The 72089-nt window shown below is 40.4% G+C and overlaps 3 protein-coding genes and 3 pseudogenes across 3 annotated transcripts; 3 read left to right on the plus strand and 3 right to left on the minus strand.

Moving 5' to 3' along the window:
- Window positions 1-6496: 6496 nt before the first annotated feature.
- On the minus strand, window positions 6497-8032 carry LOC106004709 (annotated as a pseudogene).
- Window positions 8033-9416: 1384 nt separating this feature from the next.
- Window positions 9417-9889, minus strand: LOC123388584 (annotated as a pseudogene).
- Window positions 9890-23044: 13155 nt separating this feature from the next.
- Window positions 23045-25557, plus strand: GSPT2 (G1 to S phase transition 2). The gene is made up of 2 exons (XM_004782341.3): window positions 23045-23133; window positions 23241-25557. Exon 2 carries the CDS (start codon window positions 23252-23254, stop codon window positions 25133-25135), a length of 1884 nt encoding a protein of 627 aa, XP_004782398.1. The 5' UTR covers window positions 23045-23133; window positions 23241-23251; the 3' UTR covers window positions 25136-25557.
- A 22922-nt stretch (window positions 25558-48479) lies between these two features.
- On the plus strand, window positions 48480-48929 carry LOC123388583 (40S ribosomal protein S25-like). Its single transcript, XM_045068351.1, has one exon. It carries the CDS (start codon window positions 48537-48539, stop codon window positions 48912-48914), a length of 378 nt encoding a protein of 125 aa, XP_044924286.1. The 5' UTR covers window positions 48480-48536; the 3' UTR covers window positions 48915-48929.
- Window positions 48930-50346: 1417 nt separating this feature from the next.
- Window positions 50347-51875, plus strand: LOC123388585 (annotated as a pseudogene).
- A 14715-nt stretch (window positions 51876-66590) lies between these two features.
- LOC101675424 lies at window positions 66591-67586 on the minus strand. The gene is made up of 2 exons (XM_045068352.1): window positions 67031-67586; window positions 66591-66688 (listed from the first exon to the last, which is right to left on the minus strand). The coding sequence occupies exon 1, from the start codon at window positions 67367-67369 to the stop codon at window positions 67043-67045; it is 327 nt and encodes a 108-aa protein (XP_044924287.1). The 5' UTR covers window positions 67370-67586; the 3' UTR covers window positions 66591-66688; window positions 67031-67042.
- Window positions 67587-72089: the final 4503 nt, after the last annotated feature.

Raw genomic sequence — 72089 nt, forward strand, 5'->3', positions numbered from 1 at the left:
AAACAATCCAATCAAGAAATGGGCAGAGGACATGAACAGACATTTCTGCAAAGAAGACATCCAGATGGCCAACAGACACATGAAAAAGTGCTCCAAATCACTCGGCATCAGGGAAATACAAATCAAAACCGCAATGAGATATCACCTCACACCAGTCAGAATGGCTAACATCAACAAGTCAGGAAATGACAGATACTGGCAAGGATGCGGAGAAAGGGGAACCCTCCTACACTGTTGGTGGGAATGCAAAGTGGTGCAACCACTCTGGAAAACAGCATGGAGGGTCCTCAAAATGTTGAAATTAGAACTGCCCTATGACCCAGCAATTGCACTACTGGGTATTTACCCTAAAGATACAAAATAAAGAGCGTATCATGCTTAGCAAAATAAGTCAAGCAGGGAAAGACTATCATATGATCTCCCTGATATGAGGAAGTGGTGATGCAACATGGGGGCTTAAATGGGTAGAAGAATCAATGAAACAAGATGGGATTGGGAGGGAGACAAACCATAAGTGACACTTAATCTCACAAAACAAACTGAGGGTTGCTGGAGGGAGGGGGGTTGGGAGAAGGAGGGTGGGGTTATGGACATTGGGGAGGGTATGTGCTTTGGCGAGTGCTGTGAAGTGTGTAAACCTTGCGATTCACAGACCTGTACCCCTGGGGATAAAAGTATATGTTTATAAAAAATAAAAAATTAAAAAAAAAGAAAATCCTGGTGAAGCCTTAAAAAGAAATCTATGATGGTTTTTATTTTTCTTTACTCTCCATTCTACTGGTGAAGAAACTGAAGCCCCATTGAAGTTAACTAGTAGCACATAGGTAAGACATGGTAGCAGGGCTGGCTTTAAGGACCTGCAATCAGTATAGTTGGTCCACAGGGCCCATGCTGAAAATGGGTGCTTGGTCTTATAGGTTAATGTTGATTCTCAAAATTCCTAACCTTTTTTCTCTAAATTTATGTTTTGTAAGTGATGTCCCATGAGACAATGCAGCATGTTCTGGGAACCTGGAGCCTCAGCTCTCCTATGATCCAGTCCTACCAGCTCCTGGATTCATTGGGAAGTGTTCTCTACTGTCCATTCACCCACCCACACACCTATACTCTCTCTCCTGCCCAAGTGACTGCTACTGCATTTCGGCTTCCTGTGGAGCCTGAGTGGGAACATAGGAAGGATCAGGATTGACAGGGCCAGGTATGGGGCAGGATCGCCAGACACCTCTGAAGATCTTCACAACATTAAACTGCAACTACAAAACACATTGGCTGGTCAAATGAGAGATTGTGGAAGAAAGGGGAGAAAAACTTTTCCCTGAGTTTTTAATGAGAAACTGTACGTTTTCAGTTGACACATTATACAGCTGTACCTCTGTGGTAGAGAAGTTCACAGATTCAGATTGCATAGTCGCTAAGTGTATGTTATTGCTTTTTATTTTCTGTTCTTGCCTTTAACAAAAAGAAATAATTGACTATGTGATACATACTTTCATAGTATAAAATTCAAAAGTTTCAAAACAGTCAGTTAACAGTATGCCTCTCACCTCAACTGTGGAAACATCCACTTCCCTTCCCCAAAGACAAACACTCTTTTCCACCAGATTCTTATATATCCTTCCTTGCAGAGTAACATATGTGTATATATGTGTATATATAAACATTTACATGTATTTTAACCAGTCCCCTTTTTATACAAATGGTTCAATACCAAACAGCTTTTGGGACCTGCATTTTTTTTTTCATTTTTATTGTATCTTGGAGATATTTCTGTGTGATCCTAATAAGGACAAAAATTAGAGAGTGCTTTATTAATTTAACCGTCATCATACCAAGTGAAGTACATGTCCTCATTTCTTTTTTTTTTTTTAAAGATTTTATTTATTTATTTGACAGAGAGAAATTACAAGTACACTGAGAGGCAGGCAGAGAGAGAGAGAAGGAAGCAGGCTCCCTGCTGAGCAGAGAGCCCGATGCGGGACTCGATCCCAGGACCCTGAGATCATGACCTGAGCCGAAGGCAGCGGCTTTACCCACTGAGCCACCCAGGCGCCCCCATGTCCTCATTTCTTGTTGAGGAAACTAAAGCACATAGAATTTAAGTAATTTGCCCAGTGTTAATATGACTGAAAGTAGGAAGAACCAGGACTGGATTCATGCAATACAGTTTCAGATGGTACACTTAGCTCTTCAGCTAAATAACATTCTACTTAAAAAAAAAAATAGCTGCATGGTGTCCTTATACATGGATGTATTCTCTCTCTCTCTTTTTTTTTTTAGCAAGTCTGCTACTGATTGGCACCGATTTACCAATCATTCTAATGTTATTACAGACAATGCTGCATTGAATAAGCTTATATATAACTTCTTTCCACGCACACCCAAATGAATCCAATACATAAATTCATTGAAGTAAGACTTCTGGATCAAAGGGTAAATGAACACATAATTTTGACAGATATTACTTAATTGCCTTCTCTACAAGCTATATCAATTTAGATGGATACTAACAACCCAGTCACATTTCCCTTTTCCGACAGCCTCACGAAAAGGTGTGTTTCAAATGATCGTATATTTGGCAATATGGTAGAAAATAGATGGTATCATACTGTAATTAAAATACACATTTCTCTTATTATGTGTGATCTGGGCATTTTGAAAATGCATAGAGGTTCCCCTTTCTCCATATCTTCTCCAATATTTCTTGTTTCTTCCCTTGTCAATCTTTGCCATTCTAACTGGTGTAAGGTGGTATCTCAATGTGGTTTTTGATTTAAATTTCCCTGATGGCTAAAGATGATGAACATTTTTTCATGTGTCCGTTAGCCATTTGTATGTCTTCTTTGGGGAAGTATCTGTTCATGTCTTCTGTCCATTTTGTGACTTGATTATCTGTTTTTTGGGTGTTGAGTTTGAGGAGTTCTTCAGAGATCTTGGGTATCAGCTTTTTGTTTGTAGTGGCATTTGCAAATATCTTCTTCCATTCCATGGGTTGTCTCTTTGTTTTGTTGACTGTTCCCTTTGACTGTGCAGAAGCTTTTGGTCTTGATGAAGTCCCCAAAATTCATTTTTGCTTTTGTTTTGCTTGCCTTTGGAGATGTGTCTTGACAGAAATTGCTGTGGTTGATGTGGAAGAGGTTACTGCCTATGTTCTCCTCTAGGATTTTGATGAAATCCTCTCTCACATTGAGGTCTTTCATCCATTTCGAGTTTATCTTTGTGTATGGTATAAGAGAATGGTTGAGTTTCATTCTTCTGTATATAGCTGTCCAATTTTCCCAACACCATTTATTGAAGAAACTTGTTTTTCCACTGGATATTTCTTCCTGCTTTGTCAAAGATTAGTTGACCATAGAATTGAGGGTCCATACCTGGGCTCTCTATTCTGTTTCACTGGTCCATGTGTCTGTTTTTGTGCCAGCACCATGCTGTCTTGGTGATCACAGCTTTGTAATATAGCTTGAAATCAGGCAATGTGATGCCTCCAGCTTTGTTTTTCTTTTTCAATATTTCCTTGGCAAGTTGGGGTCTTTTCTGGTTCCATCCAAATTTTGGAAAGAATCTTAAGCAGGCTCCATACTCAGAGTGGAGCCTGACACAGGGCTGGATCTCACGACCCTGAGATCATGACCTGAGCCAAAATCAAGAGGCAGACACTTAACTGACTAAGCCACACAGGTGCCCCAATCTCTTAATTATAGAGAACAAACCAATCATTACCAGAGAGGAGGGGGGTGGGGGGATGGGTTAAATACATGATGGGGATTAAGGAGTGCACTTGTCCTGATGAGCATCAGGTGATGTATGGAATTCTTCAATCACTGTACTGTACCCCTGAAAATAATAAAACACTGTCTGTTAAAAAATAAATAAATAAATATATCATCCCACATGCAAACAAAAAGACATTCTCTATGGATTAGATGTGCCATAGACCAGGCTAAATCATGTGGACATGCATGAGTTCATCAGGGATGTAGAACACTTTCACTAAGGAAAGTCACTTCAGAGTGTGGCAGTGAATATCTTGTACAGTAATATAAATGACAGTGCTTGGTACAGTTTGTCCTTTTACATGTTGACCCTTCAACATTTACAAATCATTTGATATAGATCTGTTTTGGGAATACAGCATGCAGTTGAGTTTGCTTTGTAATCCAATGAGAAAAAAAGTGTTATCGATCCCTGACAGTAGAGTGTTGAAGTTCCCAACTATAATTGTGGAGTTGTCTATCACTCCATTCAGCCCTATCAGGTTTTTGTTTCATGTATTTAGTGGTTTGCATCTGACTACGTACATGTTTAGGCTTGTTACAATTTCTTGCTACACTCAATTCCTGAGTGTAGTAATTATGGCTTTGAAGAATACATTCTCTAATACTGATAGAGCTGCTCCTGTTAAATATAATTAGCATTAGCATGACATATTTGTCCATCAACTTACCTTTAACCTACCTGTGTAGTTGTGTTTGAAATGCATTTCCTGTAGACTGAATATGTTTGGTTCACTTTTCTTTCTTTTTTACTAAGATTTTTTTTTAAATTTATTTGTCAGAGAGAGCATGCGCACAAGAAGCAGGCTCCCCCTTGAGCAAGGAACCCAACGCTGCACTTGATACCAGGACCCTGGGATTGTGACCTGAGCTGAAGGCAGACGCTTAACTGACTGAGCCACACAGGCGTCCGGGGGTATTTTTCTTACATCAGTGCTGCCCATCTCTTTCACTGGTGTACTAGACAGTTGATAGTTAAAGTAAATATCCATACATAATGCCTTCATTCTAACATTCCAATATTTGAATTTTGTTGTTCTTTTTCTCCTTAAGTTTCATTTTTTGCTCTCCTTGGGCTACCAGAATGTTTGAGAGATCCATTTTGATTCCTTCAGAATGTTTTTGAGTATACCAGTTTGTATCTTTTTTTAGTGGTTGCTCTAAGTATTGTACATGTGTAACCACTGTCTATAGGCACTGAGGTTTTATAACATTGCATAAAGTTACACTTCCATTTAGGTCCACTCACCCTTCTAACTTGGAAATTCTAAATATTCTAAATATTGGTCTCAAATATTTCCCTTACATGCTCTGAGCATCAAAACAGATGTTCTAATTTTTGCTTCATCCATCACACATGATTTAACAAGCTCCTGCAAAAAAGGAAAGCTTTTATTTACCCCTCTTTTTATCCAACACATTTGCTTTTTATTTTCTGAAGCACCAAGCATTCTGCAGTTATTCTTTAGCTCTTTTCGTAGGGGATGAGTGTAGGTAAGAGAACATCAAGACATTGTATGAGGGTATATCTGCAAATGAAAAATTATTGTCCATTTCCTTCTTTTGAGTATGCCCTTATTCCCTTTGATACATGAAGGACGGTATTTGAGATATAAAATCTAGAATCGTCAGTTCTTTTTTCTTAACTAAAAAATATTGCCCAAGGTCACAAATGTTCAGTTATAAGATGAATAAGTTCTGGGAATCTATACTTAATAACAGTGTATTGTACACTTGAAATTGGTTAGGATGTGTTAACTAATTTAATAATGGTAATCTTATCACTATTTATATGAATATTAATTCATCAGTGTACATTACAAGTCCCCCCACGAAAAAGAAAGTGGGGGCATAGAGAACCATCTATCACATTAACGGACAACAAAAAAGAAAGCGGGGGAGTAGCCATACTTACATCAGACAAACTAGATTTTAAACCAAAGATGCTAACAAGAGATGAAGAAGTTTACCTTATCAAAATAAAGGAGACAAAACAACAAGGAGACCTAACAACCGTAAATATTCATGCACCCAACATGGGAGCACCCAAATACGTAAAACGATTAATGACAAACACAAAAGAAATAATTGATAAGTCAACAATAACAGCAGAGGACTTAAAAACACCACGTAGACACAGCATTGAAACACAGCATCAACAAGAAAAACAATGGCTTTGGATGACACTGGACCAGACTGACTTTTTTTTTGTCTTGACAGAAAAGTACTGGAGCACCTGGGTGGTTCAGTCAGTTAAGTGTCTGCCTTTGGTTAAGGTCATGATATCGGGATCCTGGGGTTGAGTCCTGTGTCAGGCTCCCTGCTCAGTGGGGAGTCTGCTTCTCTCTCTCTCTTCCCCTCTGCCATCTGTTCCTGCTCTTTTATGCCTTGCTCTCTCTCTCTCTCTTAAGTACATGAATGAAATCTTAAAAAAAAAAATAGAAAAAGAAAAATACGGAAAGGTTAATTCTCTGAATACCAAGAGTTAATACTTTATCACTACCCTTTGAAAATAGGGTACTTGGGAGCAATTTTGAAGTTTTCAAAATCAGTATGAAGCTTATTAAATCCAACATCACTTTCACAGACTGCAAAATGACTTCCTTATAAAAGAGGAGCAGCCAGGCTTCGGGTGGGTCTGTCACTATACTCAGCTACATTTCTGTTGGGCACAGAGTCCGGGGGCCTTCCCGCTCCTTCCATGGGGGCCTTGGTTCAGTGACACTTTATTTCATGTGTCCCTTGAAAAGCCCTTTCTGATGTTGCCTATCCATGCAGTCCCGTAAGGGTGATACCTTCCTCTCAGCCTGAATGCATTTATTGGAGTGTACGTGAAATAAAGAGCCATCCCCCGCAAGATGAGCTTCTGATTCTCTGTGGCAGTTTCCTCGCAGACATGCAGGTTGAGAACACCTGTTCCTGCGTCCACAGCTATGCAGGCTGTGGCTGGTGGGTGCAACAGCGTACTTCATTCTGGGACATGTACTTGAAAAACTGCTGCTGACGCATTCCATGACAGGTACAAAAGAACCCCGTGTCCCATGATTTGGTTTTCACTGGGAGGGTAAGAGTCAAAGCAGTAACCTTTTCAGTCGTTTTGTTCCAGAACATCCCAAAGGAGGTAGGCTTGTGGTCAGGCCCGTGCGATTCTGGGTACATGTTCTCCAAGAACACCTGAAACCCTTCCACCGGAGTTTTGCATGGAGCTGCCTCCTCTCTGTTACATCCCCAAAGGGCTCCACAGGGGCAGGGGGCTGTGATGGTCGTAGAGCTCTTTAAATTCATCCATCCACATGTCAGCTGTTCGGATGCTGCTGGCCCACAGCCTTGTTGCAGGAGTAGGGGTTGAATATACTTAAAAAAACAAAAAAAAAAAAAAAAAACAAAAAAAAAACAACTGACTATCCGGCCAGCCTGGAGATAACTGCAACTCCTGCAACATAGTAGCAATGTGGTTTTTGAAAGTAAAGCTTACATTTTGAAACAGTTTGAGGCTTACAGAATTACCAGGAAGAGAGTAAGACAGTTCTCATATACCCCCACAATCACATCTCCTCTATTATTATCATTTTATGGTAATGTGGCACATTGTAACAAACTGATATTGAGATGCTATCATTAACCGAAGACTATACTTTATTCGGACTCTCTCAGCTTTTCTCTAATGTTGTTTTTGTGCTCCAAGATCCCATGCAGGGTACAACCTCATCTTTAGTACTCTTAGTATCTTCTTAGGCTTCCTGTGGCTGTGACAGTTCTGTCGATTTCTGTGAGTTTTATGCCCCTGACGGTTTAAAATTTTTATCAACACTCCGAAGTTCTTTAGCTTACTGTTAGCACGGTCTGTCTTTCTCCATCCCTTTACTTAAGCCTATCGGAATCACTGTACTGAAAGTAGGGGCTTGCGGACAATACATACTGCTGCAGTTGTAAAATTCACTGCGACTTTTGATTGCTATTTAGAGACCATTCCCATTTAAAGTGGATTCTGAAATACTTGCACTGATATCAACCATGCGTGTAGCTATTTTCTATTCATTACAAGAGGCTTACTTTCCTGCTTTCTCTGGTTTTAATTGAGCATTTTACATAAAGGCAGTTTTTTCGTTCACTTCTTAGTGTACCAATTATAGGTGCTTAAAAACATTTTAGATATTTCCTTGGAGGGTGCATTTCACTTCAAACTAATGTAAGGGCACCTTCAAATGACACTCTTGACAAACCGAGCAGGTAACTTACACTGTTTCTGCCCATTTTTCCATGACTGCCATTCTTTTCACTTACTCCTGTGCTATACTCACTGGCTACGTTGTGACTCTCATTATTGAAACATTTATTTGGCATTTATCAAGAATAAGATAAATTTTATTATTTAAACAAGTTACTTTTGGGTGCCTGGGTGGCTCACTTGGTTAAGCATCTGCCTTTGGCTCAGGTCATGATCCCGGAGTCCTGGGGTCCAGTCCCACATTGCATCGCATCTCCTTGCATCTGACTCCCTGCTCAGTGGGGAGTCTGCTTCTCCCTCTCCTCACTGTTCCTGCTCTCTCTCACGAACTCTGTCTCTCTCTCTCTCTCTCTCTCTCTTCTCTCTCAAATAAGTAAATTTAAAAAAAATAACATAAATTAACAGGTTACTTTTCGACCTATTAAGGAAAATTAACTTTGTTTACCTTCATGTGTTTCTTCCCTGAGGCACTCCCTTTCTTATGTAAATCCAAATTTCTGACCTTCATCATTTCTCTTCTTCCTGAGTAAAATCTTTCCATTTTTTGCAGGATAGGTCTAACGGTGACAGTTCCCTTCATTTTTCTTTGTCTGAGAGAAGAAGTCTTTATGGACGCTTCTTTACCAAATAGTTTTAACCAGGTATATAAGGATGCTAGGTTGGTGAATTATTTTTTCCTTTGGCACACGAAATATGTCCCCTAATTCTCTTTTGCTTGCATGGTCACTCACACGACTTCACTGTAATTTGCCTCTTGTTCCTCTATGGGTTTCGTTCTTGGTGTTCTTGGTGTGTGCGTATGCGTGTGCGTGTGCGTGTGTGCGTGTGTGTCTTGGTCTGGCTTTCTTCCAGATTTCTTATTTATCTTTTCTTTTATTCACATTTATAGGCCACGAGGTAGCTTGCTGTCCTGTGAGCTTTCTGGGTATCTGATTCAGTGCCTATCAGTAATTTGGAAATTTCACAGTCATCATTTTTCAAATAGCTTTCCTGCTCCTTTTCCCCTTACTTCCACTTCTGGCATTTCAATTATGTCTACGTCATGTATTTTGAAATTGTTCCACAGTTTTTGGATGTTCTACTCTGCATTTTTTCATGTTTTTTTTTTGTTTGTTTGTTTGGTTGTTTGGTTTTTGTTTTTCTTCTATTTGCGGATCACTTTGGGAAGTCCTTGTTGGCCATTCTTCAAGGTCACTGATTCTCTACTTGGGCAGGTCACAACTCCTGAGGACCCCATCAAAGACCCCATTTTTCACAGCTATTGCCATAGCATGAATTCTGGCATTCCCTTTTTATTCTCTTTCACAGTTTCCACCTATCTACCTCCATTACCTATCTATTATTGCATGTTGTCTACTTATCCCATTAGAAATCTGAACATATTTATCATAGTTGTTTATCTTCCCTGTCTTTTTTTTTTAATAAAATTTTATTTTCCAAAATGTACAGTTGGTGGATCTTGTTCATGCATCTTCACCAGCAGCTGGGCCATCTCCACCCTTGGTGTTTCTGGTGTAAATTACTTGAGCTCTGTGCTTTGAAACCAGTTTAATAAGTCCTTTACTAAGGAGCTCCTGAAGGGCTGCCCTGGCCAGGGAAGCTTGAATCTTCAGTCTCTCAGAGACAGCAGCTGGAGTTATAAGCTTATAGTTGGGAACTTCTTTACAGAGTTTGTCATATGTCGCTTTGTCAAACAAGACCAAATTATTCAGCTTGTCCCGAACTTTGCCTTTGGACCGCTTCTTCTTTTTGGCCTTGCCCCCAGATTTGTCCACTGGGTCTTTGTCTTTTTTTTGGCCGATTTCCGGCATCCTTCTTCTTCTTGTCATCCTTGGGCGGCATAGCGAAGCTGGGAGAGGAGCGTCCACCCCTGCAGCCTCACTAAGATGTCGGACAAAAAGGCTGTCTTCCCTGTCTGATCACTCTAGCTGCTGTGTCATATCTGAATTGGATCTATATTGCTTCGACTGTTCGTTCTTTCTGGAACTCAGATGATTAAAATGTTAGCCCATTGGCTTTCATCCCACAGCTCCCAAACTCGGTCCGTGTTTGTTTGCTTGTTGTACCGTTTTCCTTAACAACATTTTCATTCCTGAACAACAGCATAGTCTAACCTGTCCTCAAGTTCACTGATTTCATCTTCTGTCATCTACAGTCTACAGTGGATCCCAGCCAGCAGTTTTTTATTTTCTTTATGATATTTTTAAATATTTAATTTCCATTTGGCATGTTTCATATTATTTCTGTAACTTGGCAGAGGTTTGCTATCTTTTATTTTTTAAATTTCATAGTAATCCATAATTACTCCTTCAAGAAATTTTATATTGGCTACTTTAAAATCTTTGCAAGCGAGTCCTAACATCGGATTCATCTCTGTTGTTGTCGGGGTTTGCCTTTTCTCATTTAAGTTTTGACTTCCCTGGCTCTACGTCTGAAGAACAATTTTTTATCTTGACCTGCACAGTTTGGATAGTCTATGAAAAGACTCCTGATCCTTTCATAGTAAGTTGCCCTGTTTTAAGGATCGGCCTGCCTGTTCTGGCCTACTTTGGGGGGGACGCAGTTCCACTGTCACTTCATTTCATGAGCTTTTGCAAAGCATTCCTGAGCCACATTGTTCTGAGTCCACCTGATTTTCTGATGGGTGACTGCCAGACATGCCCGTGGTAGCAGAAAATGCTTCCATGGGCCGTGGGATGTCATTAGGTGGGGGGTGTGGGATTCAGGGCCTAAAGGATACAGAACATTCTCGCCTGGCCTGTGTTTCAGTCACCCAGGACCACTGGCCTTCCTATTCTATATCTACCAGTACACCCAAGGGAGGGGGTCATCTACCATGACACCTGCTGCTGCTGGTGGAGGGCTAGGAGCTGCAGGCCTGGGTATTTCTCCACCACTGGGTGGAGTGTGGAGGCACCCCAAAACTAGATCGCCTTCTGGTACGAATGCCAGGCCCGGTTGCTTTCTGCCAATGAGTGGAGGAACTGCAGGCGCCTGGCCAGGATGTTTTGCTGGGCAGAATGACGTGAGCCACCATATACAGTTGGAACCTTTCTGTTGGCTGGAGTAGAGAGAGACGCTGGCCTTGGATCCCCTTCTGCCATTGAAGGGACACCTAGGAGACATGAAGCCTACTGGAGTCACCTGAGCAGGTGGTGAGGAAAAACTGTGGTGGTCTTGAGAAGTGCACAGGTGGGTCAGGCCTCTGAGAATCAGCTATAGTGGCTGCTTTGGGAAGGTGGATCCTGCTGTTTCCTTCATTTGGAGGGGCAGAGTGGATGCACCTGCCCCGCAGGCCAGGCCTAGCTCTTGCAAATGCTGCAGGTAGTTCCCTTGGTACTTCTCTTGTGTGTCCATCTCTCCTTTATGTCACAGTTGAGCTTCCATTTTTCCTGATGTTCACCCATTGAAAGCAGACCCTGGTTTTTGTTTTTGTTTTTTCTTTGTTGGCTTTGTTTTCTGTTTTTTGTTTTTTGGGTTTTTTTTTTTTTTCTGTGTCTGTGTACTTTATTTCTTTCTCCTCTCTTCCTGTGTTTTTCTAGGAGTGTTGGTGTTTCTTTGATGCCCATCACTGAAACTCGATTTAATTCTAGACAGTGGTAGGGGCACAGGGGTGGCTCACGTGGTTAAGTATCTGTTTTGGGCTTGGGTCATGATCTCTGGGTCCTGGGATGGAGCCCTGCCTTGGGCTCCCAGCTCAGTGGGGTGTCTGCTTCTCCCTCTCCTTCTACCTCTCCCCTTGTGCATGTTCTCTCTCTCTCTCCCTCTCTCTCTCTCTCTTTCTCTGTCTCTCTCTCTGTATCTCTCTGTCTCAAATGAATAAATACGATCTTTTAAAGAAAGAAGACAAAGGTCAGGGAATTCACCATGGCATAGATATTCAAATCCTTAGGTCCTTAGGTAGAACACATTTTCCTTTCCACCGGTTACACTCTTTTTGTGATAATTTGTTGAAATATTTCCAAGGAATTCATTTGAATTTAGAGGGCAGAAGCAGAAAGAAGCGAGTCTCCGCTATCATCCCCGCAAACCAACATTCTTGTCGGTATTTTTTCTAAGTACAGCTCTTTGCAATGTTCCTAATCTGTCCTTTGGACATTCTTTACTAATGTCTAGCTATGATCAAAGATCCGGTTAGAATACCCTTCTCTCTCTTTCCATGCCTCTATGTTTGCCTTAAAAATGTTAGCTTTATTTACAGCTCTTTCACTTGATTTGTTAGTCTTATGAACATTTGGCTCTCAATAGCGGTCTATTTGCCTCAGGTTTTCTATCGTTATTGACTGAGTTCGTACGATACCAAATTCATTAAAGCAGAGTCCTTAGAATAAATGTCCCTGACTTAGCACGTGCTTCCAATTTTTTGCCTATTGCTTTTATACTTGAATGACAGATTTGATTGCAGAAAAAAATTGTTAGGTCACACATTTTTCCTTGATGATTTTGTAGCTGTTGCTTTGTCAAAATGTGTGTTTCAGACCTCAGCATTCTACTAATACCTGGTAGGACAAGCTCCTGAAATTAATATTCTTTTGGAACATATTTCAGAGCAGGATTTGTGTATTTATTTTAGACAAAAAAAAAAAAACAGACGTAAAATTCATGGAGGGGTCATTTCCACTTCCACCTATGGTCGTGATGAAAGAGCCCGTTTCAGTCCTATTATCTCACAGAGAAAAACAAAAGTCTGGATAAAGGGGGGAAGATAGCCAACATTGCTTGAAGGCATCAGAGAGCTTCTTCTCTGCCCAGCACATCCAGGTAGAGGAAATCTGGAAAACAGAGAATCTCTGCAGGGGAATGCAGCAATCCTGTGCTACTTTTCTCCCCTCAGGGAAGGGCTGAAGGCCACAGTGCCCTGAGTGACAGGGCATCATTCTATAGACAAAGAACCCACCAAGTGAGAGAAGACAGCAGCTCCTCAGAAAACTCATGGGGCTAGGGAACAAAACTCAAGAGTCCGACTTACAAAGCAGTCAGTATTTGAGAAGTTGAGGCCTTAGGAAGAAGAAAGGCAGACAGACCTGAGACCTGTACTGGGCGCTTTTCTCCCTGGAGGCATTCCTCCATACCTAAGCTGCATAGGACCTGAGACTAGGAAGTTGAACAGACAGCTGTTCAAAGCCTCAACAGATATCTCAGCAGTCCCAGGGTGTAGGGAAGTAAAAAGAGGCGTGCCTGCAGAACTCACCGGAAAGAGGGCCCCCAGAAAACACCCCAGACTGTCAGTGGGGACCCCTGAAGGGCTACCTACCATCCGGGGCAGGGGGAACCTGAGGTGGTGCAAACTTTATAAAAAGCCCGGAGCACCCTTGGAGCTCAGCCCCTGGCTGGACTGATGTCATGGCCCCTACCCTGGGTGCCTGCCAGGGAGAAGGTAAAACTTCTACGGAGGGAGACACATCCTCCAGGAGCACTCAGCTTTTCCGTAAACAATGCCTGGCACTTAATTAAACCACCAGGCTCATCAAAAACCAGATGAAGAGAAAGAGGAAGAGATAAACACCCCCAGAATACCCCAATAGTATACTTATCGGACACGGACTGTGAAATAATTATGATTAATATGTTCAAGAATATGGATGACAAACGTGAGGTTTTATCAGGACACTAGAATTTTTTTTTTTTAAGATTTTATTTATTTACTTGACAGAGATTACAAGTAGGCAGAGAGACGGGCAGAGAGAGAGAGAGGAGGAAGCAGGCTCCCTGCTGAGCAGAGAGCCTGATGCGGGGCTCGATCCCAGGACCCTGAGATCGTGACCTGAGCCGAAGGCAGAGGCTTAACCCACTGAGCCACCCAGGCGCCCCAGGACACTAGAATTTCCAAATCAAATGGATACACTGAAAAATGGAAAACTAAAAACTACCATCACTGACATCATGCATTGCACATTTGAGGTAACAGCATACCAGAACCGGCAGAATGGAGGGGGAAGACAGGGGAAACTTCAGGGAAAGGGCAGTCAGAAGGCTGACAGGCGCACGGGTTTGTCCATGGGATCGCAGAGACACAACTTGTGCATAGAAGGAGCAGGGCAGATGATGATTTCAGCAGCAGCTAATACCTATGCAGCCCTTGCTGGGTACCGGACACTGCCTGGGCTCTGCCATCATTATCCAGAGACAGACTTAGGTACCCCTTCTGGAAGGCTGCCTCTGGCCCTCGGGAGACACTTCCGCCTCCTGATCAAAAGCCCTAAAATGTTTTTATTGTGGCAAAAACATATTTAGGGTGTGAAACGGTCACTGTAATCGTTTGAAGTATACAATTCAGAGGCACTAATTAGGTTCACAATCTTGTCCAACTGTGACCACTCTTGCCAAGCCGTTTACTACTGCAAACAGAAACTCTGTGCACATTGAACAATGACTCCCCCTCTACTCTTCCCACCTAGTCCCTGGTATCCTCTACTCTACTTTCAGTCTTTCTGATTTTGCCTCCTTTTTAGACATTGAACCATCCGTCAAATCCTAAGGGACGTGTCCTTTTGTGTCTGGGTTGCTTTGCTTAGCATAATGTTTGCAAGCCTAACGGTCTTGTAGCATGTAACCTAAAGACACTGTTCAAGTTAGAAATACAAGGTTTCCATTTTCTTTTCAGTTGGCAAGAAAAATGTGGAACCAACCTTTGGGATCCCACTGTATTCACTGCATGCCTTGTCGGCCAGACCTCAGATATTTTAGGGGTGAGTTTAGGCAATGATCAAGTAAGGCTTCCCCTTCCCCAACAAGTCTCCCAGTAATAGATGTGTTGTTTCAGTACATGAGTGAGAGGGGTGTTCTCCATTCTGTGAGACAGAAGAGAATTGAAAGGCTTTTTCATCACAGACCCTTTATTTTCTATTCAAGATTAAATTAAGTGAGATAAGAAATTACCTACACCGGATTTCAGACCCCTGATGGTGAAGTTTCTTTTCTTAGTGAATTACTTCAAGAGCAGAGCAGAGAAATTATACTCTCTCTTCTAACTCTCATCAAAGAAACCCGGCCATCTCCTGTGGAAAGAAAAACAAACAAACAAACAAACAAAAACCATTTTTGCCCCCAGGGTCAGTGTCGGTGGACACAACCTATTCACCGTTTCTCTCACATTAGGGGACTCTTTTCTGATATACCTCCAATATAATCGACAGAGACAGCACTCAGCCACCACACTACTTCTCCTTTCTCATTTGGGTATCTGAAGGGTTTGCTTCATCTATTGAAGACAGATTTTATAACTAATAGGCAACACGGAACTATCAACAGAATAATTAGTAGAATTAATAATGACGGGGCATCCTCCTGTGTCCTTGCTCTTGCTCACCTACAGTATCTACTGTGAGCAGGTATGTTTCTTACCTTCAGTGCCTGGATTTTCTATGAAGAGCTGAGTAAGTCTACAGTAAGTTTTCAGAGGAAAGAGGGAATGTCACATGTCAACAACAGGCGGAACAGGCGAAACAACAACAGGCGAGTCTGCAGGATTCACGACATATGAAAACACTGATTGAAATTTAATGCAATATTAAATATTAAATATCTAGTCCAAAGACTAGATCCTGAGTTGTTTTAATAATGGGAATCTCCCTCTTGCCGGTACTCTTCAAAACAGACTCACACACCAAGAACTCATCAGTCTACAAATGGCGTTGAGTCACACGCATCTACCTAACTAGAGAACAGAGCATTCAGTTTGGCAGGATTCTCACGTCAGGAAACACAGTCCTTTAAGGATGGACACTAAGGACGGAGGAGAACCGAGTCAGACCCTTCTGGCTTGGGGTAAAACACGGTAGGGGAGTAAAGTCAACGTAAAGAAGAACAACTCTTTGCCCTTGTGAGTGGCAACCTATTACTGGCATGAAGTGGAGTATGGGGCATCAGAAAGGTCTTCTGGGAACTTCCTCTGATGTTCTGGCAGGACATCGTCAAGCCTCTGATGTCACAACAGAGGCACGTGGGACCAGTTGCACATCAGAGGCATTCTTTGTAACTACGGTCGGACGTACTGGCAACACGACCAGGGTGGCAGCTACCTCCGAGTATGGTAAGATCGCTGAGTCTCTAAGCCACTTTCCGTGGTGGTGTGTTAGGCCTTGAAGTCTTCTTGTGTCAGTGCATGGCTGCGCTCGTGTGATCCCATATGTCACGCTGGATCAGGCTGTGCAGCATGGGCAGCAGGGATAGTGTGGGGCAGTGTATTTGTTTACAAGAGCTGCCATAACAAAATGTCCCCCACTGAGTGGCCTTAAGAACAAAGGTTTATTTTCTTACAGTTCCAGAGTTAGGAAGGCCAAGATCAAGGTCCCCATATGGTTGGTTTCCCCTGGAGCCTCTCTTCTTGGCTTACACATGGACACCGTCTTGCTGCCTCTTCACATGCCGTCTGTCTGGGTTCACACACCCCTGGTTTCTTTCCGTGTGTCCTAATCTCCTCTTCTCATAAGGACACCAGTCAGATGGGAGTGGGGACCACCCTCACAGCTTCATTTCAACCTGAGAGTCACGTATTCAAAAGTCCAATCTTTAAGTACAGTCATATTCTGAGGTACTGGGGGTTAAAGTTTTAATATAGGAAACATGCGGGCACGCAATTCAGCCCATATCAGGCAGGATCAGGTGTCTACCCTGTCAGCCCCATTTGTGCCACCATCTCCCATCATCAGAGAAGTGGCCAGAATTAAAAGTGTGTCCCCTTCCTGACATGCACTATGTCTTGTACTGCGCTGAGGAAAGAACGGACCCCTTTCCCTTCCCCCGTTTCTGTTTCCCACGGTAAATGTAGTAAGTCAGAGGTGGGACAATGGACCAGGGTAGAGGGAAAATAATGTGCCTTAGAGGCACTAATCAGAACCCTGAACAAGCCACCTCGCCCCTTCTCTAGGAGTCTGTGGTCCCTCATGCATAACAAGGAGATTAATGCCGGCTACCTGTGTTATAGAACGGTTGGAAGCACGGAAGAAGGTGGCAGGTATGAAAGTGCCTAGAAACGGTATGTGGCTCAATCTTTGTGAATTTACCCCCTTCAGTGCATATTCAGTCCTTACCCTTGACTGTGCTTTTGATCCTAGGAGCCCTGCCTCTCTTTCTCACTGGATTTATTGATCTCTGATCCAACAGCCTTTCCTACCAACGCCCAATTGTAAGAAAAACTGATTTTGTTTAAAAAAAAAAGGGGGGGGGGATCATGCCCGATCCCAGGGTGGGACTCTGGATTTCTCCAGTGCAGTCATTGATTGCTATCCCATTCTCCTTTGCCAGGTGATGGTATTTCCAGCCTCCTCTGCTTCCAACGGTGGTGGCCCCGTGACCCAGTTCTGCCCACGGAAGTGGATGGGCCACATGTAGGGGTCTTCTGTGGAAGATTCTGTTTCTTGACAGGAAGGACATGTGAGCAGGGGAATGTTAGTCCAGCCATCAGAAACAAGGGAATTCTGCCATTTGTGACAGGGAATTAGAGCCGGGGTCCTCTTCTGATCCAGTCTTCCTATTTTGGCAAGAAAGTCTCAGAGGCAGTGTTGCATTAATCTCTCAGGAGGCACATACTGCATGGCTGCCCCTCTTTTTATAATGCCAGCATGGGGCGCTAGTGTCCCTTGAGGCTTAAAATGGAGATATTTTAATTCTATCTACCCTTCTTTATGTATGAGATAGACTTTTTCTCTGATGAGCAACTTCCCTCATCCACTCTTTGGGAACCAGTGTTACAGTTCATATGCCAAACACGGGACAATTGTTTCATTATTTGCCTCTGCTCACCCAATTTCAAAACAATGAATTTATTTCCTAGCATTTAGTAATGGTGACTGTGAGGTCTGTGTCTCTTGAGTCGCTGTGGTCTCGATATTTAATCGCAGTTTGGTGTGCTTAGTTAGGTCCATCTTAGTTATGATTCTTACTGACACTCAGTTTGTCCCTGAGTGACGCAGACTCAATCTCAGTCTGCTGGCACAGGAGCGAGCTCTCAGCAGGCGCTTAGTAAATGTGTGCTGAAAGTATGTCAAAGAACTGAGTGAGGTGTATTGATATCATACTTGATTGTTCTGTCACAACAATATATTGCTGTGGCCTCCCCTCCAACAAATGTTTGAAACTGACATTACCCCTTTGCCCTCTTTGGTGTTATTCAAGTAGTACTGCACTGGGATCAGAAAATTTAACACTCACTCCCTCGTTGGATCTTTCTACATTAATGGGGGTGCGGTGGGAGACAAGTGACCTCAACTCATGGGTCTGATTATTTCTTGGCTTCCAAAATTCATTTCCTCACATGACCATTAAGTCTCACTCACACTGCTTTCTCTGTGCTCATCTGTGCCATCATCTGCTATTGCTCTACTTCCCAGAAACTTGCAGAGCCCAGCTGCCTCTTTCCCTAACAGAGCCCCCTCCTTATCACAGTCCCAGCACTCCTATGGGAGTACTTTGTCAGCAAATCAACAAGTGTCTTTATTCTGCTTCTTCATCTCAGTGGTTTTTCCAGTTACGACTGTGCAAGTTGAAGGCCAAGTGTTTGACCTGGGTCGCGTCAAAGACCCTTTGGTGACCAGCCTCCGTCCGTTTCCTCAAACTTCACTTTTCTGATTTCTAATATGAGGCTAAGAGCTAGCTCTCCTGTATCGACATGAAATGGGTTCCACAAAAGATTGTCAGAACATTATAAATCATACAATGCCCGGATGTGCAAATTTTTTTGAAGACAAGCTGCTATATGAGAAATGTTGGGTCAAATGAGGGAGAATTTGACAACACGCTGAACTTACCCCAGTGCTCTTAGGGATGGCAGTAATATTTACACACAGGTCACCGGACTATATGCGGGAGTTGGTTGGCTATTGTGTTAACATATGGGGATCCTTTTTTCTCCTTTTAACCCAGACTTGACTACTTTCTGGAAGTACTATTCCAGCAACTGGCTATCAGGGTATTCAATACTAGTGGAGATTGATTCCCCAAATTTTATTTTAATATTTGTTTCTTTTTAATATTTTTTCTTATTGATCTGTAAATGATATATTACTTTATATAAATTTAAGGTGGACATGTTTATTTGGGTATATTTCATTTTGTATATATGTGTGTGTGTATATATATATATATATATATATATATAAAATACTTGATAACCAACTAGCATTAATATCTCCATGATGACACATAATTATTATTTGTATGCCTCCTTGAATGTTACTGTATCTGGTTTTGGTTCTGGTTTACAATCATCAATGGTGAAGCTTCAATGTTCTTCATATTCCCCATAATTGTGTGTAAATTTTTCTGAAAATTACGAGATTGCCTCTTTGGCTTTAGTTTTGTAGTTCTGTTCTCACCTAGTATGTGGACCATTGGATGGATAACTTCCTAGAGTGTGTGGTGTGGACAGTGTAGGCCATAGAGACTGCATTAGAATGGAGATACATTTTCCGCAGTTTAAACTCAAATGAGGCTATTTTCTCTATGCATACTCCGAGGCTTGGCTTTCAGGCATTTCAGTCATGAGTGATGTTGCTGTCATGTACTTTACTGTAGTAGTGGTATCTGAGTAGTAATGAACGTGCTGAATTATCGTGTAATTTCAGCCTCTGTGTTTCTTGTACCAGCCATGTATCCTTGCACCTCCACCCCAGGGTGTATGTTTGAGTATGGATTTATCTTCACTTATCTAGGGAAACTGAGGCACAAAGTGGTTAAAGAAACTTAAGAAAGGAAATACTTTGAAATGCTAGACCCTGAATTTGAACCCCAGCTTTTTTGTCACTTCTACTAGTCAGTTTTTGGTTGCTGTTAATAGAAAACTCTGTTGATAGCACAGAAATTAATTGGAGAGTTAGAGGCTTTTAAATATTGTCCTTATAGGGCCTGGAGATGTAAGTGTATTCATGGCCTCTAAGAATGATTACATATGTCAGAACTGGCCCCAAGGGGAACTGTCACTGCTACCACCATTGAGGAGTGGGAAAAATCAGTATATTTTCAGTGCAACTGTTGGCTTAGGCATAGTGTGTATTAGTTGCCTACCTAAAAGCAGGAAAGTCTACCAGAGTTATCTCAGTGAAGATACTTCTTCAACTGGATCCATGGCTCCAAATCAAGCTTGCCTTACTCCACATCTCTCTACATTTAAAGTGGCTTTAAAGTAAATCTGATCAGTGTGCATCAGACTGAGAGCAGTAAAAGCATCAGCAGCCTTAGGAGTAAAAACTCTAGGAAATGGAGACTTAAGCTTTAAAATAGAGAGACAAGTTTACGAACAGACCTCAAAGATATCCTGAGAGAACTAATATAAGGCATCCAACACAGTCTTCTGAACCCTGTGTTCACTAGTGCCTTGATATTTTCCTGCTCTCCTTTTAGCCCATCTAATACTACTATTCCTCAACCCTGGATGAAACTTAGAACTCGGCTTGTGCTCTAGGCTGCTTGATGATGCTAGGTGTATGCTGGAGAAAAAAGGGAATCTCCAAATCCAGAGTACTGTATTATGTTTTTGTTTATGTATTTATGTATTATGGTTTTGTTTAATTGGAATTCTTAAAAAAATAATTTTATAACTCCCAAGTCAGCCACCTGCCTATACCCCAAAAGTTTGTTCTGTATCTTCCCCCATTCCTCGTTTTTCTTATTGCAATCTTCCCTCAGAATCTCCACACAGTTATCTCTTACTTCAGGAAGAAAACATAATTGCTCATAAAGGAATTCAACTGAATTATTCTTTCTCCCTTAAATTCATCCATATTTCCATTCTCTAGAGATAAGACTTTGTCCCCTTCCTCCATTTGTGATTTATACTCACCAAATCTCCCAATCCCTTTCTTGTTATATAATAGATGCTACAAGCCAGTATGGCCTTAGAATCTTTTTGTCCATGTTTGAACACCAAGTCCACTATTTACTAGCTATGTAACCTTGGATAATTCACTCAGCCTCTCTAAACATCCATTTCTTAACTATAAGAGAGAGTGATTTAAGATTACCTTCTTCACAGAATGGTAGAGAAAATGAAATGAGAGAACCCATAGAAAATAATTGAAATATGACCTGCTACTAAAAAACTCAACAAAGTGAGTTATCACCAAATAGATGCAGTTTAATTGTAATGTACCCAATGAGAACATGGATACCTTTTGAAAAAAGGTGGATACCTTCTGTAATCATATTGGTGTTGACAGTACTGAGACAACTTATATAAAAATGCAGTCAAATGAGTATTTTATTTTCTAATTTTATTATCCCTGTTATCATTGTAAACATTGTTAATGTTTCTATCTCTTGGGTGGACCTGCCCCTGCCCTGAGCCCCAAGGATGATGGCTTGTGAGGACCTCCTGCCACTATTTCTCATTTTTTCTTTAAGGTTTTAGAAATGAAAAATCCTCTGTTCTCTAACAGAGATATTAATAAATAGTAGTCAGGTTAACATTCCCATGATCAATTCAATTGACCCAGGTGAATCGAACATCCCAGGTCTGTGCTGCTTCCTTGCTAGTACTAATCTTATGTGAACACAACTGCCTAAACCTTGCTTGATAAGTTCTCCTAGAGACATTTTATTAAGTCTATCCAAGGTCTACAGAATGCCCAAGAAAGGCTCCAGCACATGTGTGGAGTATTGTCCAAGGGTCTCTGCACATTCAACCTCTCAGTTCTTCCTATTCATTGTGAATAAACATGCACACTCTTTTTATGTGACAACAAATAATTAAACCATTACCAGAGGGAAAAAGAATAAAGGGGTTTGATATCTAATGGCTTGGGAACAGCACAGAACTAGTAACATAGTGGCAGCCCTAGACCAAAACCATGAAGGGTACAGGTCTGTTAGACACAAAACATTTTTTCTAATCCTAAACTCTGGAGAACAAAATCGCTAAGTTATAAATCAGTCACCAATTTGTGAAATATTCTGACTCGTTGGATTTATTTAATATCCAACTAATGACCTTATCTTGTACTTTGCAAATTGTATTTTCCCAAGATCTTTTTTTTTTTCTATTTAAGTTTTATCTAAATTAAGATGATTTACAGACCAGCTCTTCCAGGCTTTGGCTCAAATGTTATAAACTCTCACTGAGGGTGAGATTCTATTGATTAGTGTCTATGGACTTTGTTCATCTCAGGGGTCTTAATCAGTTTAATTAGGCTGGCATCCACAGCCTCATGTCATTACCACTAACTGAGGAAGGTTCCAACATGACACTTATTTGTTCTTGGACAAATCCAGTACCAGCAATAGCAGCAGTGAGCAGGGTTCCAAGCCTCCCAAATGGGGCAAGAAAGTGTGTGGATCCAGGGTGTACAGGGGAGGGGGGGTTTGTTGGTGAGTGGAGCAGGATACAGTTGGTTGGAATACAAGTGAGCTGAGTCCAGTGCTTGCCTGTGTGATCCAACACAGCATTTTAGGGTAGCCATTGTTCAAGCACCTGCACAAAAGCTGTAAGTTGGGCAGCTTTACTGGGCCTAGGTTTTCCTTTGGCATTCCTTCCACACACACAGCCACAGTGCTTCACATGAAAACGAGTTAAAACCCCATCCTTACACCACAGAAGCCATCAGCAAGAGTTACAGGGTTACGGGTCAGGTGGGGGAGGGCCCCTCTGGAAAAAGAAAAAATCAAAAAGCCTCTGGTATTCAAATTAATGAGTGATCTTATGTCGTATTTCCTAGGTTCAGCTACATCTTCATGTATTTCATTAGTGCCTCTCTAGTCACTAATGTCTTCCTTTGGTTGCTAGATTTCTGGGTAGTTAACCCATCTCCTGCCTCCATTTGTTCAATAGCAATTCCCGTTTTTACTTGGATCTTCGAGTAGAATTGTAAATCAGGTGTGCCAGTCTAGGTTTAATCATTACAGCGTCAAATTGCTCTCCCAGATCGTGTGAACAAAAATGAATGGAAAATTTCGTTTTACAAATCCTACTTTTGGACTTAGCCCATGGCTGAGAACTAAGGAGGCCGAGCGTACGGATGGCAGCGAGGGGTCAATCCACGCCCCGCGTTGGGTCGGCGGTGGAGGAGTCGGAAGTGGTTGGGGTTTGGGGGAGGAGATCCGCTCACACAGAAGAGGAGAGGGTTGATCCGCCATATCTGCTGCTGCTGCCGCAGTTGCGAATGCAGTGTTGGGGGACTTAGCTGCCTCTGCGCTGCCGCTAAGGTTCGCGTCGCTTCCCTTTGGCACTTCGCTCTTGCAGCCTTACCCCTTGGCGGCGTAGCCCGCTCTTTCTGGCGTGTTAACCCCGCTCCCTCCCCGCCACCCATCAGGTCCTCAGACCATGGATCCGGGCAGCAGCAGCAGCGACTCAGCACCCGACTGCTGGGACCAGGTGGACATGGAAGCCCCGGGTTCGGCCCCGAGCGGAGACCCAGCCTCCTCGGCGGTTGCCGAGGCCCAGCAGGAGCATCTCAGCTCGGCCTTCAGCCGTCAGCTCAACGTCAATGCCAAACCCTTCGTGCCTAACGTACACGCCGCGGAGTTCGTGCCGTCCTTTCTGCGGGGCCCGGCCCAGCTGCAGCCCCCCCCGGCCGACATCACCAGCATCGATGAAACCTGCACCGGCGCGGGCGACCTTCAAGGTAAAAAGCTGGGACGGGGGGCACCTGTGGAGCATTCCAAAGAGGAACAGTTAGTGTTGCATGAAGGTTCCAATTCAGCCGTTACCATGGAACTTTCAGAACCTGTTGTAGAAAATGGAGAGGTGGAGATGATCCTAGAAGAGTCATGGGAGCACAATAAAGAAGTAAGTGAAGCTGAGCCAGGGGGTAGTTCCTTGGGAGATTCAGGGCCCCCAGAAGAAAGTGGCCAGGAAGTGATGGATAAAGAGGAAATGAGAAAATCTAAATCCGTGTTCGTGCCTTCAGGTGCTCCTAAAAAAGAACACGTAAATGTGGTGTTCATTGGGCATGTAGATGCTGGCAAGTCAACCATTGGAGGACAAATAATGTTTTTGACAGGAATGGTTGACAAAAGGACACTTGAGAAATATGAGAGAGAAGCTAAAGAAAAAAACAGAGAAACTTGGTATTTGTCCTGGGCCTTAGATACAAATCAGGAAGAACGAGACAAGGGTAAAACAGTAGAAGTGGGTCGTGCCTATTTTGAAACAGAAAAGAAACATTTCACCATTTTAGATGCTCCTGGCCACAAGAGTTTTGTCCCAAATATGATTGGTGGTGCTTCTCAAGCTGATCTGGCTGTACTAGTAATCTCTGCCAGGAAAGGAGAATTTGAAACTGGATTTGAGAAAGGTGGACAGACAAGAGAACATGCGATGTTGGCAAAAACAGCAGGGGTAAAACATTTAGTAGTGCTTATTAATAAGATGGATGATCCCACAGTTAATTGGAGCAGCGAGAGATATGAAGAATGTAAAGAAAAACTGGTGCCCTTTTTGAAAAAAGTTGGTTTTAGTCCCAAAAAGGACATTCACTTTATGCCCTGCTCTGGGCTGACAGGGGCAAATATTAAAGAGCAATCAGATTTTTGCCCTTGGTACACTGGATTACCATTTATTCCGTATTTGGATAATATGCCAAACTTCAACAGATCAATTGATGGACCAATTAGACTGCCAATTGTGGATAAGTACAAGGATATGGGCACCGTGGTCCTGGGAAAGCTGGAATCAGGATCCATTTTTAAGGGCCAGCAGCTTGTGATGATGCCAAACAAACACAATGTGGAAGTTCTTGGAATTCTTTCTGATGATGCTGAAACTGATTATGTAGCCCCAGGTGAAAACCTTAAAATCAGACTGAAGGGAATTGAAGAAGAAGAGATTCTTCCAGGATTCATACTTTGTGACCCTAATAATCTGTGCCATTCTGGACGTACCTTTGACGTTCAGATAGTGATTATTGAGCACAAGTCCATCATCTGTCCAGGCTATAATGCGGTGCTGCACATTCATACTTGTATTGAGGAAGTTGAGATAACAGCCTTAATCTCCTTGGTAGACAAAAAGTCAGGAGAGAAAAGTAAGACACGGCCCCGCTTCGTGAAACAAGATCAAGTGTGCATTGCCCGTTTAAGGACAGCAGGGACTATCTGCCTTGAAACATTCAAAGATTTTCCTCAGATGGGTCGTTTTACTTTAAGAGATGAGGGTAAGACCATTGCGATTGGAAAAGTTCTGAAACTGGTCCCAGAGAAGGACTAAGCAGTTTTCTTGATGCCCCTGCACAATACTGTGAGAATTGACTACAAAAGTTCACCACTTTCTCTTATTTACTGCCCACTGACAGACTTTTCTTCATCTTTTGCAAAGAGAAAATTCACAGCAAAAATCCGTGTTTTGTCAGCTTTCTCATGTTGAGATCTCAGTTATGTTACTGTTGAATTGACCCACAACTTTCCTCCTCCTATGCCATTTTGCTTCCTTGGACAGAACCCGTGATAGCTTTGTAAGTGATGTGGGTGTAATTGTCTATAACAATGAAAAATTAATATATTTTTTAATTTTTCATTTTCCCTTAGGATATTTAGACAACCCTTGTTCCACGCAGATCAATCAGAGTGTGTCAGTGTGTGTGTACATGTTAAAAAGACAACTAACATGTCAATAAAATATTCCATTTGAAACTCTTCTTGGTATCTGAAATGCTTTTGAATATTTTTAAAAATTTGTACATAATAGTTTTCAATTAGCTTTTTTACTTTCTCAGGTCATTGAACACATCTTATTACTTGGGCTTTTAAAAACTGTCCTCCACTCACTGTTTTAAATGCGCCTTTACAAACTGCACAGGTTTGTATTAAAAGTTTTTCATTTGGAAAACGAATCTATTTGAGGGCTCTTCCCAGTGAACTTTGTTTTCTCTATCCAATTTGAATCAATAAAGGAGCTCTTCTGTTTCCCCACTTGTGATTTGAAGAAGCATTTCCACATTACAAACATACCTGGGGATTCAGACCCTGTGTTGACTAAACTCTTATCCACACACTTTTGCTTTGTTCACCATGAGACTTGTGATGTGGGATACAACACAGTAAGGGGCATGACGGTTGAGAAAATACATGCTTTCAATAGGGCTGTAAGTCATTTACTGAAAAATAAGTGTTAGTGTGGGCCCCGAGCTGGGAAATGAGCCCATTCCACCCTTGTATTCTTCTGTGCTTGGAGTTGGTAGGAAAGATAAAAGTTCATTTTTACCATCGGATCACAACCCACATTTCAGTCAGAGACACTAGACTTGTCTCTGTACCCTGTATTAAGGAAAACACTCTGCTCTCCGTCTTGAGATGGCTACTTCGATTGCTAGGACAGTGGCTTTATAACCTGCATAACTATCAACAACTGCAAGAGCTTTCAGTCTTGGTAAGTTGGTAGTGACCCAATGTAAACAAACACCTGCCCAGTGGTGGGCAGGGCCATTTCCTCACACTCATGGGCTGGTTGGATGGGGGTGGAGACTGGCTACCAGAACAACCTGGGCCCATGCTTAGGCAAAGACCATGTCCCCTTATTCATGGTCCCTTGGTCTCTGTGCCCATGGACCTCCAGGATTTCTGACCTGTCAGAGATAGCCACGGGTCTTAACAGCATTAATAGCATGGTTCTGTGAATCATCCATCAGAGATCTTCAGGGGCACCCACATGGGAAATAAGGATTTTTCTTTTGTCCTATGTCAGCTAACCTAATCCACAGGGATACAGCTCATACTGCCTTGGACCCAGAACTTTCATAATAGAATATCAGTGGCAAGAGTTTCATCTTTATTTCAGATTCCTTCTCTTGCCTCTATGCTCTGAATTTTGTACAAAATACAGACCAATTCAGTGTCTGCTAGAAGTGTTACCCTGCAGCCCCTTAAAATTATTTCTGGTGCTACATCAACTTCATTTTTTTCCCACAATTTTAGTAATTTGCCAATAGGATTATTATAGATATCTTTCACTAATAGACCAAAGCTACAAGGAAGGACAGAACTTTTTTCCCATCCAGTTTGGATAATTTCCCCTCAAAAACTGTCTCCTTAGTGTCTTTCTCAATAGCCAGTTGAATGGCAAATTCTCCACCAGGAGCTCTGAACTGTGTGTGTGTGTGTGTATACACACAACTTCAGAGACCAGGACATAAACTTCTGGAAATAGATGTCAGAAACTAATTCTTTTCATTTCAGTGAGAAACAGATCATCCAGGTGATTGGAGACACCAGCCTGGCTCTTTAGGAAACTGGATTTAAACTCATGGTAACATTTCTTTCTAATGTCCTGAATGCCTTCCTTTCTAGTTCTTAATATCTGATGGTAGTATCCAATACTGCAAACATGGGGCTGTTCACAAACACACTAGTTTTCCCTGGTGCGTACAGAGCTGTGTCCTTTCAGAGGTTCCCTATTGCCTCCATTTCAGGCCAGTTTAACTTAACTCTCTTCAGAGCTTCATCTGGCAACCAAGATAATGTAGAATCTCCCCAAGTCAGGCTACATGCTGTGATACATGGTGAACTTCCTGCTTAAGGCTTTCTCAATAAATGTCAACCCATAGGCTCTTGGCAGCTTTTCTCCCAAGCCTCTTCCTTTATTTCTCTGGTCATTATGGGACAAACTGAAATTCTGGGAAAGGGGCCAACTTTCAGCAGAGACCCAAAAAGAAAGAAAAGAGAAGGTTTGGATTGGGTAGAAGTTAGCAGACCTCCCACATTACTCACTTTGAGCATCTTTCTCTGGTACCCAGAACAAACTGCCCGTGCTTTTAATACTTACTACGGTTACTGTTCCTGTCTTCAAAAGACAAATCCTTTCTCAAAATAGACACTCCTTTCACAATGTCTTGATTCTGGTGTACTGCAATGCAAGAGCCTGCTTTTTATAAGGTTTACTTATAAACACTTCACAGTTCAAATATTCAACTCATTTTAGTTGAAATGGGCTATTTGGTAGCAGGGAGATGATTAGTTACCATTTCATGACCATTAAAAAAGAAACTCTCTAACGACCAAAGAAGTTCTGCCAAAACCTGAGCATTTGAACATGTTCACATTAATCCAGATTTTATGTTTGACAGGGTTCTTTTTATATTTTCTGCTGAGACTATTGGTAGATTTCCATTTGTTATAGTTTTTAGTTACAATATCTGCTTAACTTACCCTTTAAAATGTCATATGGTTTCTTTTATAAGTTAGTGGACAAAAGGTTCAGGCTCTAAGAATCAGCCATCAATAAAAAGGAGTTCAGCAAAACCCCTTATTTTCTACAGACTCATATTAAGCAACCAGAATTTACATACACAGAAAATTTGAAGACGTTTCTCAGACATCTAATGAAGGTATTTCTTTGACTGCTGAACTTCAAAAGCATATGCAGAGAATATTGAGACCTGTCCCCCAATTTTAGCATGAGAGGGCAAAAGCAAACAAAAAGACTTGCCCATGGTCAGGCTGCTGTACACAATCAAGTCACTGTATCTCTCACTTGATACAATATGAATCCAATATGTATCCACTTAAAGCTTTTTTCACATTTGGAACACTGAGTAAAAAAGTTTCCTAAAGTCTCTAACAGAGACTTGGATGAATTATCTCCTCCAGAGACTGCTTTTACTAGCTCTACCAGTGACTTTTGCACACCAGTAAATTCACAGAAGACTGCATGGTCACATGGCAAGTGACTAAGACCCCAAATGGCTTCTGACAGTCCCCGGATTAAAGGTTAGTGTTTGATTTCTACCTTTGTATTTCTTTTGGCACCTTGCTTTAACTGGTGTTCATGTAACCTATATTATTTAGCTTTCTAAACTGCTTTAGCTTCTTTTGCCAGTTTGGTAGGGTATATGTGTAGAGGTGAAATTAAATGTATTAATACAATTTTTGAATATCTAAAGGCTTAGCTCTGAGTGGTGCTAATGACAGAATGCTCTATCCCCATCTGTGTTCCTCAGTGCATGCTAAGCCAAAAAGAACTGTGATCTTAAATAGTAGATGAGCTGCAACCATGCATTTCGCATAGTTAAGAAGGGCACACATGGGAAACCTGGGTGGCTCAGTTGGTTAAGCCTCTACCTTTGGCTCAGATCACGATCCCAGGGATGGAGCCTCGCATCGGGGTCCCTGCTCAGTGGGGAGTTTGCTTCTCCCTCTGCCTCGCCCCTCCCCCACTCCCACCGCTTATGCTCTCTCTCTCTCTGACAAATAAATAAATAAAAATATTAAAAAAAATAAATAAAAAAGGGCACACAGAAGGTTTGAAGGGCAGGAGATAACCTCTAAGGAGGCCCTTAAAGGATGGTGATTCAGGATGGATGAGAGGTGGTTTCATGAGATCCTGGGGGTGAGTAAAAACATTGCAGTGTTCAAGAAGAACTGTTTGCCTCTATGGATGGTACAGTATTCAAGGCCTGGAGGGAAGTTGGGAGCCTGAGAAATCTGAGAAATTTCATAGCAGAATCTGACCTGGGCCTGCAGGTAGTTGAGGGGGAGGTGTTGAATGCACATTAGATTCATTCTGTAAGATAAAAAGGTCAAAACCGCTAGAAATACTGGCAGCAAGAAAGCCAGCTCTGAGGATGATGACATTGCCATGATCCCCAGATATAAGTGTCAGGCTCCACACTATCTACCAATGCCTGACTGAGTTAGTAGAATCCAAGATAACACATGATCTGGATGTGCAGATTGTTAATAGCTGCAATGAAGGGCAATTTCTGCTCTAGGTCACCCTAATGCCTCCACCTCTGCCAGAAGACTCCATCATTAGAAAAGGAGCCAGCATAAAATTATGTCTGCTTCTGCCTAGGAGATAGTGGGCCTCTTTTTCTTTCCCTGTTCATGTTTCAGAAAGTGATCTTGGTAAGCCAGAGAAAGAACTATGGCCCATGGCAGAGGGGTAAAGTAATGTGCTGTGAAGGCACTAATAGGACCCCCCAAACAAGCCACCTCACCTTCTCTTCCTATCTCCGGTCCCTCGTGCATAACATGGAAATAATGCTGGCTGCCCATGTTATGGGATTGTTGTGAGACCTGAACAAGGCAGAAGTTACCAAAGTCCTAGAAATGGTATGTGGCTCAATGCTTGTGAGTTTATTCCCCTCAGGACATAGTCAATCCTTATCCTTGACTGTGTTTTCAACCTAACCAACTCTGCTTTTTCTCACTGGATTTGTTGATTGCTAACCCAATGGCTTTTCCTAACAATGCCCTGTGGTAAGAAAAACTGATTTTTTTTAAAGAAGCAGTATGTCCAGTCCAGGGTGAAAACTCAGAATTTCTCCAATCCAGTCATAGCTATCCTATTCCCCTTTGCTGCTGTACACAATCAAGTCACTGTAAGGGAGGCTGGAAAGAACCAGCCTCCCTTACAGCTGAGTGTGGCCATGTGGCCCAGGTCTGCCCAATGAAGTATATAGAGAATGTATAGGGGATTTATATAGAAAAGGCTGTTTCTTAATAAAAAGGGTAGATGTGAGCAAAGATGATGATACTTGGAATGTGATAGAAATACCTGGAGTTGTTGCAGCCATGTTGTGACAAGCATGTGGTCATAGAGTCAACCTTCTGAAAATGGCTGAGTAGGAGGTTAGAAGCTTTGGAATCCTGGCATTTTTGAGCAGCTGAACCAATGCAAGTGTACTTCTGTACTTCTTATTCTGAGTGGGGGAGTGGGGATGGTAAGGCTCTGTTTAGTTATACCGTTGTCTCTAAACTTTTGTTGCCTAGTAAATTAATTGAAAATAGCTTTTAGAAATACCAGTGTCCTGGCACCATACCTAGAAATTCTGGTTAATTAGTCTACCTTGGGGCACCTGGGTGGCTCAGTCAGTTACGTGTCTGCCTTTGGCTCAGGTCATGATCCCAGTATCCTAGGATAGAGCCCAGCATAAGGCTCCCTGCTCAGTGAGGAGCCTGCTTCTCCCTCTCTCTCTGCAACTCCCTCTGCTTGTCCTCTCTGTCAAAAAAAAATTTTTTTTAAATCTTAAAAAACAAAATCTATATTGTGGCTTTGGACATTAAAAAAACCTTTCTGTTATCAACAGTGTGAGATACATGACAAGATATAATACAAAGAAACCATGTCAGTCTCACACAGCTTCAACAATTAAGAATTCCTGGATCTATACTCCCACATTCTTGTCTACCCAGAGGTTATTTTGAAGCTAATCCTGAACATCATGTCACTTAATAAACAATTATTTCAGTATGTATCTCTAAAAGATATATACACTTTAAAATTATAGGCACTGTAACACTATTGCATTTTAAAAAGTAGTTATAATTGTGGGGCACCTGGGAGGCTCAGTGGGTTAAACCTCTGCCTTCAGCTCAGGTGATGATCTCAGGGTCCTGGGATTGAGCCCCACATCAGGCTCTCTGCTCAGCGGGGAGCTTGCTTCCTCCTCTCTCTCTGCCTGCCTCTCTGCCTACTTGTGATCTCTGTCAAACAAATAAAATCTTTAAAAAACTTTTTTTTAAATTTAAAAAGTAGTTATAATTGCTAAATATCTTCAAATATTCATCCTTAGCTTAACATTTTCCAATTGTTTCATACATAGTTTTTCTTTTTTCTTTTTTTTTTTTTGTAAGTTGGCATACAGTGTTATATTAGTTTCAGGTGTACAGCATAGTGATTCAACAATTCTGTATATTACTCAGTGCTCGCCACAAAAAGTGTAGCCACCATCTGTCACCATACAATGTTATTACAATATTATTCATTCTATTCCCTATGCTGTACTTTTCATCTCCATGACTTAATTATTTTGTGACTAGAAGTTTGTACCTCTTATTCCCCTTCACTTATTTCACCTGTCCTTCAAGTCCCTCCCTTCTGGCAACCACCAGATTGTTCTCTGTACTTACGATTCTGTTTTTGTTTTTTGTTGGTTTGTTTTTTAGATTCCACATAAAAGTTAAGTAATATGGTATTCATCTTTCTCTGTCTAACTTATTTCACTTAGTATTATACTCTCTAGGTCCATCCATATTGTCACAAATGGCAAGATCCCATTTATTTTTTTTTAAAGATGTTATTTATTTGACAGACAGAGATCATAAGTAGGCAGAGAGGCAGGCAGAGAGAGAGGAAGGAAAGCAGGCTCCCCGCCGAGCAGAGTGCCCAATGCGGGGCTCTATCCCAGGACCCTGGGACCACGGCCCGGGCCGAAGGCAGAGGTCTCAACCCACTGAGCCACCCAGGCGTCTCCCATTTATTTTTTATGGCTGAGTGATATTCCCTTGTATATATGTATACCACATCTTTATCCACTCATCCATCAATGGACATTTATGCATCTCCAGATAGAAGCACACAGCACTACCTATGAGATACTATTGTCAAAAAGAAGAAGAAGAAAAATCTAATTTGAATCTAATAAAGGCTCTGTCTCTGATTTTAAATCAGATTTCATAAGTCAGTCAGAGAGCAACAAATACCATATGATTTCACTCACATGTGAAATTTAAGAAACAAAACAAATGAACAAAGGGGGAAAAAGACACAAACCATTAAACAAATTCTTAACTATAGAGAGCAAACTGTTGGTTATGGGATGGAAGATAAATGAAATGGATGACGGGAATTAAAGAGTACACTTATCTTAGTGAGCACCAGGTGATGTATAGAATTGTTGAATCACTGCATTGCACACCTGAAACTAATTTAGCACTGTACGTTAACAATTAGTGGAATTAAAATTTAAAAACTTAATAAAAAAAGAAAATAAGATTTCAAATATTTATTTAAAAATAAGCAAATATTTATTTCAGCTCAGGATCCAGTTTACTTTCATGCATTATAATTTGTTAATATGTCTATTAGGTCACTTTCAATCTCTGGCTGTTCCTTTGTCTCTCTCTCTCTCTCTCTCTTTCAAATTATTTGCTGATGAATTTAGGTCCTTTACTCTCTAGAGTTTCATAGATTTTCCTGGCATCCTCCCTTTGTCATTGTTTAACATATATGTGTATGTCTCCTGACTTACCTATAAATTGGTTGTTAGAGACAGAGCCTTTATTAGATCCAAGTTGGTTTTTTTTCTTCTTCTTCCTTTTTTTTTTTTCTTTTAGCAAGAATACCTCACAAGTAGTGCTGTGTATTTCTATCTGGAGACACATAATGTCTGGTTGTCTCTTTTTTTATGATGTTAGCAAACACTGATGATTATCGCCTAGATCTAATATTTCGTTACAGATTATAGAATGAAGTTATTTTATTTATCTTTCTCATTTATTAGCAAGAATACTTCTCTAAAGAGAATCTTCTCCACGTTAATTATTTGGTAACACAGTAGATACACAAATGGAAGGATCGTTATTTGCTTTTTTCCTTCTATTTATCAGTTTCAAATTATGAATTTATTCCCTAGTACTCACAGGGCATATTCTCATAATCACTATGAATGCAATATTTAAATGCACTTAATGTATTTGAATCTACCTAATTACTGTTCTTATAGATGCTCAAGCTGATGCATTTTTAGGTATATAGACTTTTCAGATTAGCTCTTGAATCCTTTTTACATGATCACTGTAGTCCTTCCTCCATTCTGGTACATTAAGTTGTTCTCAGCTAACCTTATACATTTCCTAAAATTAGCTAATTCATCACATAATCTTGATGTATTTTTGAACGGAAAATGCTTGGTAGAGAGCAAAATTATGGTGCATGGCTGCAAGTTACCAGATTCATCACAGTTTCTAGTGCTTTGTAAGGGACAGAGCTAAGAAGTATGTATTTTTGAAGTAAAATAGAACATGAGTTTATACTGATACATCTCATTTGAATTCATGGCTTCAAGGTATATACTTTATGTCATTGATCTTTCATCCATATATCCTTTTTCTGAATACACAGTCCTGACTCCCAGTGACACCAACAAAATTACTCATTACTGTTATCCCACAATTCACAAACAACAATGTAAAAAAAAAAAAGAACATACCAACAATACCAATAAAAATCCTGATTCTGAAAACAGCTTAAAAATTTCAACTGACTCTTTTGATTCTCAGGTTGTATCTCACAGGAATTTACAGGACAAGTGATTGTATTTTACAATCATTAAAAATAGTTTCTGTATTGTTGTACCACCAACTTGGTTCATGATAAAGTCTATTAGATTCATTTTGCTTTTCATTGCTTTTATCTTATTCAATTAGTTGCATGTAATAAGTATGCAAAAAAATTAAATCTACTATAGAACATATTTTAGCAAAGTCCAGTTTGTCTTCTTGTCCCTTCCAGTCTGTGTCTTCTGTCCCATATGCACATTTTTTTAGTTTGTTGATTTGAATTCTACATGTATTCATACTCGTTGTGTGTTATAAGTGATTATTAGACAACTTTCCCCATCTTGATTTTTTTCATTCGTCAATATATATATGGAGAGTTTTCCAAATCAATATGTAGAAATAGTCATCATTCCTTTATATAGCTGCATAATATTCAATTATTTTATTTTTCATGTCTTCTATTCATGGATATTTAATTTTTCCGGTTTTTGTTATAACATGTGTTGCTATGATCAATAACAATTTCATATTTTCCCAATGTTTCTTTGATTTCAAGAATTGGGACTTATGGAACAACAGATATATGCTAAATATTGCTAAATTCTCCTCCATAAAAATTTTACCATTATCCAAAGAGTTTGTCTTTCTAGAAAATGTTCCAGGTGATTTTGAAATTCTGGATAGGTTGAGAACCACTAACTTAATTTGTTATTAGTTGTTTATTATTCTTGTTGTGGTTTCATTTTTTTGTTGTCATTATTACTAGAGCTAAATGCATAACAATCTAATGCACAATTCATCATTGAGATATTCCTACTATATTTGATACTTAATTCAGGGACTGTGCTGAATATATCTTTATATCCACAGTGGCTAGCACAGGGGCAAGAACAAAGCAAGTTCTTATTAAATATGTGTTGGAGCAAATGAGGTAGTGATGTATAGTGACATCATATTTTATTGCTTTCAAAAAAAACATTATTTTGCCTGCCCCTATATCAGATGTTTCATTTCTGAAGGCATGGAGTGTGTATTATTCATACAGCATGCAACAAATATTTATTTAGAGTGTACCATGTGACCGACAGTATTCTAAGTGGTGTAGATAGAATAGAAAACAAAACGGGTAAATGTCTGTGCCCTGTGGAGTTTATATTTTATTGGCGTCAGAGATATTAAACAAAATAAGAATTGAATATGAACAAAGGAGTACTAAGCATTAAAAAGAAAATCAAAGCAGTGTAACAACGAGACTGACAGGGATTTTCACAGTGCTTAGACCTACCTTCATCTTTTAAGCAGAAACCTGAATCGTGAGAAAGATGGCTTGTCTGTCATAGAGGGCATTTTTGAATATTTATTGATTAAATGAATGCTTTATGATTGCCAAGAGAATTTTATGTCTCTGACTATGTAGCAGTCCCCAGATCAAAGCAACCTGCCTTATTCCTCTGTGCTAAACTCTTCCCTTTCCATCCCTCTAAGGTGGCCCATAAAGTCAGCCTGAGAGAAACTGAACCTCATTCCCCATAATCAATACAGTAGATCTTCTAGATATATATCAAAATTTGCAACTGGACAATAGAAACATACTGTCTCCAGCACACAGGGAGAGTCACAAAATTTTATTATATGCCAAATCACAAAGAAAGTATCAAATAACGTAGAAATAACAAAACCAGCATGCTCTTATCATAATACAATGAAGATAATGTTTTAAAAAGTCTTTACATCAGAAAATTAAAAAACTCTATTAAGGACAGCAGAGTGGTACAACAGAAGCATGCTGGGGCCATAAAACTATTAAAAGCCTTGAGTGAGGGTACTTGGTGGCTCAGTGGGTTAAGCCTCTGCCTTTGGCTCAGATGATGGTCTCAGGGTCCTGGGATTGAGCCCCACATTAGGATCTCGGCTCAGCGGGGAGCTGGCTTTCCCCTCTCTCTCTGCCTGCCTCTTTGCCTACTTGTGATCTCTCTCTCACTGTCAAATAAATAAGTAAAGTCTTTAAAAAAAACAAAAGCCTTTAGTGAAAGGGGAAATACAAACCAAAATAGCAGCATTAAAAAAGTGGTAATGGAAATCCTACATATTATAATATGTGGGAAATATTTAAACAGTTTTAGAGGAAATTGAATAAATTTAAATTTAATTTGAATTTAATGTTTGTATCAATAAATTTTTAAAATAAAATTAAAGAATTCAGTTTTCAACTCCTAAAGTTTGGCAAAAAAACACCAAAGTAAACCAGAAGAAAACACAAGAAAGCAATGATAAAGATTACAAAAAACACAAAGATATAAAAAATAGAAAAATAGAAGAACTAAATAAATCAAAATATTAAATAAATAAATAAACTAAATAAATAAAATAAATACATAAAAATATTAAAAATAAATTAATAATAAGTAATCAACCACTAGTTAATGTAATAAATAGGTAGAAAACACAAATACACAAAATAAGAAATTAATAGAGGAGAATAACCATTAAGACAGAGAAAAAAATTTTAAATAATAACAAAATAATTCTTTGCACAATAAATTGAAAACCTAAATGAAAAGTACGATTTCCTAGGAACAAATAATTTGTCAAAAGTAACTCCAATTGAGAATGAGATCTTAAATAAACCAATTTCCATAGAAGAAATAGGGAGACATATTAAAGAACTCCCTCACAGAAAAGCATCAGGCCTTAAAATTTTCACAGAATTTTACTAAAAACTTAATCACCAACTAATCACAATTCTACATAATTCATTAGTCCTAATGCTACACAATATATTCTAAATATAGGAAAGTAATAGGAATTCAAATTATTTTTATGAAATGAGAATAACATTGGTAACAAAACCTGATATAGTATAGTAAGTTATAGGACAATTTCAATTATGAATATAGATGCAAATCTTCTAGATTTAATATCAATAGACAGAATTTGATACCACATTAAGAAAATAATATACTGAAGGGACGCCTGTGTGGCTCAGTGGTTGGGTGTCTGACTCTTGATAATGGCTCAGGTCATGATCTCTGGGTCGTCTGAACCAGTCCCAGGTGAGCTCTGTGCTCAGTGGGGAATCTGCTTTTCTCCCTCTCCTTCTGTCCTTACCATGCTTTCATGCTGTCTCGCCCAAATAAATAAATAAATTAATTAAATATTTTAATAAAAGATAATGATATACCATGAACAAGTGGGATTTACTGTTGTCAATCAGGGGTTATTCAATAGTTAGGAAATATGTTAATATACTTAATCTTATGACAGACCTAAGGAGAAAAATCATAAAAATCTCCAGAAATTCTGAAAAAGAATCCAGTGCAACCCAACAATTATTACAAAAAAATCAAAACAAAATAAAATAAACTTGCAAAAACTTAACAAAATAGGAATTACAGGTACTTCCTATATATGAGTATATATTTGTAAGGAAGTGTCTATTTTATATCAATACTAAGTAAATAATAGAATTCATAATGGGAAACACAAGAGACCTTCCTGCTAAGGTCAAGAACAAAGAAAAGTTGTCTACACTTTTTCAAATATTACAGCTTTCACTATTCAAATGTGCAGTGGAGCTACTAGCCACAACTAAAAAACAAACACTAAAAAAAATTTTTTTAAATTATAGGTATATGAATTACAAAAAGAATCGAAACTCTAGATTATATGACATTGGGACAAGTCAAAAAATGCAGTGATAAAACTACACAAATAATAAAAGATTTGGTAAATTTAGAAGGATATAAACTGATATACTAAAATCAATGACTTTTAATACACATAAAAATAACCAAAAACAAGATATAAACAAAAATGTCATTTATAATACAACAAATAAGATAACATTCTTAGAAATAAACTTGACAAGAAATGTAGAAAGCTATATGAGGAAAAGTTTAGGCTCCGGAAATCCATAAAAGTAGAAAAATTAGATTTTGTTTTTGAATGGGAAAGTTCAACACACTAAAATATGATTAGTGTCCAAATTTAATTCATTCTCAATATAAATATACCAGCAAGTTGTTGTTTTCTAGAGAAAAGATGAGTTTTTTCTAAAGTTTCTCTGGAGAAAAAATAAACATTCAAAAATAGCTACAATACACAATGAAAAAACAATGAGGGAGACTAATAAAAAGTCAGTCAAAGAGAAATTGAATAATCAGGTGAGAGAAAATATTTTTCCCCAAATATATTAAGGATAAAGAGCTAATATTCCAAATAAATGTACTTTTTAAAGTCAAGTAAAAAGACCATAATCCATCACAAAAATGACAAAAAAAGCAGAACAAATAGTTTAGAAGAAGAAATACAAATGGCCCTTAAATATATTTAAAGATGTCAAATCTACTGATAGCAGCAAGAACTTAAATTAACACTACTTTGGAAAACCATTTCTCACCTATTAGGTTGTCTGTTCTCTGTTCCTATCTGTTATGATTCATGTACCACTATCTCATGCATATATTATTTTGGGTGTATTATGCATTGAATACTAAGCTGGTACTAATCAAGCTACTTTTATAGGATAAGGAATAGAGCTTGGTAGATAGAAAACGCTCAATAGGCACTAGTTAACTTTATTTCAATTCATTAACACCATGAATAATATATGAGCTGGGTCCTCCTTCAACACTTTGGAAAGCAGTTGGTGCGCTTTATCCAATATTTCACATTGTACAAATGATCTATATGCGCCCATACTGTCTTGCAATACTAAAAATTACAGAAGCAATCCTGTGCAGTTATGGAACCAAATTACTTATACAGTAGTGACTATCATTGGGAAAATAATTCTGTTGACTCTATTTTTCTCAGTCTGAACTGACAAAGGAGATGGTGCTGGCAGCTGAGGAAAATCTGCCTTTGGTGTGTCAGGTCTGAACAAGTCTGGGTCAAGTGCATGGTTACCATGGCAACAGCACAATCAGGATGCATCATCTCCCATAGCAACAGCATCATCGAGGGGGCCTAATGTCTGAGTAAAAGCTTTCTCTCCATGTCATGCCCTATTTGAATCCACATCTATAGTTACACCCTGGGGTGCGAGTTGCAAGGATACAGAGAGACCACAAGGAAACACAAAAGCAAGAATTATAAGTCATTTCAACAGCTTTTTTTTTTTTTCAGACACCACTGCCCAACACTATTACATTAAGGTATGGGAGAGCACTTTCAGTCAGATCTGAAATGTCTGAAACCCAATTATGGAAGTAGAAAAAGGCAAAATCTTAGCTTAAACAGAAAAGAAAATATATCTCCATCCTAAGACAGTCCCAATTACCTACAACTTCCACAACACACTCTCAGAAGTTACTCATCCAATTGTTCCATTGTTAATTAAGGATAGAGCTACAAAACCAAAGCTGACACTATAATACTCTTGCTGCCAAATTTGCATACATTTACGAAAAGGAATATGAAAGACTCCAAAAACTGGAATCATTTAACACAGCCTTGTTCATTTACTATCAGCACCCACAACTGTTACCAAAAAAATAGGTGAAGCATCCTTAGGTAGAAAAGAAACACCAAATAACCAATTGCTGTAGTCCTTCCAGAAAGTAGTCAAGTCTGGGTTAAAAGGAGAAAAAAGGATCCCCATATGTTAACACAATAGCCAACCAACTCCCGCATATAGTCCGGTGACCTGTGTGTAAATATTACTGCCATCCCTAAGAGCACTGGGGTAAGTTCAGCGTGTTGTCAAATTCTCCCTCATTTGACCCAACATTTCTCATATAGCAGCTTGTCTTCAAAAAAATTTGCACATCCGGGCATTGTATGATTTATAATGTTCTGACAATCTTTTGTGGAACCCATTTCATGTCGATACAGGAGAGCTAGCTCTTAGCCTCATATTAGAAATCAGAAAAGTGAAGTTTGAGGAAACGGACGGAGGCTGGTCACCAAAGGGTCTTTGACGCGACCCAGGTCAAACACTTGGCCTTCAACTTGCACAGTCGTAACTGGAAAAACCACTGAGATGAAGAAGCAGAATAAAGACACTTGTTGATTTGCTGACAAAGTACTCCCATAGGAGTGCTGGGACTGTGATAAGGAGGGGGCTCTGTTAGGGAAAGAGGCAGCTGGGCTCTGCAAGTTTCTGGGAAGTAGAGCAATAGCAGATGATGGCACAGATGAGCACAGAGAAAGCAGTGTGAGTGAGACTTAATGGTCATGTGAGGAAATGAATTTTGGAAGCCAAGAAATAATCAGACCCATGAGTTGAGGTCACTTGTCTCCCACCGCACCCCCATTAATGTAGAAAGATCCAACGAGGGAGTGAGTGTTAAATTTTCTGATCCCAGTGCAGTACTACTTGAATAACACCAAAGAGGGCAAAGGGGTAATGTCAGTTTCAAACATTTGTTGGAGGGGAGGCCACAGCAATATATTGTTGTGACAGAACAATCAAGTATGATATCAATACACCTCACTCAGTTCTTTGACATACTTTCAGCACACATTTACTAAGCGCCTGCTGAGAGCTCGCTCCTGTGCCAGCAGACTGAGATTGAGTCTGCGTCACTCAGGGACAAACTGAGTGTCAGTAAGAATCATAACTAAGATGGACCTAACTAAGCACACCAACTGCGATTAAATATCGAGACCACAGCGACTCAAGAGACACAGACCTCACAGTCACCATTACTAAATGCTAGGAAATAAATTCATTGTTTTGAAATTGGGTGAGCAGAGGCAAATAATGAAACAATTGTCCCGTGTTTGGCATATGAACTGTAACACTGGTTCCCAAAGAGTGGATGAGGGAAGTTGCTCATCAGAGAAAAAGTCTATCTCATACATAAAGAAGGGTAGATAGAATTAAAATATCTCCATTTTAAGCCTCAAGGGACACTAGCGCCCCATGCTGGCATTATAAAAAGAGGGGCAGCCATGCAGTATGTGCCTCCTGAGAGATTAATGCAACACTGCCTCTGAGACTTTCTTGCCAAAATAGGAAGACTGGATCAGAAGAGGACCCCGGCTCTAATTCCCTGTCACAAATGGCAGAATTCCCTTGTTTCTGATGGCTGGACTAACATTCCCCTGCTCACATGTCCTTCCTGTCAAGAAACTTACAAGAAAACAGAATCTTCCACAGAAGACCCCTACATGTGGCCCATCCACTTCCGTGGGCAGAACTGGGTCACGGGGCCACCACCGTTGGAAGCAGAGGAGGCTGGAAATACCATCACCTGGCAAAGGAGAATGGGATAGCAATCAATGACTGCACTGGAGAAATCCAGAGTCCCACCCTGGGATCGGGCATGATCCCCCCCCCCTTTTTTTTTTAAACAAAATCAGTTTTTCTTACAATTGGGCGTTGGTAGGAAAGGCTGTTGGATCAGAGATCAATAAATCCAGTGAGAAAGAGAGGCAGGGCTCCTAGGATCAAAAGCACAGTCAAGGGTAAGGACTGAATATGCACTGAAGGGGGGTAAATTCACAAAGATTGAGCCACATACCGTTTCTAGGCACTTTCATACCTGCCACCTTCTTCCGTGCTTCCAACCGTTCTATAACACAGGTAGCCGGCATTAATCTCCTTGTTATGCATGAGGGACCACAGACTCCTAGAGAAGGGGCGAGGTGGCTTGTTCAGGGTTCTGATTAGTGCCTCTAAGGCACATTATTTTTTCCCTCTACCCTGGTCCATTGTCCCCACCTCTGACTTACTACATTTACCGTGGGAAACAGAAACGGGGGAAGGGAAAGGGGTCCGTTCTTTCCTCAGCGCAGTACAAGACATAGTGCATGTCAGGAAGGGGACACACTTTTAATTCTGGCCACTTCTCTGATGATGGGAGATGGTGGCACAAATGGGGCTGACAGGGTAGACACCTGATCCTGCCTGATATGGGCTGAATTGCGTGCCCGCATGTTTCCTATATTAAAACTTTAACCCCCCAGTACCTCAGAATATGACTGTACTTAAAGATTGGACTTTTGAATACGTGACTCTCAGGTTGAAATGAAGCTGTGAGGGTGGTCCCCACTCCCATCTGACTGGTGTCCTTATGAGAAGAGGAGATTAGGACACACGGAAAGAAACCAGGGGTGTGTGAACCCAGACAGACGGCATGTGAAGAGGCAGCAAGACGGTGTCCATGTGTAAGCCAAGAAGAGAGGCTCCAGGGGAAACCAACCATATGGGGACCTTGATCTTGGCCTTCCTAACTCTGGAACTGTAAGAAAATAAACCTTTGTTCTTAAGGCCACTCAGTGGGGGACATTTTGTTATGGCAGCTCTTGTAAAACAAATACACTGCCCCACACTATCCCTGCTGCCCATGCTGCACAGCCTGATCCAGCGTGACATATGGGATCACACGAGCGCAGCCATGCACTGACACAAGAAGACTTCAAGGCCTAACACACCACCACGGAAAGTGGCTTAGAGACTCAGCGATCTTACCATACTCGGAGGTAGCTGCCACCCTGGTCGTGTTGCCAGTACGTCCGACCGTAGTTACAAAGAATGCCTCTGATGTGCAACTGGTCCCACGTGCCTCTGTTGTGACATCAGAGGCTTGACGATGTCCTGCCAGAACATCAGAGGAAGTTCCCAGAAGACCTTTCTGATGCCCCATACTCCACTTCATGCCAGTAATAGGTTGCCACTCACAAGGGCAAAGAGTTGTTCTTCTTTACGTTGACTTTACTCCCCTACCGTGTTTTACCCCAAGCCAGAAGGGTCTGACTCGGTTCTCCTCCGTCCTTAGTGTCCATCCTTAAAGGACTGTGTTTCCTGACGTGAGAATCCTGCCAAACTGAATGCTCTGTTCTCTAGTTAGGTAGATGCGTGTGACTCAACGCCATTTGTAGACTGATGAGTTCTTGGTGTGTGAGTCTGTTTTGAAGAGTACCGGCAAGAGGGAGATTCCCATTATTAAAACAACTCAGGATCTAGTCTTTGGACTAGATATTTAATATTTAATATTGCATTAAATTTCAATCAGTGTTTTCATATGTCGTGAATCCTGCAGACTCGCCTGTTGTTGTTTCGCCTGTTCCGCCTGTTGTTGACATGTGACATTCCCTCTTTCCTCTGAAAACTTACTGTAGACTTACTCAGCTCTTCATAGAAAATCCAGGCACTGAAGGTAAGAAACATACCTGCTCACAGTAGATACTGTAGGTGAGCAAGAGCAAGGACACAGGAGGATGCCCCGTCATTATTAATTCTACTAATTATTCTGTTGATAGTTCCGTGTTGCCTATTAGTTATAAAATCTGTCTTCAATAGATGAAGCAAACCCTTCAGATACCCAAATGAGAAAGGAGAAGTAGTGTGGTGGCTGAGTGCTGTCTCTGTCGATTATATTGGAGGTATATCAGAAAAGAGTCCCCTAATGTGAGAGAAACGGTGAATAGGTTGTGTCCACCGACACTGACCCTGGGGGCAAAAATGGTTGTTTGTTTGTTTGTTTGTTTTTCTTTCCACAGGAGATGGCCGGGTTTCTTTGATGAGAGTTAGAAGAGAGAGTATAATTTCTCTGCTCTGCTCTTGAAGTAATTCACTAAGAAAAGAAACTTCACCATCAGGGGTCTGAAATCCGGTGTAGGTAATTTCTTATCTCACTTAATTTAATCTTGAATAGAAAATAAAGGGTCTGTGATGAAAAAGCCTTTCAATTCTCTTCTGTCTCACAGAATGGAGAACACCCCTCTCACTCATGTACTGAAACAACACATCTATTACTGGGAGACTTGTTGGGGAAGGGGAAGCCTTACTTGATCATTGCCTAAACTCACCCCTAAAATATCTGAGGTCTGGCCGACAAGGCATGCAGTGAATACAGTGGGATCCCAAAGGTTGGTTCCACATTTTTCTTGCCAACTGAAAAGAAAATGGAAACCTTGTATTTCTAACTTGAACAGTGTCTTTAGGTTACATGCTACAAGACCGTTAGGCTTGCAAACATTATGCTAAGCAAAGCAACCCAGACACAAAAGGACACGTCCCTTAGGATTTGACGGATGGTTCAATGTCTAAAAAGGAGGCAAAATCAGAAAGACTGAAAGTAGAGTAGAGGATACCAGGGACTAGGTGGGAAGAGTAGAGGGGGAGTCATTGTTCAATGTGCACAGAGTTTCTGTTTGCAGTAGTAAACGGCTTGGCAAGAGTGGTCACAGTTGGACAAGATTGTGAACCTAATTAGTGCCTCTGAATTGTATACTTCAAACGATTACAGTGACCGTTTCACACCCTAAATATGTTTTTTGCCACACAAAAAAACATTTTAGGGCTTTTGATCAGGAGGCGGAAGTGTCTCCCGAGGGCCAGAGGCAGCCTTCCAGAAGGGGTACCTAAGTCTGTCTCTGGATAATGATGGCAGAGCCCAGGCAGTGTCCGGTACCCAGCAAGGGCTGCATAGGTATTAGCTGCTGCTGAAATCATCATCTGCCCTGCTCCTTCTATGCACAAGTTGTGTCTCTGCGATCCCATGGACAAACCCGTGCGCCTGTCAGCCTTCTGACTGCCCTTTCCCTGAAGTTTCCCCTGTCTTCCCCCTCCATTCTGCCGGTTCTGGTATGCTGTTACCTCAAATGTGCAATGCATGATGTCAGTGATGGTAGTTTTTAGTTTTCCATTTTTCAGTGTATCCATTTGATTTGGAAATTCTAGTGTCCTGGGGCGCCTGGGTGGCTCAGTGGGTTAAGCCTCTGCCTTCGGCTCAGGTCACGATCTCAGGGTCCTGGGATCGAGCCCCGCATCAGGCTCTCTGCTCAGCAGGGAGCCTGCTTCCTCCTCTCTCTCTCTCTGCCCGTCTCTCTGCCTACTTGTAATCTCTGTCAAGTAAATAAATAAAATCTTAAAAAAAAAAATTCTAGTGTCCTGATAAAACCTCACGTTTGTCATCCATATTCTTGAACATATTAATCATAATTATTTCACAGTCCGTGTCCGATAAGTATACTATTGGGGTATTCTGGGGGTGTTTATCTCTTCCTCTTTCTCTTCATCTGGTTTTTGATGAGCCTGGTGGTTTAATTAAGTGCCAGGCATTGTTTACGGAAAAGCTGAGTGCTCCTGGAGGATGTGTCTCCCTCCGTAGAAGTTTTACCTTCTCCCTGGCAGGCACCCAGGGTAGGGGCCATGACATCAGTCCAGCCAGGGGCTGAGCTCCAAGGGTGCTCCGGGCTTTTTATAAAGTTTGCACCACCTCAGGTTCCCCCTGCCCCGGATGGTAGGTAGCCCTTCAGGGGTCCCCACTGACAGTCTGGGGTGTTTTCTGGGGGCCCTCTTTCCGGTGAGTTCTGCAGGCACGCCTCTTTTTACTTCCCTACACCCTGGGACTGCTGAGATATCTGTTGAGGCTTTGAACAGCTGTCTGTTCAACTTCCTAGTCTCAGGTCCTATGCAGCTTAGGTATGGAGGAATGCCTCCAGGGAGAAAAGCACCCAGTACAGGTCTCAGGTCTGTCTGCCTTTCTTCTTCCTAAGGCCTCAACTTCTCAAATACTGACTGCTTTGTAAGTCGGACTCTTGAGTTTTGTTCCCTAGCCCCATGAGTTTTCTGAGGAGCTGCTGTCTTCTCTCACTTGGTGGGTTCTTTGTCTATAGAATGATGCCCTGTCACTCAGGGCACTGTGGCCTTCAGCCCTTCCCTGAGGGGAGAAAAGTAGCACAGGATTGCTGCATTCCCCTGCAGAGATTCTCTGTTTTCCAGATTTCCTCTACCTGGATGTGCTGGGCAGAGAAGAAGCTCTCTGATGCCTTCAAGCAATGTTGGCTATCTTCCCCCCTTTATCCAGACTTTTGTTTTTCTCTGTGAGATAATAGGACTGAAACGGGCTCTTTCATCACGACCATAGGTGGAAGTGGAAATGACCCCTCCATGAATTTTACGTCTGTTTTTTTTTTTTTTGTCTAAAATAAATACACAAATCCTGCTCTGAAATATGTTCCAAAAGAATATTAATTTCAGGAGCTTGTCCTACCAGGTATTAGTAGAATGCTGAGGTCTGAAACACACATTTTGACAAAGCAACAGCTACAAAATCATCAAGGAAAAATGTGTGACCTAACAATTTTTTTCTGCAATCAAATCTGTCATTCAAGTATAAAAGCAATAGGCAAAAAATTGGAAGCACGTGCTAAGTCAGGGACATTTATTCTAAGGACTCTGCTTTAATGAATTTGGTATCGTACGAACTCAGTCAATAACGATAGAAAACCTGAGGCAAATAGACCGCTATTGAGAGCCAAATGTTCATAAGACTAACAAATCAAGTGAAAGAGCTGTAAATAAAGCTAACATTTTTAAGGCAAACATAGAGGCATGGAAAGAGAGAGAAGGGTATTCTAACCGGATCTTTGATCATAGCTAGACATTAGTAAAGAATGTCCAAAGGACAGATTAGGAACATTGCAAAGAGCTGTACTTAGAAAAAATACCGACAAGAATGTTGGTTTGCGGGGATGATAGCGGAGACTCGCTTCTTTCTGCTTCTGCCCTCTAAATTCAAATGAATTCCTTGGAAATATTTCAACAAATTATCACAAAAAGAGTGTAACCGGTGGAAAGGAAAATGTGTTCTACCTAAGGACCTAAGGATTTGAATATCTATGCCATGGTGAATTCCCTGACCTTTGTCTTCTTTCTTTAAAAGATCGTATTTATTCATTTGAGACAGAGAGATACAGAGAGAGAGACAGAGAAAGAGAGAGAGAGAGAGAGGGAGAGAGAGAGAGAGAACATGCACAAGGGGAGAGGTAGAAGGAGAGGGAGAAGCAGACACCCCACTGAGCTGGGAGCCCAAGGCAGGGCTCCATCCCAGGACCCAGAGATCATGACCCAAGCCCAAAACAGATACTTAACCACGTGAGCCACCCCTGTGCCCCTACCACTGTCTAGAATTAAATCGAGTTTCAGTGATGGGCATCAAAGAAACACCAACACTCCTAGAAAAACACAGGAAGAGAGGAGAAAGAAATAAAGTACACAGACACAGAAAAAAAAAAAAACCCAAAAAACAAAAAACAGAAAACAAAGCCAACAAAGAAAAAACAAAAACAAAAACCAGGGTCTGCTTTCAATGGGTGAACATCAGGAAAAATGGAAGCTCAACTGTGACATAAAGGAGAGATGGACACACAAGAGAAGTACCAAGGGAACTACCTGCAGCATTTGCAAGAGCTAGGCCTGGCCTGCGGGGCAGGTGCATCCACTCTGCCCCTCCAAATGAAGGAAACAGCAGGATCCACCTTCCCAAAGCAGCCACTATAGCTGATTCTCAGAGGCCTGACCCACCTGTGCACTTCTCAAGACCACCACAGTTTTTCCTCACCACCTGCTCAGGTGACTCCAGTAGGCTTCATGTCTCCTAGGTGTCCCTTCAATGGCAGAAGGGGATCCAAGGCCAGCGTCTCTCTCTACTCCAGCCAACAGAAAGGTTCCAACTGTATATGGTGGCTCACGTCATTCTGCCCAGCAAAACATCCTGGCCAGGCGCCTGCAGTTCCTCCACTCATTGGCAGAAAGCAACCGGGCCTGGCATTCGTACCAGAAGGCGATCTAGTTTTGGGGTGCCTCCACACTCCACCCAGTGGTGGAGAAATACCCAGGCCTGCAGCTCCTAGCCCTCCACCAGCAGCAGCAGGTGTCATGGTAGATGACCCCCTCCCTTGGGTGTACTGGTAGATATAGAATAGGAAGGCCAGTGGTCCTGGGTGACTGAAAACACAGGCCAGGCGAGAATGTTCTGTATCCTTTAGGCCCTGAATCCCACACCCCCCACCTAATGACATCCCACGGCCCATGGAAGCATTTTCTGCTACCACGGGCATGTCTGGCAGTCACCCATCAGAAAATCAGGTGGACTCAGAACAATGTGGCTCAGGAATGCTTTGCAAAAGCTCATGAAATGAAGTGACAGTGGAACTGCGTCCCCCCCAAAGTAGGCCAGAACAGGCAGGCCGATCCTTAAAACAGGGCAACTTACTATGAAAGGATCAGGAGTCTTTTCATAGACTATCCAAACTGTGCAGGTCAAGATAAAAAATTGTTCTTCAGACGTAGAGCCAGGGAAGTCAAAACTTAAATGAGAAAAGGCAAACCCCGACAACAACAGAGATGAATCCGATGTTAGGACTCGCTTGCAAAGATTTTAAAGTAGCCAATATAAAATTTCTTGAAGGAGTAATTATGGATTACTATGAAATTTAAAAAATAAAAGATAGCAAACCTCTGCCAAGTTACAGAAATAATATGAAACATGCCAAATGGAAATTAAATATTTAAAAATATCATAAAGAAAATAAAAAACTGCTGGCTGGGATCCACTGTAGACTGTAGATGACAGAAGATGAAATCAGTGAACTTGAGGACAGGTTAGACTATGCTGTTGTTCAGGAATGAAAATGTTGTTAAGGAAAACGGTACAACAAGCAAACAAACACGGACCGAGTTTGGGAGCTGTGGGATGAAAGCCAATGGGCTAACATTTTAATCATCTGAGTTCCAGAAAGAACGAACAGTCGAAGCAATATAGATCCAATTCAGATATGACACAGCAGCTAGAGTGATCAGACAGGGAAGACAGCCTTTTTGTCCGACATCTTAGTGAGGCTGCAGGGGTGGACGCTCCTCTCCCAGCTTCGCTATGCCGCCCAAGGATGACAAGAAGAAGAAGGATGCCGGAAAATCGGCCAAAAAAGACAAAGACCCAGTGGACAAATCTGGGGGCAAGGCCAAAAAGAAGAAGCGGTCCAAAGGCAAAGTTCGGGACAAGCTGAATAATTTGGTCTTGTTTGACAAAGCGACATATGACAAACTCTGTAAAGAAGTTCCCAACTATAAGCTTATAACTCCAGCTGCTGTCTCTGAGAGACTGAAGATTCAAGCTTCCCTGGCCAGGGCAGCCCTTCAGGAGCTCCTTAGTAAAGGACTTATTAAACTGGTTTCAAAGCACAGAGCTCAAGTAATTTACACCAGAAACACCAAGGGTGGAGATGGCCCAGCTGCTGGTGAAGATGCATGAACAAGATCCACCAACTGTACATTTTGGAAAATAAAATTTTTTATTAAAAAAAAAAGACAGGGAAGATAAACAACTATGATAAATATGTTCAGATTTCTAATGGGATAAGTAGACAACATGCAATAATAGATAGGTAATGGAGGTAGATAGGTGGAAACTGTGAAAGAGAATAAAAAGGGAATGCCAGAATTCATGCTATGGCAATAGCTGTGAAAAATGGGGTCTTTGATGGGGTCCTCAGGAGTTGTGACCTGCCCAAGTAGAGAATCAGTGACCTTGAAGAATGGCCAACAAGGACTTCCCAAAGTGATCCGCAAATAGAAGAAAAACAAAAACCAAACAACCAAACAAACAAACAAAAAAAAACATGAAAAAATGCAGAGTAGAACATCCAAAAACTGTGGAACAATTTCAAAATACATGACGTAGACATAATTGAAATGCCAGAAGTGGAAGTAAGGGGAAAAGGAGCAGAAAAGCTATTTGAAAAATGATGACTGTGAAATTTCCAAATTACTGATAGGCACTGAATCAGATACCCAGAAAGCTCACAGGACAGCAAGCTACCTCGTGGCCTATAAATGTGAATAAAAGAAAAGATAAATAAGAAATCTGGAAGAAAGCCAGACCAAGACACACACGCACACACGCACACGCACACGCACACGCATACGCACACACCAAGAACACCAAGAACGAAACCCATAGAGGAACAAGAGGCAAATTACAGTGAAGTCGTGTGAGTGACCATGCAAGCAAAAGAGAATTAGGGGACATATTTCGTGTGCCAAAGGAAAAAATAATTCACCAACCTAGCATCCTTATATACCTGGTTAAAACTATTTGGTAAAGAAGCGTCCATAAAGACTTCTTCTCTCAGACAAAGAAAAATGAAGGGAACTGTCACCATTAGACCTATCCTGCAAAAAATGGAAAGATTTTACTCAGGAAGAAGAGAAATGATGAAGGTCAGAAATTTGGATTTACATAAGAAAGGGAGTGCCTCAGGGAAGAAACACATGAAGGTAAACAAAGTTAATTTTCCTTAATAGGTCGAAAAGTAACCTGTTAATTTATGTTATTTTTTTAAAATTTACTTATTTGAGAGAGAAGAGAGAGAGAGAGGGAGAGACAGAGTTCGTGAGAGAGAGCAGGAACAGTGAGGAGAGGGAGAAGCAGACTCCCCACTGAGCAGGGAGTCAGATGCAAGGAGATGCGATGCAATGTGGGACTGGACCCCAGGACTCCGGGATCATGACCTGAGCCAAAGGCAGATGCTTAACCAAGTGAGCCACCCAGGCACCCAAAAGTAACTTGTTTAAATAATAAAATTTATCTTATTCTTGATAAATGCCAAATAAATGTTTCAATAATGAGAGTCACAACGTAGCCAGTGAGTATAGCACAGGAGTAAGTGAAAAGAATGGCAGTCATGGAAAAATGGGCAGAAACAGTGTAAGTTACCTGCTCGGTTTGTCAAGAGTGTCATTTGAAGGTGCCCTTACATTAGTTTGAAGTGAAATGCACCCTCCAAGGAAATATCTAAAATGTTTTTAAGCACCTATAATTGGTACACTAAGAAGTGAACGAAAAAACTGCCTTTATGTAAAATGCTCAATTAAAACCAGAGAAAGCAGGAAAGTAAGCCTCTTGTAATGAATAGAAAATAGCTACACGCATGGTTGATATCAGTGCAAGTATTTCAGAATCCACTTTAAATGGGAATGGTCTCTAAATAGCAATCAAAAGTCGCAGTGAATTTTACAACTGCAGCAGTATGTATTGTCCGCAAGCCCCTACTTTCAGTACAGTGATTCCGATAGGCTTAAGTAAAGGGATGGAGAAAGACAGACCGTGCTAACAGTAAGCTAAAGAACTTCGGAGTGTTGATAAAAATTTTAAACCGTCAGGGGCATAAAACTCACAGAAATCGACAGAACTGTCACAGCCACAGGAAGCCTAAGAAGATACTAAGAGTACTAAAGATGAGGTTGTACCCTGCATGGGATCTTGGAGCACAAAAACAACATTAGAGAAAAGCTGAGAGAGTCCGAATAAAGTATAGTCTTCGGTTAATGATAGCATCTCAATATCAGTTTGTTACAATGTGCCACATTACCATAAAATGATAATAATAGAGGAGATGTGATTGTGGGGGTATATGAGAACTGTCTTACTCTCTTCCTGGTAATTCTGTAAGCCTCAAACTGTTTCAAAATGTAAGCTTTACTTTCAAAAACCACATTGCTACTATGTTGCAGGAGTTGCAGTTATCTCCAGGCTGGCCGGATAGTCAGTTGTTTTTTTTTGTTTTTTGTTTTTTTGTTTTTTTAAGTATATTCAACCCTACTCCTGCAACAAGGCTGTGGGCCAGCAGCATCCGAACAGCTGACATGTGGATGGATGAATTTAAAGAGCTCTACGACCATCACAGCCCCCTGCCCCTGTGGAGCCCTTTGGGGATGTAACAGAGAGGAGGCAGCTCCATGCAAAACTCCGGTGGAAGGGTTTCAGGTGTTCTTGGAGAACATGTACCCAGAATCGCACGGGCCTGACCACAAGCCTACCTCCTTTGGGATGTTCTGGAACAAACGACTGAAAAGGTTACTGCTTTGACTCTTACCCTCCCAGTGAAAACCAAATCATGGGACACGGGGTTCTTTTGTACCTGTCATGGAATGCGTCAGCAGCAGTTTTTCAAGTACATGTCCCAGAATGAAGTACGCTGTTGCACCCACCAGCCACAGCCTGCATAGCTGTGGACGCAGGAACAGGTGTTCTCAACCTGCATGTCTGCGAGGAAACTGCCACAGAGAATCAGAAGCTCATCTTGCGGGGGATGGCTCTTTATTTCACGTACACTCCAATAAATGCATTCAGGCTGAGAGGAAGGTATCACCCTTACGGGACTGCATGGATAGGCAACATCAGAAAGGGCTTTTCAAGGGACACATGAAATAAAGTGTCACTGAACCAAGGCCCCCATGGAAGGAGCGGGAAGGCCCCCGGACTCTGTGCCCAACAGAAATGTAGCTGAGTATAGTGACAGACCCACCCGAAGCCTGGCTGCTCCTCTTTTATAAGGAAGTCATTTTGCAGTCTGTGAAAGTGATGTTGGATTTAATAAGCTTCATACTGATTTTGAAAACTTCAAAATTGCTCCCAAGTACCCTATTTTCAAAGGGTAGTGATAAAGTATTAACTCTTGGTATTCAGAGAATTAACCTTTCCGTATTTTTCTTTTTCTATTTTTTTTTTTAAGATTTCATTCATGTACTTAAGAGAGAGAGAGAGAGCAAGGCATAAAAGAGCAGGAACAGATGGCAGAGGGGAAGAGAGAGAGAGAAGCAGACTCCCCACTGAGCAGGGAGCCTGACACAGGACTCAACCCCAGGATCCCGATATCATGACCTTAACCAAAGGCAGACACTTAACTGACTGAACCACCCAGGTGCTCCAGTACTTTTCTGTCAAGACAAAAAAAAGTCAGTCTGGTCCAGTGTCATCCAAAGCCATTGTTTTCTTGTTGATGCTGTGTTTCAATGCTGTCTACGTGGTGTTTTAAAGTCCTCTGCTGTTATTGTTGACTTATCAATTATTTCTTTTGTGTTTGTCATTAATCGTTTTACGTATTTGGGTGCTCCCATGTTGGGTGCATGAATATTTACGGTTGTTAGGTCTCCTTGTTGCTTTGTCTCCTTTATTTTGATAAGGTAAACTTCTTCATCTCTTGTTAGCATCTTTGGTTTAAAATCTAGTTTGTCTGATGTAAGTATGGCTACTCCCGCTTTCTTTTGTTGTCCGTTAATGTGATAGATGGTTCTCTATGCCCCCACTTTCTTTTTCGTGGGGGGACTTGTAATGTACACTGATGAATTAATATTCATATAAATAGTGATAAGATTACCATTATTAAATTAGTTAACACATCCTAACCAATTTCAAGTGTACAATACACTGTTATTAAGTATAGATTCCCAGAACTTATTCATCTTATAACTGAACATTTGTGACCTTGGGCAATATTTTTTAGTTAAGAAAAAAGAACTGACGATTCTAGATTTTATATCTCAAATACCGTCCTTCATGTATCAAAGGGAATAAGGGCATACTCAAAAGAAGGAAATGGACAATAATTTTTCATTTGCAGATATACCCTCATACAATGTCTTGATGTTCTCTTACCTACACTCATCCCCTACGAAAAGAGCTAAAGAATAACTGCAGAATGCTTGGTGCTTCAGAAAATAAAAAGCAAATGTGTTGGATAAAAAGAGGGGTAAATAAAAGCTTTCCTTTTTTTGCAGGAGCTTGTTAAATCATGTGTGATGGATGAAGCAAAAATTAGAACATCTGTTTTGATGCTCAGAGCATGTAAGGGAAATATTTGAGACCAATATTTAGAATATTTAGAATTTCCAAGTTAGAAGGGTGAGTGGACCTAAATGGAAGTGTAACTTTATGCAATGTTATAAAACATCAGTGCCTATAGACAGTGGTTACACATGTACAATACTTAGAGCAACCACTAAAAAAAGATACAAACTGGTATACTCAAAAACATTCTGAAGGAATCAAAATGGATCTCTCAAACATTCTGGTAGCCCAAGGAGAGCAAAAAATGAAACTTAAGGAGAAAAAGAACAACAAAATTCAAATATTGGAATGTTAGAATGAAGGCATTATGTATGGATATTTACTTTAACTATCAACTGTCTAGTACACCAGTGAAAGAGATGGGCAGCACTGATGTAAGAAAAATACCCCCGGACGCCTGTGTGGCTCAGTCAGTTAAGCGTCTGCCTTCAGCTCAGGTCACAATCCCAGGGTCCTGGTATCAAGTGCAGCGTTGGGTTCCTTGCTCAAGGGGGAGCCTGCTTCTTGTGCGCATGCTCTCTCTGACAAATAAATTTAAAAAAATCTTAGTAAAAAAGAAAGAAAAGTGAACCAAACATATTCAGTCTACAGGAAATGCATTTCAAACACAACTACACAGGTAGGTTAAAGGTAAGTTGATGGACAAATATGTCATGCTAATGCTAATTATTTAACAGGAGCAGCTCTATCAGTATTAGAGAATGTATTCTTCAAAGCCATAATTACTACACTCAGGAATTGAGTGTAGCAAGAAATTGTAACAAGCCTAAACATGTACGTAGTCAGATGCAAACCACTAAATACATGAAACAAAAACCTGATAGGGCTGAATGGAGTGATAGACAACTCCACAATTATAGTTGGGAACTTCAACACTCTACTGTCAGGGATCGATAACACTTTTTTTCTCATTGGATTACAAAGCAAACTCAACTGCATGCTGTATTCCCAAAACAGATCTATATCAAATGATTTGTAAATGTTGAAGGGTCAACATGTAAAAGGACAAACTGTACCAAGCACTGTCATTTATATTACTGTACAAGATATTCACTGCCACACTCTGAAGTGACTTTCCTTAGTGAAAGTGTTCTACATCCCTGATGAACTCATGCATGTCCACATGATTTAGCCTGGTCTATGGCACATCTAATCCATAGAGAATGTCTTTTTGTTTGCATGTGGGATGATATATTTATTTATTATTTATTTTTTAACAGACAGTGTTTTATTATTTTCAGGGGTACAGTACAGTGATTGAAGAATTCCATACATCACCTGATGCTCATCAGGACAAGTGCACTCCTTAATCCCCATCATGTATTTAACCCATCCCCCACCCCCCTCCTCTCTGGTAATGATTGGTTTGTTCTCTATAATTAAGAGATTGGGGCACCTGTGTGGCTCAGTCAGTTAAGTGTCTGCCTCTTGATTTTGGCTCAGGTCATGATCTCAGGGTCGTGAGATCCAGCCCTGTGTCAGGCTCCACTCTGAGTATGGAGCCTGCTTAAGATTCTTTCCAAAATTTGGATGGAACCAGAAAAAGACCCCAACTTGCCAAGGAAATATTGAAAAAGAAAAACAAAGCTGGAGGCATCACATTGCCTGATTTCAAGCTATATTACAAAGCTGTGATCACCAAGACAGCATGGTGCTGGCACAAAAACAGACACATGGACCAGTGAAACAGAATAGAGAGCCCAGGTATGGACCCTCAATTCTATGGTCAACTAATCTTTGACAAAGCAGGAAGAAATATCCAGTGGAAAAACAAGTTTCTTCAATAAATGGTGTTGGGAAAATTGGACAGCTATATACAGAAGAATGAAACTCAACCATTCTCTTATACCATACACAAAGATAAACTCGAAATGGATGAAAGACCTCAATGTGAGAGAGGATTTCATCAAAATCCTAGAGGAGAACATAGGCAGTAACCTCTTCCACATCAGCCACAGCAATTTCTGTCAAGACACATCTCCAAAGGCAAGCAAAACAAAAGCAAAAATGAATTTTGGGGACTTCATCAAGACCAAAAGCTTCTGCACAGTCAAAGGGAACAGTCAACAAAACAAAGAGACAACCCATGGAATGGAAGAAGATATTTGCAAATGCCACTACAAACAAAAAGCTGATACCCAAGATCTCTGAAGAACTCCTCAAAACTCAACACCCAAAAAAACAGATAATCAAGTCACAAAATGGACAGAAGACATGAACAGATACTTCCCCAAAGAAGACATACAAATGGCTAACGGACACATGAAAAAATGTTCATCATCTTTAGCCATCAGGGAAATTTAAATCAAAAACCACATTGAGATACCACCTTACACCAGTTAGAATGGCAAAGATTGACAAGGGAAGAAACAAGAAATATTGGAGAAGATATGGAGAAAGGGGAACCTCTATGCATTTTCAAAATGCCCAGATCACACATAATAAGAGAAATGTGTATTTTAATTACAGTATGATACCATCTATTTTCTACCATATTGCCAAATATACGATCATTTGAAACACACCTTTTCGTGAGGCTGTCGGAAAAGGGAAATGTGACTGGGTTGTTAGTATCCATCTAAATTGATATAGCTTGTAGAGAAGGCAATTAAGTAATATCTGTCAAAATTATGTGTTCATTTACCCTTTGATCCAGAAGTCTTACTTCAATGAATTTATGTATTGGATTCATTTGGGTGTGCGTGGAAAGAAGTTATATATAAGCTTATTCAATGCAGCATTGTCTGTAATAACATTAGAATGATTGGTAAATCGGTGCCAATCAGTAGCAGACTTGCTAAAAAAAAAAAGAGAGAGAGAGAATACATCCATGTATAAGGACACCATGCAGCTATTTTTTTTTTAAGTAGAATGTTATTTAGCTGAAGAGCTAAGTGTACCATCTGAAACTGTATTGCATGAATCCAGTCCTGGTTCTTCCTACTTTCAGTCATATTAACACTGGGCAAATTACTTAAATTCTATGTGCTTTAGTTTCCTCAACAAGAAATGAGGACATGTACTTCACTTGGTATGATGACGGTTAAATTAATAAAGCACTCTCTAATTTTTGTCTTTATTAGGATCACACAGAAATATCTCCAAGATACAATAAAAATGAAAAAAAAAATTGCAGGTCCCAAAAGCTGTTTGGTATTGAACCATTTGTGTAAAAAGGGGACTGGTTAAAATACATGTAAATGTTTATATATACACATATATACACATATGTAACTCTGCAAGGAAGGATATATAAGAATCTGGTGGAAAAGAGTGTTTGTCTTTGGGGAAGGGAAGTGGATGTTTCCACAGTTGAGGTGAGAGGCATACTGTTAACTGACTGTTTTGAAACTTTTGAATTTTATACTATGAAAGTATGTATCACATAGTCAATTATTTCTTTTTGTTAAAGGCAAGAACAGAAAATAAAAAGCAATAACACACACTTAGCGACTATGCAATCTGAATCTGTGAACTTCTCTACCACAGAGGTACAGCTCTATAATGTGTCAACTGAAAACATACAGTTTCTCATTGAAAACTCAGGGAAAAGTTTTTCTCCCCTGTTATTGTTAACTTATCAATTATTTCTTTGTGTTTGTCATTAATTGTTTTACATATTTGGGTGCTCCCATGTTGGGTGTATGAATATTTACAGTTGTTAGGTCTCCTTGTTGTTTTGTCTCCTTTATTTTGATAAGGTAACCTTCTTCATCTCTTGTTAGCATCTTTGGTTTAAAATCTAGTTTGTCTGATATAAGTATGGCTACTCCCGCTTTCTTTTGTTGTCCGTTAATGTGATAGATGGTTCTCTATGCCCCCACTATTTAAAAAATGATTTTATTTATTTATTTGAAACAGAGAGAACGAGGGAGATTAGGCCGGAGGAGCAGACTTCCCACCAAACAAAGGCCAGGATGTGAGGTCATGACCTAAGCCAAAGGTAGACATATACCTGACTGAGCCCCCCATGTGCCTTGGCCATCCCCTCACTTTCAATCTGCATTTGTCTAAAGACAAACCTGAAATTTGCCTAAAGGTCTGAAAGGAGTCTCTCATAGGGAGCATACAAGTGGGTCTTTTTTTTGTTTGTTTAAATCAGTATGATACCCTATATCTTTTTTTTTAAGGTTTTATTTATTTATTTGACAGAGAGAGATCACAAGCAGATGGAGAGGCAGGCAGAGAGGGAGATAGAGGGAAGCAGGCTCCCCGCTGAGCAGAGAGCCTGATGCAGGACTCGATTCCAGGACCCCGAGATCATGACCCGAGCCAAAGGCAGCGGCTTAATCCACTGAGCCACCTAGGCGCCCTATACCCTATATCTTTTGATTGGAGCGTTTCATCCATTTGATTTCAAAGTTATTATTGATAGATATGTATTTAGTGCCATTTTATTATTGTTTTGTCATTGTTTCCCAAGATTTCTCTGATCCTTTCTTGTCTTTGTCACTTTTGGTCTGTCTTTCCCACTCAAAGAGCTCCCTTTAATATTTCTTGCAGGGCTGGCTTGGTGCTCATGAACTCCCTTTGTTTTTGTTTGTCTGGGAAACTCTTTATTTCTCCTTCTATTCTGAATGATAGCCCTGCTGGATAGAGTGTTCTTGCGTGCAGATTTTTCCCATTCAGCACTTTGAATATATCGTGCCAGTGTCTTCTGGCTTGCCAAGTTTCTGTGGAGATATCTGAAGCTAACTTTATGGGTTTTCCCTTGTAAGTTAAGAACTAGTTCTGTCCTGCTGCATTTAAGATTTCTCCCGAGAGGGTGCCTTTTCGAGCCCGGCTAGAACCTTGAGAATTGTCATTCTGAACTCTAGATCTGACATATTACCAATGTCTGTATTGATTAGGTCCCTAGCCTTCGGTACTGCCTCTTGTTATTTTTGTGGTGAATTTTTCCGTCTTGCCATTTTTCCCAGATAAGGGTATATGAAGGAGCAAGTAAAATACTAAAAGGGTGGCAACAACCCCAGGAAAATATGCTTTAACCAAATCAGAAGAGATCCCAAATCGTGAGGGGGGAGAAAGGGGATAAAAAGTGGTTCAAAAAGGAAGAAAGAAAAAAAAAAGAGAAAAAAAAAGAAAAGAAAAGAATTAAAAAAAAGAAAATGAATAAAGAAAAATATAATAAAGAAAAAATATATATTAGATAAACTAGTTAGAAAACATTAAAAAAAAGAAAAGGGTAAAAATTAAAAAAAAAAATTACCCGAAGTCGAGAAAAAAGAAAAAGAAAAAAATTAAATTAACTGCAAGACTAAAAAAAAAAAAAAAAAAAAAAAATTACAGGGAGAAAGCCATGAGTTCCGTGCTTTGCTTTCTCCTCCTCTGGAATTCTGCTGCTCTCCTTGGTCTTGAAACCGCACTCCTTGTTAGGTGAACTTGGTCTTGGCTGGGTTTCTTGTTGATCTTCTGGGGGAGGGGCCTGGTGTAGTGATTCTCAAGTGTCTTTGCCCCAGGCGGAATTGCACCGCCCTTACTAGGGGCCAGTTGAGTAATCCGCTCAGGTGTGCTTTCAGGAGCTTTTGTTCCCTGAGCGCTTTCCTTAGAGTTCCGGAGGATGGGAATAGAAATGGCGGCCTCCTGGTCTCCGGCCTGGAGGAGCTGAGAGCCCAGGGCCCCACTCCTCAGTGCGCCCTCAGAGAACAGTGCCCAGTTACTCCCGTCTGCCTGACCTCTGGCCGTGTTCTGAGCTCACCGAGCCTGTGGCTGGTTCAAGTTAACACCGAGATATGAGCTTACTGTCGGCTCTGTCTCTGTAGCCGGTTTTCCCGTTCTGATACCCGCAAGCTCTGCGACACTCAGACACCCCCAATCCTTCTGTGACCCTGTGGGACTGAGGCCACGCTGACCCCACGTGGGCTTCACCCCGGTTTAGCCTCTGGAGCGATGTCCCTCAGTGGAACAGACTTTTAAAAGTCCTGATTTTGTGCTCCGTTGCTCCGCCGCTTGCTGGGAGCCGGCCCCTCCCCCCGGGGTCTATCTTCCCATCGCTTTGGATTCACGTCTCTGCCAGTCCTACCTTTCAGAAAGTGGTTGTTTTTCTGTTTCCAGAATTGCTGTTCTTCTTCTCTTCGATCTGCCGATGGATTTTCAGGTGTTTGCAATCTTTAGATAAGCTATCTAGCTGATCTCCGGCTAGCTGATGTAGTCTCAGCCTGCTACTTCTCCGCCATCTTGACTCCTCCCTCTTTCCTTGCTCTCTTGAGTTAAGCATAGCTATGTGCCTTACTCTTATAAGTAAAATATAAAAGGAGGTAAAAAGTGTCACTTATTTTGGGAACATTTTAGAACTGATGAATGTTTCTTCGTGTTTTCCTCTTCCTGATGCTCTAACTGGTGAAGATTTAGAAGTTGTAACCTCCATTATCCCATGTCCCCAAGTAAGGATAATATAGAGAAAATACTCCTTCTGATCCATGAAAAACATGTACAATGAACAAGAAATAAATGTCAGACCACTGAGATCTTGCTGTATTTTATTACAACAACCTAATCTTTCTCAGCCTGACTAAAATAGCTTCTGGTACTGGAAGTGGAATGTTACAGAAACAAAACCCATAAAAGCCTAAAATATATGGCATTGACTTAGCAGTCAGATGGTAGATGGTGAGAAAAAGTTCTTTGGAAGCTCAGAGGAGTTAAAAATTTGTTTCTGTTCACACATTTGATAAATAGCAAAGCTGAATTTGAATGTAATTTTATTTGACTCCAGAATCTATGCCATTTACCATTTTCTATAGCCTTTGATTTGTGGCTGAGGTGGTTGATAGTTAGCTTATCTTTAGTTGATGCATTTACTCTTTCAGTAGATATTATTTGTAGTATTTCTGGGTATGTTCTAGTCATTGTGAAGAGTGGGAGTAGGAATACATAGATTAATAAGTCAATTTTTAGTCATGTTGCACTTGAACTGACTATGCGACTGTGGAGTGGAATGGTCCATAAGAATTAACTAATTAATCCATTCATTTGTCCAATAAGTCAGTGTCAAACATAAACAATGGGCCATTACATGCTGTGAATGCAATAATGAGTTGTAGAATTCTATTTTTTTGTATTTTTGTATTTTATTTTTAATGGTTTTCTGTTTTATTTCATTTATGTTCGTGAGAAATAATGCTGTGTGGTTTTCTCTTTTTTTGTGCTGCTTTTGTCTTGTTTTGGAATTAGACTAATAGTTAAATCATAAAATTATTATAGGAAGTATTCCCCTCCCTTTTATTTTCTGAAAAAAGATTGTGTAAATTAGCATTATTTATTATCTAAGTGTTTGGCAGACTTGTCCAGTGAAACCATCCTGGCATAGAAATTTCTTTTCCTGGAAGTTTTTCATTACAAATTCAAAATCTTTCATGGTTATAGGACTAACCAGATGATCAGATTATGTATATTATCTTGGTTGAGTTTTAGTAAGTTATAATTTTTGAGGGTTATTTCTTCATTTAAGTTGTCAAATTTATTAGTATGAAATTGTAATTTTCCCTATTATGTTTTTAATTATGTAGGATATATAATACATCCTCTTTCATTCCTGGTGATTTATGTATTCTTTCATTTTATTTTTGCTCTTCTAGTGAAAGGATTATCAATGTTATTGATTTTTTCAAAAAATTTCCCTTTGTTAATACTTACATTGTGTATTTTTTCTGTTTTCACTATAATCAACATATGTCATTGAATTTGAAGTTTCTTATAAATAGCAGCATGCAGTTAGATTTTTTTAAATTTTGTCACAGATTCTTCAGGCTCTGGTTTGTTTGTTTTTACTCTATTTCTATATCCACATTGGGTAAATGTTATCAATATGTCCTCAATTCCCTGACACAATGCTTTGTCTTCACCATGCTACTATTGAGCTTACCTTAGGGAGAGTTTTCCTATTTCAGTTATTACATTATTATTTCTTTTTTTTTAATTTTTTTTAAAGATTTTATTTATTTATTTGTCAGAGAGCGAGCGAGAGCGAGCACAGGCAGACAGAGTGGAAGGCAGAGGCAGAGGGAGAAGCAGGCTCCCTGCGGAGCAAGGAGCCCGATGTGGGACTCGATCCCAGGACGCTGGGATCATGACCTGAGCCGAAGGCAGCTGCTTAACCAACTGAGCCACCCAGGCGTCCCTCTTTTTTTTTTAATTTTTGAATTTATTTTCAGTGTAACAGTATTCATTGTTTTTGCACCACACCCAGTGCTCCATGCAATCTGTGCCCTCTCCAATACCCACCACCTGGTTCCCCCAACCTCCCACCCCCCGCCCCTTCAAAACCCTCAGATTGTTTTTCAGAGTCCATAGTCTCTCATGGTTCACCTCCCCTTCCAATTTCTTTCAACTCCCTTCTCCTCTCTAGCTCCCCTTGTCCATTATTATTTCTTACTGAGAATTTCTGTTCTCCTTCGCTTAGGAGAATTTTAAGTTGCTTGTTGAAGCATTTTTATAATGGGTGCTTTAAAATTTTTGTTATGGATGTCTCAGGCCCTGGGGATGAAGAAGATTCCTGGATAGAACTACTTGTTGCCCCTTGTCTCTGGCAAGGGAAGGTAGCCTAGCAGGGAAGAAAAGCACTTCCTCTTACTGCTTATTATCAGCAGGTTTCCTGATAGATCCTCCTGGCCATTTCCACCAGACTTCATTGGTATTTGTGATAGTACTTCAATTCAAGGGAGAGATGAACATATCTGGGCTTTCTGCTGTTGATAGGTTGGACTTTGGGAAATGCCAGACCTGTGTTGTTTTATTCTGTTGAATTGGGGTGGGTAATAAGACATTCTCCCCACATTCCAGGGCCTTCTTATATATTTTTAGGTATCATGTATAGAGTTTTATTTGTATAGTGGGAATCTATCTTGTCCCAGAACCATAAACCAACAGGTGATTTTTAATAAGAATTTTAGTTTGCAAGTAGATCAATGATTTATATGCCTTTCTGTCTACATGTTCTTTTCTTATCTACATGGGAAAAAATCCTAATAATAAGGTTTGTTGGTGCACAGTAAGTCTTAGCTCTTATGAGTTATGATTCTTTTTTTTTTTTTTTAGGTTTTAAAAAAATATTTTTAAAAAATTAACATGTGCATAAAAGGAAACTGAAAAACACAAGAAGCAAAGAACAAAGTCATCCATAATCACAAGCAGTTTACAGTTTGACTTCTAGGTCCCATGTGTGTATCTACAAAAGTAAGCATCTTAATGTAATTAAGATTGTAGTTATGTATCATGCTTTTTTACACACCATGAATATTTACCATTTCCAAGTCCCCATACTATGAGTATTTCGATAACCAAGAATACACTACACCAACTCCATCTGAAAGAAAAAAGTGTAATCCTGCCTTTCTCGGCGACAAAGATTTCAGAGAGGACAAAAATGGCAACAGGCCTCTAGATAAAGATACTGGCAGGGTTACCATTAAAATACTGCATTCCCTTAATGTTCAATAAAAACAGACATAAGTAAGAGTACACAATGTATAATGCTTCTAAAAGAATTCATTATCCAATCTATACTATTCAAATATTAGCAACAGGGTATGTTTCCATTGAATCACTTAATGTATTCCTATAGTACAGCCGAAGAGACGCACACACATTAACAGTTATTACAATGTAAGTATGAACGCATCCGCATACAGCTCTCCCTCTATCCTTCCTCCTGCCCCTCTGCGGCCAACCTAGTAAGTCCTCACATTTCTGAGACAGCGTAACAATTCCATGTCCAAGATGCTTCTTTCCTATCAATGATAACAAAAACTTATAAATTGGTTGATTCACTAGCTGTACATTTTATCATACATTGTCACCTCAGGACATCCAAAAAGCTTAGATGTTACAAAATAATGACACTTGTCCACAACAAACACAGGTACTTCATCAAAATGCACATCCAGACCTATGGTTTTAACCTAAAATGGTCTTCTATATGTGGAGATAACTAGCAAAAAGCCCTTCCCTTCACCCCTCCTCTGCTCCCTCCACCATTTTAATGACCAAGCATAGGACTACATCTAGCTCTAAGAGGTGACTGACAGACACTCCCAGAACAGTCCTTCTTAAAAACTAACAAAAGGGCATTCATAAAGGGAGTATTTTACTACCTCTACTTTTAATATATTTTGGGTATTAGGACTTGTTTATCCTTTGACACACAGCAACATTAACTAAAATGCACATACAAAACTTTAAAGACTCACGGGCACAGAACCCTTTGCTCCTCACTTCCTTCCCTGCCCCCATCCCCATCCCCTAGTGAACCCAGTGAACAGTCAGCATACTCCCCAAGACATCAAGTTTAACAACTCCATTCCCAAAATACAAACATTCCTGTAAATTAACAATAAAGGGTGTTGCTACTCTACTAACATGTTGTTCACTTTCAAACATCCAGACGACTAGATGTTTCAAGTAAGGATTTATTTAAAAATTTGCCCACTACATACATAGTAGCACTGAAAGAATATTCTGGCTTAGAATCCTTCCTCTTCTCATTTCTATCAACATAGTGGAAAGTAGAAGCATCTGTAATGCTTAGAGGGGATTTTAACAATTTCACTTCCTCTAGTTTTCAGAATAGTCTTTCCTGACTTTAAACACAAAGTGTACACAATGTATTTGTTTACTAACTACTTTTGTCATACACTGGCAACCTCTTAAACATCTAGAAAGACTAGATGTTGTAAATTAGGACTCATTTGTCCTTTATATACACTATATACACAGCTAAATAAAACAAAATGCAGACATACAGGACAATGGTTAGTCCTCCCTAACTACAAACATCCTGGTATAAAGCCCTTTGCTCTTTCTTCTCCCTCCTCCCTGAACCAGTACAAATATCATATGATGTGTACTGCTCCGAGAGGTGGTTTCATCATTTTGATCATTCCATTTTCAAAAGACAGTATTTCATATGAATTTTAACAAAAGGATTATCTACAAAATGTGTTATTTTACTACCTCTACTTTTAACATACTTTGTGCACTTCTAAACATCTAGAAAGGCTAGATGTTTCAAATAAGGACTTGAGTTTGTCCACTATATACACAGTAGTGTTGAATAAACTACACACATGTAACAATGGGTTATATCTGAAAGTGTCTTCTACATGGCAACATTCCAGTCTAGAACCCTTCATTTCTCACACACTCCTCTCTACCGCTACCGCCCACCCAGTGGGTGAGTGCAAATAGGAACGTGTCACTTAGATGTGACTACAATGTTATCTCTTCAAGTCCTTTTCAGAAGACAGCCTTTCCATGAATTTTAACACAAAGTGTACAAAATGTGTTAGTTTACTAACTCTACTTTTGTCATACATTGGCAACCTCTTTAATATCTAGAGCCTAGATATTATAAAATTAGGACCTATTTGTCCAGTATATATACAATATATACAGTCAAGTTAAAATGCACATAACATATAGGGCAATGAATAAGCTGAAATTTCCTACTACACCACACTAGCAAAGCATCTTTTGCAATTTCTTTCTTCCCTCCCACTTCCCTCAAACCAAGGAACAAGTATACTGTTCAGAGAAGTGGTTTAGCAATTCCATTTCCAAAGATAATATTTCCCATCAGTTTTTAAAAGCTATTTATAAGAAGCATTACTCTACTTTTACATACATCAAACATTTCTAAATATCTAGAAAGACTAGATATTTCATATAAGTACTTGTCCACTGAGTACACAACAGCACTGTTAAATAAAACCGCACACACCTAACAATGGGTACAATCTGAGATATATTCTAAATATGACCATCATTTTGGACTAAACTATCCCCTCCCTCACTTCCTTCTCTCCACCACCAATCCAGTAGACAAGTACAGGCAAGTGTAATGTTTAAAGGTGGTTGAACAAATTCATATCCAAAAGTCATTTACAGAAGAAAAGCTTTCCTTTGAATTTCAACACAATGTGTATAGAATGTGCTAATTTTACTAATTTGTCATACATTGGCAACCTCTTCAACATCTATAGACTAGATGTTGCAAAACTAGGACTCATTTGTCCATTATATACACTATATACACAGCAAAACACAATGCACAAAACATACAAAAAATGGTTTTGTCTGAAAATGTCCAAGCACAAACACGCTAACATATTACCTTTTGCAATTCTTTCCCTTCCACCACCTTCAAGCAACAGAACAAAGATACATGATAGAATACTGCTCAGAGGTGGTTGAACAATTCCATCACCAAGACGGTTTATTTCCTATGAATTTTAAGCAAAAAGATATTTAAAAAGCGGTATTCTACTACCTCTACATTTAACATACGTTGGGCACTTCTAAACATCTAGACAAACTAGATGTTTTAAATAAGGACATAATTTGTCCACTATATACACAGCAGTCTTGAATAAACTGCACACATGTAACAGTTATAATCTGAAAGTGTCTTCAAAATGTGAACATTCTAGCCTAAGACTATCCATTCTCATCTCTCCTTTCTCCACCAACCCAGTGGGCTATAATGCTCACATTTTCAGAAGACGAGCTTTCTAGGAATTTTAACACAAAATGTACACCATGTATTAGTTTACTAACTCTATTTTTGTCATACACTGGCAACCTCTTTAACATCTAGAAAGACTAGATGTTGAAAATTAGGACTCATTTGTCCAGTATGTACACTATATACACAGCTAAGTAAACCAAAATGCAGGAACATAAAGTACAATGGTTTACCTTCCCTCACTATAAACACACTGGCAGAACTCTCTGCACTTCCTTCTCCCACCCCCTCTGAACCAGTGCACAAACACAATGTGTACTATTCAAAGAGGTGGTTCGGCCATTCCCCCTAAATTAGACAGCATTCCATATGAATGTTAACAGAAAGGTATTTACAAGAATGTCTTTTTACTACGTCTATTTTTTTTTTAATTTTTTCTTAAAGATTTTATTTAGTTATTTGACAGAGATCACAAGTAGCTGGAGAGGCAGGCAGAGAAAGAGGAGGAAGCAGGCTCCCTGCTGAGCAGAGAACCCGATGTGGGGCTCGATCCCAGGATTCTGGGATCATGACCTGAGCCAAAGGCAGAGGCTTTAACCCACTGAGCCACCCAGGTGCCCCACTACGTCTATTTTTAACACGTTATCAGGCACTTCAGAACATCTAGAAAGACTAGATATTTCAAAAATGTACTTAGCATTGTCAACTATATATACAGTAGCTGAGGGATAAAATGCACACACAAAACAATGGTTGTAATATGAAAATGTCTTCTAAATATGACCAGTCTGGCACCGAACCTTCTTTTCTTCCTCCTCAAGGTCGTCTACTTCATGTCCTCTTACCCACTGAACAAACGTGGACGCGAGTCGCTCCTGATGTCCCTTCTAGAGGTGGTCTAGCAATTCCATTTCAAAGTCATTTTCAAAAGACATTTCTATGATTAAAAAAAAAAATAGGCATTTACAAGACGTGTGATTTTTCTAATTCTACTTTATCATATGTCGGCAACCTCTTTACATCTAGAAGGCCTAGATGTGACAAAAAAGTTTTCTTTTGAAAGGTTGGGGGGAAAGTTGAGAGCAGCTTTTTCATATTATATACACAGGCCTTCTAAAAAGGGCCAGTAAATCTTCCCGAAGGGTGGTCTTCCTATTGGCCAAATGTGGTACGTAGTTCTCCCATTTCGATCTTCCAACATCAACGTCAGGAGGAACGAAGACCAACCGCCTGTGGCCCTTTAACCGTTCCACCCGTCGTCGACCGGGGCTTCGCTCACCTTCCCGGCCCGTTAGGGCCTCTGTCCACCGTTCTCCATAGAAAGTGAGGTTTCGTCCAGTGGGGGCGGAGCGATCATCCCAGGGCCGGGCCTGTGGGGCTCCAAGGCCCAAAGGCTGCCGAGCTTGCGTCCACGCAGACCCGCCTTCTCAGGCCCTCGGCGGCCCCAACGGCCCTCCGCGGCATTCGCGTGGCCGCCATTCTTCTCGCTCCGCCACACCCGACGTCCAAAGGCGCCGCGAGCCCGCTGGCTCGGGCAGGGGCTTGGCGGAGGTCCCACAGAGTTGCGCCCGGGGAGTGGGCAGCAGGCGAGGTCTGGGCTCCGAGAGGCCGCCGCCATCGGCGCCAAGGTGGGGGTGGGGGGTGCGGAGAAGCTCGCAGGTGCTTCATTCTGGACCTGGCCGATGGGCAGCGGCGGCGAGGGCGCTGGGTCTCTGCAGGTCGGAGCCCGCGACCTGTCCCCGGGCCCCCCAGGTCACCCGCCAGCCTCAGGCCGGAGGGCCTGGAGGGCCCTGGGATCGACGGCCGCGCTGCGTTTCTCACCTCGCTCTCTGCCGGAACTCATGAGTTATGATTCTTATGTCAATGATCCTAACATACTCATTACTCCTACCAAAAGGAATTAAATGTTCAAATTTTCTTCTTCATGTACCACTTTCTGGACTTTATACTGAAAGCCCACTCCCTCTTTTTAAAAAATATTCATTTATTTACTTGTTAGAGAGAAAGAGAGCATAAGCAGGGGGAGCAGCGCTCAGAGAGAGAAGCAGGCTTCCCACCAAGCAGGGAGGCTGATGTGGGACTAGATCTCAGAACGACAAGATGATGACTCAAGCAGAAGGCAGACGCTCAATTAACTGAGCCACCCAGGTGTCCCCCACTCCCTCTTTGTCTAATGATTTTTCCACCGTTTGTGCCCAGTATAGTTTTTTAGGTTTAAAGTTTCTATCCTACACTTAATATTTCACTCTTGTCATTTAGATATGCCTGTGTATTGCTAAATTACCTCAGGTACAAATTTGGAAACATGAGTGCAATATAGTATACATGATAAACCAGGCTTCATTATGTAAAAGCATCTTGTATCTGAATAATACATGAAAAAATTGTTTAAGTGAACTTAGCGCATGTTAAAGGCATTATGAAATGACATTATAAGTTCAGGAAGAGATAGAACTAAATAATCTGAGTTCTTATGATATTAATTTAAAGTATTATATAACATGTTAAAGACATAAAAATTTCTTTAAGAGAACTTGCCATCCAGCACCACCTGCATCTGGAGTGCTGGCTCTTCCAGCACCGAGAAATGGACCAATTTTATTTTTTAATTTTTTATTTTTTATAAACATATATTTTTATCCCCAGAGGTACAGGTCTGTGAATCACCAGGTTTATGGACCAATTTTTACAAGATGTAGTGCTGCAGTATGCTTGATATCTAATCATGGCCTCCAAACTTTCCAGAAAACCTTGCTCAGAAGCTTCCAAATCCTGTGTAACTGTACCTTCACTCAAATGACAGTCATGGTTTCAAAAGCCATTAGGTCCCTTGTAAAACCCCAATGTTTGGATCTTAGTGACAATGCCTTAGAAATTATTCGCCCCAAATTTGGTTATCTAAGAACATTACATCATCCTTAATTAGCTAATAACTAACTGCAATTCCTACCTCCAGTACCTTAGTGTGAACCAATATCATCTATGGCATGTGCTGCACAATTTCTGCCAGTTTCCCAGCCTCAATGAGCTCTCTATGGCTGGAAACCATCTTGCAGTTTTGCCAATTGGCAAAGGACAATAAGAGCAAAAATAAGCAAATGGGACTACATCAAACTAAAAAGCTTTTGCACAGTGAAGAAAACCATCAACAAAACGACAACAACAAACACTACTGAATGGGAAAAAATATTTGCAAATGATATAGCTGATAAGGGGCTAACATCCAAAATATACAAAGAATTCATAAAATGCAATATAAAAAAATAAACTGGTTAAAAAATGGACAGAGGGCCTGAATAGACATTTTTCTAGAGAAAACATACAGATGGTCAGCAAGCACATGAAGAGATGCTCAACATCACTAACCATCAGGGAAATACAAATCAAAACCACAATTTGCTATTTTACCTCACACCTATCAGAAGGGTTATTATCAAAAAGACAAGAAATAACAAGTGTTTGGGAGGATGTGGAAAAAAGGGAACCTTAATATACTATTAGTGGGACGGTAGATAGGTGTAGTTACTATGGAAAACAGTACAGTGGTCCTCAAAATTTTAAAATAGAACTATATTATGATTCAGCAATTCTACTTTTATGTATTTATCCAAAGAAAATGAAAACACTAATTTGAAAAGACATACGTATCCCATATTCAATATTCATTACAGCATTATTTACAATAGTTAAGGTATGAGAGCCACCTAAATGTCCATTGTTAGATGAATGGGTGAGAAAGATGTCATATATACATACAATGGAATATTAGTCACAAGGAAGAATGAAATATTCTTATTTTTAAAAGATTTTATTTATTTATTTGACAGACATCACAAGTAGGTAGAGAGGCAGGCAGAGAGAGAGGATGAAGCAGGCTCCCTGCTGAGCAGAGAGCCCGATGCGGGGCTCCATCCCAGGACCCTGGGATCATGACCTGAGCTGAAGGCAGAGGCTTTAACACACTGAGCCACCCAGGTGCCCCCAAATCTTCCTATTTTTGACAATATGGATGGACCTAAAGAGTATTATCCTAAGTGAAATAAACCAGACAGACTAAGACAAATATTGTATGGCTTAACTTACATGAAGAATCTAAAATACAATCTAACAATCTAACAAATTTATCAACTATCTATGAGTTTTGTTCATAGATACAGAGAACATAGATAGTTACAGACAACAAACTAATGGATACCAGAGTGGAGGAGGTGGAGGCATAGATAAAATAGGTGAAGAGGATCAAAGGGTATGGTTTTCCAGTTAATTTTCTTAAAGGTTTTACTTATTTATTTGATAGAGAGGAAGAGAGAGAGAGTACACAAGCGGGGGAGCAGCAGGCAGAGGGAGAGAGAGAAGCAGCCTTCCTGCTTGAGCAGGGAGCCTGATGCAGGGCTCAATCCCAGGATGCTGGGATCATTACCTCAGCCAAAGGCAGATGCTTAACCAACTGAGCCACCCAGGTACCCCCAGTTTTCCAGTTATAAAATAAATAATACACAGTGATGTAATGTACAGCATAGGGAATATAGTAAAAAAAAAAATAAGGTACAGATGTGAAATTTAGAAAAATAAGTAGTATGATGGCTAGATCTTTGAGCAGAATCTTTGCCAGCAAAGTTTTTGTTAATTTGGTTTTGGAACTCAGAGTTTTTAAAATAGTGAAAAGAATGTGCAGTACTAGGAAAATCTGGAAGATGTTGTCAGTTGACTTTAAACAAAAATCTGGAGTTTCTATCAGTCATTGTTTTCAATGAAGTTTTTCAGTTTTGGGGAGGGAGAAAAAAAAAATCAGTGCAAGTCCAGCTAGGCAACAGTTCAAGATGAAATGCAGAATGAAGACGTCGTGCTTTCCACACTGCTGCCATGGCACTGGAACATACACTGTTGTAATTTGAGTCTGTTTTTGGACAAACAGTATGAAGTCTCCTTCTCTAGAATCTTCTCTGAGGGAATTCTTGGTACTTCTTGAAATTACTGTTGTAAATCTGTAAGTCAGAACTTCTTCACCGGTTTTGATCTTTTAAATAAAGCATAGAGATATTTAGTTTATCACGTGTCTCTTGATGTCATACCTGGATGGCTGGTCACAGTGCCTGTCCTCTGGCGCCGCAGCATCTATACCACTTGCTAGGTAGTATCACCTTCTAGGTTATGTGGGAGTTCCCTGCGTATATGGAAATGAGGTGTTTTGGGAGGCTGTCTAACTAGTGTCATGGTGAACTAGGTTGACATCCTTTTAAATTCCAGCTCAGCTATTTAATAGCTGGGTGAACTTGGGCTTAGAAAAGCTTTTTAACTTGTCTGTCTCAGAAACAGGGTAAAATTAAATGGCAGCTATCAGCCTTTTTTTTTTAAGATTTTATTTATTTATCAGAGAGAGAGAGAGAGAGGGAGCACAGGCAGACAGAATGGCAGGCAGAGGCAGAGGGAGAAGCAGGCTCCCTGCCGAGCAAGGAGCCCAATGTGGGACTTGATCCCAGGACACTGGGATCATGACCTGAGCTGAAGGCAGCTGCTTAACCAACTGAGCCACCCACGCATCCCAGAAACAGGGTAAAATTAATACCTACCTCATAACATTATTGTGAAAATTAAATAAGACCCATTTAAAATACTTCCATCACTCATAAATACTACATAAGCATGCAGTCAATTTGAACTATTACTATTGTTTCACTATACTGTTAGAAAATGTTGGGACTGTGTGTGTTTTCAGTTTTGTACCCCAAGAATCTAGCACAATGTCTAGCCCATTGCTCATAATAATTTCTTTGTTACCTGAACTATGCAACAGAAATAAAGATGCTGATGCTTGAATATTTAAACCAACAGAAAAGGAAGTTTTCACTCAAATTCATTAAAATAAATTTAATTTTTAATAAATGTATATGGGAATTGTACAATGTAGCCCATGCACCCACCATCCAGCCTAATAAATTAAACTATGCTTATGCTAAAGTTTTGTGGTCTTTGAATCATTATTATGGTTCTGCAAACTTTTTTTAGTAACTCAGTGTGAGACTTTATTTGCTGAAAAGCAAACAAAACACACACTCAGAGCAGAAGCATGAACCATGCAGTATACATGTTCAAGTTCCTTCCTAAAACAATGCATCTTAATTTAATTGCTTTTTAAATTTTTTGAGTATTGATGACACACAACATTACGTTAGTTTCAAGTATACAACATAGTGATTCTAAAGTTTATGCATGATGTTATGCTCACGACAATGCCATTACAATATCATTGACTGTATTCTTTAGGCTATGCCTCTTATATTCATGAATTATTCATTCCATAACTGGAAATACTCATCTCCCACTATCCTTCACCCATT

Source organism: Mustela putorius, unplaced genomic scaffold (genome assembly GCF_011764305.1).
Source record: "Mustela putorius furo isolate JIRA1106 unplaced genomic scaffold, ASM1176430v1.1 tig00003902_pilon_pilon_pilon, whole genome shotgun sequence".
Classification (NCBI taxonomy): domain Eukaryota; kingdom Metazoa; phylum Chordata; class Mammalia; order Carnivora; family Mustelidae; genus Mustela; species Mustela putorius.

Coding starts and splice junctions, on each gene's coding strand:
- LOC123388583 (XM_045068351.1), top strand. CDS start 48,537: ATGCCGCCCAAGGATGACAAGAAGAAGAAGGATGCCGGAAAATCGGCC.
- LOC101675424 (XM_045068352.1), bottom strand. CDS start 67,369: ATGGCGGCGGCCTCTCGGAGCCCAGACCTCGCCTGCTGCCCACTCCCC.
- GSPT2 (XM_004782341.3), top strand. CDS start 23,252: ATGGATCCGGGCAGCAGCAGCAGCGACTCAGCACCCGACTGCTGGGAC.